Genomic DNA, 72,089 nt, shown 5'->3' on the forward strand with positions numbered 1-72,089 from the left:
CAGCTGAGCAGGCGCTTCACACTCACGCACGAATGGCAGATCCGCTCCGACCTGCTACAGTGCATATTTCGTACATGGGGGTTTCCCCAAGTCGATTTGTTTGCCACCCAGTAAAACAAGAAGTGTCCCCAGTACTGCTCCAGAGCAGGAATAGGGCAGGGGTCCCTGGGGGATGCATTCACGATTTCATGGAAGGGTCCTCTACTCTACGCGTTTCCCCCCACAACGCTTATCCACAAGGTTCTACAGAAAGCCAGAAGGGAGAGAGCTCGCATGATACTCATAGTTCCAACTTGGGACCAGCAACAATGGTTTCCCTTGCTTCTGCGCATGTCGGATCGTCCACCACTCCCCTTACCGGTGGCGGCGGACTTACTCATGCAGGCTCAGGGGTCCATAGTGCACCTGCACCCTCAGGGACTACGCCTACAAGCATGGTTAATCCATGGCTCAGCGCCTTAGAGAGCACGTGTATGGAGGGAGTACGACAAGTCTTGGAGTGTAGCTGAAGGACCTCCACCAGGAGGACTTACGAACAGAAATGGACACGCTTTACAGCCCGGTGTTCCACCAAACAGTTAGCTCCCCTTGACGTTCCTATAACTGTAATACTAGAATACCTATTGGACCTCAAATGAGACGGGCTTTCTCTATCCTCGCTAAAGGTCCACCTTGCCACTATATCAGCTTTTCGGCATAAAGAGGAAAGGCCCACCATATTCACCCACCCTATCATCACACGGTTCTTGAAGGGGCTGGTAAACCTGTACCCCCCTCGAAAACTGCTACCGCTGTCGTGGAGTTTGGACTTGGTGCTCAGCTCACTATCGGGACCACCTTTCGAACCATTAGCCACGGTACCCCTCCGACTCCTTACCATGAAAACAACCTTCCTTCTTGCGATTACGTCAGCCTGCAGGGTGAGCGAGCTCGCAGCAGTGATGGCAACGCCACCCTGCACAGTATTCTCAAAGGAGGCGGTAATCTTACGGTTACACCCAGCCTTCGTTCCAAAAGTTTCCTTGGAGTTCCATCTTAATGAACCAATAGTTTTACCCTTGTTTTACCCAAAGCCTCACAGCTCCAGCAAGGAGGCGCGCCTACATCTCCTAGATGTGAGAAGGGCGTAGGCCTTTTACATAGACAGAACTAAGTCCTTCCGGAAAACAGACAGGCTTCTGGTGTCTCTCGCTCCCAGGTCAAAAGGGGAAGGCCTCTCTTCCCAGAGAATTTCAAAGCACATTGTGTCCTGTATAAAAATGTGCTACGAGCTTCGAAAGACCCCTTTGCTGGCCCCGCCTAGGGCTCACTCCACCAGGGCGGTGGCGGCATCAACAGCCTTCTTCAAGGGAATCCCGTTAAAAGACATCTGTAGAGCTGCGACCTGGTCATCCTACAACACCTTCGCCAAACATTACGCCCTGCATTGGGTGTTCGATGAGGATACCCGTCTGTCTACAGCAATCCTCTCGAGGGCAAGCTGCACGTGAATCGATTACCCACCTCCTTACTTGGGTTACTGCTGGGTAGTCACCTATTGTGGAGCACCCACGGGGACCACTCGAAGAAGAAAGAGAAGTTACTCACCTGTAGTAACGATGATTCTTCGAGATGTGTCCCCGTGGGTGCTCCACCACCCGCCCATCCTCCCTGCTTCAGATCTCTGTCTGGTGTTTTTCAGGAGCATCCGAGGCGGTTGGTCAAGCAACTGGCGGGGACAGGATCGCGCACATAACTGAGGGCACGCAAGGGAGTGGCGCGCATCGGCGCATACGCGATCCAATAGAAACTGCTAGAAGAATTCCGATCTGCGGCACCGGGCGAGCCCGACACCTATTGTGGAGCACCCATGGGGACACATCTCAAAGAACCACCGTTACTACAGGTGAGTAACTTCTCTTTCCCTAAGCCATGTTCTTAAAGTGTGAAGCTGGTAGTAGAGGTAGTTCCATCCCAAGGTGCCCTGGAACTCAATTTTATGGTGAAGCATGTAAGTGTCATACTGATATTTGTAGTGGTGGTTTCCAGATAAGATTTATGTTGGCACAACATACTTTATCAACCAGCAGTTCACAGGCTTTCGTATTGGTGAACCCTTTCATACTCAGCTCTCTGACTGTGCCCCCTCTCATCAATTAAAAATGTATGTTTAATCCTATTATAAATATTGGGATGTGAAGGCTGACAGCTTATAGTTCCCCATGTAATTACAAGGGTCATAACCCCCAGTTGTAGAACCCCTGCCATAAACTGAAGCAAAAGCCACAAAATAGGGAAATGAAATTTAACTAGACTTGAAAATTAAAGAGGCTCAGATTACATATACTACTTCAGCAAGAGATTAGTCAGCATTTTATTTCAAATATCTGCATGACTTCAATATATAGTGTCAAAAATAGCTTATTTTACTGGATTCAATGCTGTTGAAATACAAGTGCAAGGAGGTCTATCAGTTTGCCCTTGTGCCTCATATCCAACTAACCAGCTTCCCCTCACCCCTTAAATTGTTACTCTCTTCTTTACCAGGTACAGACAACTCTTGTGGTAGATCACTGATGGTAGGTCAGCATGATTACATGAAATTAGAATGCTGTTTTTACAAGTACGCTACAAAGTGCTCATCAATTCTGCATCCTCACCTTTTGGGCTATGTAACTCCACTAGCCTGTTTACAGCCTACTTTTTAATAGCTGCTTTCTAGTGTCCATCTTTGCTGTCTCAATTGTTCACTTCAGCAATAACTATTTTGCCCTTGTCCATAAAACTCCTTGGTATAAAATATCCACTACCCTGATTTTGTCTCCTTTTCTGAAGGGACAACTGAATGATGGAGTAAGTTGTGCCCACAGATAAATTCAACTTTGTAGGTTATGGACGTGCCTAAACTGAATTAACTGCTTAATCCTGCTACAGTTGCTGTGTCCCTCTGGTGTTTATTACATTTGTCATCTGTCTGCTCTCAAACTAGAATGTAAGCTCTTTGGGGAAGGGCTGTTTGTTTCATAACCTTGTGGAAATTATGAGTGTTCTATGCAAAGAAAGTCTTCACCTAGCATAATAGAAAAGCACAGTTTATTATATTCATTAAAATACATATATATTGAATGCTCATACAATAAGCTGCTTTTGTGAACAAAATGGAGCCTTATGCAATTGTAGTCAAAGCCATTGTATGGAAGTTCCAGTCTTTTTAAATAAATATATTATTGATCTTCACAAAGTGATCACTGTTACCAATAAACTACTGAACTAGCAGCAGTCTTCAGTGGGTACTTTATGAGCAGCCGTTAAAAAGAACCATCTTTTAAGCGGGGGAAAAGGCTGTAACTAGTTTTACAGTGTGAAGGTTTTGTGGTTGGTTTAGCTTGTTTTCCATCTCCATGTTGTTACCAGTAACCATGGAGAGGCTGAACACTCTTCCTTTGACTTTTTCATCTGGAATGAGTGCTATTGTTCTCTGCAACACCTGGTCCCTCAATTCAGCAGTCAGACTTCACCACTTGAATAACTTGTAAACTGCCTTGCCTGCCTTCTCGCTCATCCTCTGCCTGTTTGCTTCTTTCTTGCATGAAATAAGCATGACTTCTAAAGGACCAGTCTCATCAAATCCACTAGATTGTAGGCACTACAACTAACTCTTCAAAAAAGAGAAACCAAGTAACAATGAACTTAGGAACGTAATAATCAGTGGTTAGTTTGTTTTGTAATGAGTTTGCAATTAAATCTTTTTTCATAATATTCTATTGAATTATACTAAGGACAAGACAGTGCTCAGATAGTTTCACAGGCTATGTCTACACTAGAAAGTTGTGTCAACAAAACCCATGGAGCATCCAGATTCTCAAGGCGTTCTGTTGACAGTAAATCAATAGTATGCAGCATTTTTTTCATCTCCTACTCCCCTTTAGGCATAACGCCTCTGACGACAGAAAGCCGGTCTGGACGTTCTGGGGGGCCCTCTGTCAACAGACAGGGCTTCGGGGACACTGGGCAACCCTGTCTACTGTGCTTCCAGTTGGCTGTTTTGTCGAGAGAGCGGCTGGGCTGTCTGGCTGCTCTCTTTCAACAGCACGGATTGCTTTTGTGGTCCACTTGGCAGTTTGGCCGTGATCTGTCAACAGAAGTTTTGTTGGAAGATATCTTCTGACAAGAACTTCTCTTGACAAATCGCTGTAACCTAGACACAGCCAAAGCTTCAGTGTAAACAGGCTCCCAGCCCAGTTAGCTACTCCCATTGTGGAAGTGGTTTACCTAGATTGGTGGGAAAGCTCTTTCCCACACTGTCACATTAAAGCACTGCTGCAGCTATGATTTATTTGCTTAGGCCTTGTCTATGCTTGAGTCAATACAGTCTTCCCCCGCCTTACGAGGCTAATTCATTCCTGAAAAACCCTTCTTAGGGTGAATTCTCGTAAGTCAAAAATGTAATTACCATTAATTTCAATGGGAAAAAAATTTATGTGTTCCTGAGCCCCAAAATATACACCCATTTATGCTAAAACACCACCAAATCCCATTAAATTCGGTGCAAGGGGGCGGGCAGGGCAGGGCAGAGGGAGGCAGCCTGGCCTGAGCGCAGCTTAGGTTAAGCAGAGAGTGGGCGCTGCCAGGGGCTGGCCGTGCAGGGAGCTAGGCAGGCACAGGAGGCCCCTGCCTGGTGAGGGGCGATGCCTCGCTTGTGTGGGGCTGTGTGGCGGAGAGGCCTCGCCGACGGCAGCCGGGGCAGCAGCGGGGGGTGAGCCAGGCGCTAAATGGGAGGGAGTGCTGCAGACGACGAGTGGCGCCCAAAGCAGAGCTGCGCAGGGCGGGCAGCGGTGGCCCCCAGCCGCCCAGGGGGTGAGCAGCAGCAGCGGGGCTGGGATGGGCTGCGCACCCAGCGTCCACAACTTGCAGAGCAGCGTGATCTACTGCCAGGACTCAAATGAGTCTACCTCCCTGCACCAGACTGCTGCCCTCTCGCAGGGCGCCGCTGCCCGCCTGCATGGCCTCTTCATCAAAACCAATGTGGCCGACTCCATCCCCTCAGTGCTTGCCTACCAGAGCTGCCAGCCTCCAAATCGGTCCTCATAAATGGGAAGAAATGCCTCACAAGCTGAAGTAGGGGTATTATATGAAACTCCTTGTAAAGTCGAATTCTCATAACTCGAATGGGCTGATCTCGGGGTATGACTGTATAGACTGGTGTGCATTCTTTTTAGTATAATTATTGGCCAGCTAGTTTCTCTGTGCTTCTCTTAACCAACTGAGCTGCAAAGTGCTTGCAGTGTAAAGCATGGAGAAGCCTAGTGCAAACAAGTTAGGTGTACTTGTTGCTGCTCATTGTCACACATAAAAATCTTTGGTGAGGTCACCAGCAAGCTCTTGCTCCAGATAGCTACCAACCTTCCCATCCTTTCCAAAGCCTTCTATATAAATGAAACACTTTTTCCTAGCCTTTTTGCTGTTCACAGTTTTGCAGTGCCTATGAATCTTTCCATGACTTAACTGCTACAAAGGTTTACACAGATGGAGAACTTTAAATGTGTCCTACTAATGTCAGTAACTTCAAGTACATGAGTAGTGTCAAATACATGAATAATCTTTGCAGACTATACTTTAGTTGCAACTCAGCTGTTTAAAGCAAATAAATGTAGTGATTTGATTTTTTTTAAGCAGATCAGTACACGAGGCTCTAATTACTGTAAACGTAAGTGCAGCAAAATTAGTGCCATAGACTGACGTCATTATAAATGGCATAGCTTGCCCTATTTTTCTTTGAAACTTAAGTAATCTTGACCTTTCCTTTGTAAGTATAGCACCTTTACATGTTTGGTATAGCGCTTGTCTGTGTTACTGGGTAGTGGTGCTGTGTGTGTGTGTGTGTGTGTGTGTTTAACCATGTCCCAATTTGTGTGTTTAGGATATCAGTCACATCACTACATTCTGTATCTGATACTTAATACTTAAAATGTGATGTTTTGGTGTTAAGTTCTTATCTCACCATTACATATTTTTATAAAAAAATGAAAGGGAGCCATTGTGAATAAGGATGTAAATGCCTTTGCACATTTCATGGAACAGATAAATCCACATCCTAAGCTAAAGCTACTATGTTCTCACTGTAAGCAATTTAACTGTTCACAGCATGATTGCAGTCATAAGGCAAGTAATATATACAGTTTATTTTACCTAGGATATTTGAGAAACTCTCACAAAATCTCATGTTTTAACCACAATTTTTAAACAAATTCAATGTGCTTACTTATTTTTCTTAGTTTTAAATTAATATTTTGTAATTTTCTTTGGAGAAAAGTCAAGGTATCCAGACTGACAAAAGACAAAATTGTACACACGTATTTGAAAACACACATCATATGAAGTGCCTGATTCACCACTGTATTCCTTGCTTTTTATACACAAAAGTCAATGGTGTTATACTAACATTAAGACAAGCATAACACAGTGTTGGAAGAGGTACAAATACTTTCAATATGTACTTAGAGGAAAAAACAGTAAGTATAAAATTAATGAGCAATCCAGTTTGCTTGAGACTACAACTATAAACATGTTTATATATAAATATGTGGGGGCAGGGAGAGAGAGGAAAAGTCTGAGTAGCCACCAGGACCTCTTCAGAAAACTGAGGAAAGCAGCACTGATTTTAACAAGTACAAAAAGTATAATTTACATCCATAGAAAGGTGGAAAAATACATAAATACATAAAATCAAAGAATTTGAGGCAAAATTTTATGAATGTCTTCTGCTTTTTAAAAACTACACCAGTGCTAATAGACTAAGTAAAAATCTAAGGCCACTTTACCTTCCAAGAGTCGCATGCCTAGGGAGAAAATACATATTTTCTCTCTATCCACAACCAATTTCAGCTTTGAACTTTTTTTTCGCATTGATCCTATAAAATAGGGTTCCTAGTTCCAACTATGACAAAACTAATATACCCTCTATCTGCTCCCTACAATCATTTCCCATGCACTTCTATAAACTCGGAATTTATTTGAAAATACCCTGCACAAACTCATTTAAAGGTAATAAATTCACTACGAGTAGAAATTATACTTCCAGTAATGGCCTGGCATCCTCCAGTAGCTCTAGTTACATCTCAGCAGCAAAATCGGACTAGCCGGTAGCTTCTAATTGTTGACAATTTACTATATTTACAGATAAAACCATTCAAATAATTAGATTCAGGCCACCTGCACAAATCTCAAAATATTATACTTTAGTTAGATCTTTTTTTAACACATCCAGATGCATTTATGCCACTATACATACCACATTCTGTCAGTAGAATGAGTCCTAAACAATGTAGTGATCTTACTTTTGTTTCTGTTCTTTTTGGTTATCTTGTTTCTGTTTTGATGTGACCAGTCTCTTAGGTATGATCAAAATGCTGCCATTATTATTGCAATGAAGGACATACTGGCTTGGATTAACAGGTCTACCCTGGTCATCCCTTAACCTACTGAAAATTACATGATAAAGGTCATCAAGTTTTTGCTTCATCAGGCTAATTGATTTATTGCACTGAGATTTCTGCTTCTTAAGGATTTCTTTTTGGGCCTGAAGATTGCACACATCATCTTCCAAGTTCAGGATCACATCTAGCTTACGTTTGCGACAGTTCTGAGCCGCAACCTTGTTTTTTCCTCTTCGCCTTATGTCACGCATAAGCGACATTTGATTATCTGTCAGATAGAACTTTGATAGCATGTTGTTGAACTCATCCACAGGCATGCTCACAATTTCAGCTACAGAAAATGGAATTCTCAGGGCCTTCACACAGCATTCATCATGGCCAAGGTTTTTGTTTGTGCTGTTGAGGCACCTGCCCTTTACTCTTTTTGATTTCCCAGATGATGGAGGACCAGTCTCAGAAGCGGATGCTAATTCATTTGGCAGCTGATTGTAAGTGTGGTTATGAAAAAACTGTTGAAGTGTGGTTTCCCCACAATAGGCTGAACTGCTTTGATAGCTCATATGGCAGTGTTTTCTATGTTCTGGGTAATGACCCCCTATAGCCCCTAAGTCATCATGAAAAGTATATTCTGTATCGCTACTGTATCCAACAGCACCCTCATTGCAGGTTGAAACAAATGATGAATCAGAACTGTTTGAAGAGACTGAGCTGTGGCTTGAATTTAAAGAAAATCCAGAATCTGAGTTAGGTGCTTCAAAGAGCTGAGAGACTTCCATAGGATCAAAACCTTCTTCCAGTGCTAAGGCCATTAAATTTATCTCATCAAGTATGTTCTCATCAAGGTCTGAAAGAAGATCCTGGTTTGTGAGGTTCCTAATGTCAACAGATGGAAATAACCCCAAATTAGTCCCATTCAGCAATGATTCAGGATTTGTGATGCTAGAATTTAACTGCAGGAAGGACTGTTGTCTCTGTACATTCCTTGTTTCTGGATTTACCCTAGTGCTATGGTTTGATCTCAGTAACATTGCTTCATGGAGGTTGACATCATGGCTAATAGCATGGGTCAAATTTACATTGTAGTGAGAGGAGGATGAATTTTCCTAAAAAGAAATGAAAAAAAAAAACCCACAGAATCATACAAATTTTTGAATTAAATACTTCTAAATTCCTTATCTATACATGCACTTTTTTTTTGTTTTGGTACTATCTACAACATCCTAAGCTTTTCTATTATTTGGTATGGAAGAACTAGTTCCTATTTGCACACAGACCCTATTTAGTCTATGACTGTAGCTTTTTCAGTAGACTTCACCCTTCAGTCCAGAATTGCACTCTAAAATTAAGCTTACATTTAAAAAACATGATTTTAGCCCCCTTCATTATGAAACTAAACATTAAAAACATGAGCAGAGTCCAGTCAATATAGTGTTGTCTTCTCAAAGCTGCCAACAACTTGAAACAAGCTGTGTGAGAGCCACATTCAAGATACTGGCTTGACAGATTATCTTGTTTAGTTTTAAAATTTCAACATTAGCTACTTTACTGATCATTCTTGATCATTTTTCAGTCAACTGGCTTCTCTTTCATTCTCAGGGTACATCTTCACTCAGGTGGTCGGCACCCAACATATGAGATTTTAATAGTTTACAGACTTATATCACCTGTTACATTCTGAAGCTGTGCTTATCCCAATATTTTGCATTTTGTAAGGGCCTCTTTTTGCTTTCAGTTATGTAACTGCAAACAGTGGGCTTTACAAACACATAACAGAGCAAAATTAGACCTACTGACTGGTCTGGTTACAGAACCATGTCCAGAGCAAAAAGCTGGATTTGGAACAGAAAAGTATTGTGACTAAACTAACAAGCACAGAGCAGGTCATTTCTATCCGAGCAGGAAAACATTTGGTTATGGAATTCTGTCTAATAGTTATTTACAGGGATGGCACGAAGATGTTTAAAGTCAGATGACTTATCTGGGTTCTTCATCTGGATAGAGCCAACAATGTTATCCACCTTACCAACTTTGTAGTGTATGGCAAGATGTCTACACACTTAAATCCTACAAATGGGCATATCAGACTGCAGCTCATTAAGCAAATAATGCCCTTGCACAAATCAGATGTGTGCATATTTTTAGAAGAACAATATCTATATTTAAAGTTCTCTACTAAACTTACCCATAGCTCAGGTGACAGAAGAAAGTCTTGCCATATTTCTTCTACTGAGTTACTACATATTAGCCCTGCTGTAGGCTGGGAAGCAGAACTAGTGTTTTCAATTATGCCCTTAAAAGACACATGGAAATTTTTCAAGACTTGTTGTTTTCTAAAACAATCTGTTAGCAATTAGAAGGTCCCCAGTTGCTAACCCCATTGACTGTGACAATACCATCAACATTCAGTAATATACTGGAAAAAGCATGAGTATTCTGTTTTACACAGAAAAACTGTCTTTTAAATATAACCTGGTGAACTGGGAAGAACTGAAATATTTAGACAGTTTTCAAATAATAAATTATGTACTTTTACAGATTCAGACAGCAGGTAAGTAATGATGATGCTAAAAGGTAACAACAAGGCTAGCTTTTTACAACAGTTTTCAGATAAATTACGGAACTGATATGATGGCATGGTCTCTGCTTATTCTTTAATTAAATGGTCTATCCCAATTATCCAATGATGCCGATTAGAATCCATTGCTAATACATCTGTGAGTTTTCACATTTACCTGCAGTGCATTTTCTGTCTGTGATGATGGCAGCTGCACATAGTCCTCCAAGAAGGAAGAGGAATCTATGGAATTTCTGTTGCTCTGGAGTGGAGGAAACAAAACCACTTAGAAAAGCCTCAGCGGTGTAACCATGTTAGTCTATAACTTCAAAATCAACCAGCAGTCCTGCAGCATCACATTTATTAGGTCCTGAGCTTTGGAAACAAACCAGAGACAAAGGGGTGAGAGAAAAGGGGGCGTCTCTGCTAAAAGCCGCGAGAATTTTGAGAAAGGGTCCGCCTTATGAAAAACTAAGCAAATCTCAGCTCTCTATCAGATCCCCACCTGCCTGGAGATGCCACATGAGCAGTCAGTGGCAATGTTCCCTGCAAGATGAGCTCTTGGGCAACTGCCGTGGAGAAATTCAGGTGCCACCCAGCTGATCGGCAGGGCACCCACAGCTGCCCACAGCCAGCAGCATGTGGTTCTATTGGTGATGCACACAGCGGCACATACCTCTGTGCACATAAGAAAATTTATTCTGCACATGGATGAAAAAATTAAGATGGATCATTGGTCAGTGGCACCTCCAGGCAGAAGCTTTAGGTGGAACACTGTATCCCATTAAAATTTAAGGTGTTCCTCAATCCCCTGGTGGGGCTGGCAGAAGTACAAAGGAGCTCAACTTGCTGCTGCTCTGGAACAGAGCAATACAGTCTAGTGCTCTGGACCTGTTACCCCCGAATGGAGCCTCCATCTGGAAGAGGAAATGCCTGGAGGGGCAGAATGATTCTAGAGGTTGAACCTCTCTAGTCCTGCACTGTTGGGACTGGATTGGGGCTGAATGAGAGAATTTGCCAGGCCATCAGAGGTCAATATTGTCTAGCAGCGTTACCAACACTTCTACTGCTTACTGGACTTTTAGAAGACATTTAGGGGTAAATTAGAGCTAAATAACAGCACAGAACACAGAGCCAGGACTGGTGGGTGGAACAAACTTTATCGGACTGCAGGAAACTTGGACACACCCGATAAGTGGTTGTCTGCTTAACTGAAATCATGCTGGATTACGGACGAGAGAGTGCCGGAGGAGAGAGTTTCAATCTGTACAACTGAAAGCATCATACCTGCCCCACCTGTGCTTGCCTCCTGGCTGAAGCTGCATCCAGTACCCTGAAAATCTAGAGAAACGTTTGAAACCTCTCAGTCTAGTGACGCCTGAAAACAGACTAGAAAGTCACAGGCCGGGCTGCTGGCAAGAGGACTGGAAGTTCACTTCTCAGCTCTCATGTGGAAAAGGCACAATCCCTTTACTACAAATTGCAAGGAGACATAGGCCAAAAATGCCTAACTGATTTGAAGTTAGAATGCATTAACCAACCCCGCCCCTTGTGTAATTGCCTCTTGCAATCTGCAGCAACATTTGGATAGTGGCAACCAAGTATTTCAAAATTTAGTCCCCTAGGGACCAATCCTACATTAAACATGAATCCTGTGGGCCTAAAGATCCACCTATGTATAGCTAAACCACACTAAAGTGAAATCTGCACACTTTAGCATCCTTGTCTCAAATATGTGTGCGTTTAACTTTGAAACAGTGGAGAGAGAATATCTGTTGTCTTCAGAAGTAGAAAAAGTAGAATAATATAAAAACTAATTTTAAGGTAACTAATTTTGCAAGTATTAGAATGTTTCAAAGTGAAACCGGATTTGTAAGGGGAGTCTGACTTTTTCGAAAGAGAACGGGGGTGTCATATTTACCAAGTATCATCCAGACATTGCCTCTTTACTAGTTCTCCTAATAGAATTTACACAATGAATAGCAGTAGGACATCTTCAATTACCCATTTACCCTGGGTTTGTATGTTGCGTGGATTTTTGTTGCTATTGTTTTTGGTATCGTTATGCTTACCTCAGTGCTAGAATCTTCATTTTCTCGCTCTTCCCTACCAGTTTTATCCTCTTTTTCATTTTCTTCATCATTCACCTGCTTTATTATCTCTTCCCCATCTTGTGATTCTGATTGTTCACTTCCTTGATGCAGAGAGCAGGAATCCAAAGCTTCCAGACCAGGTTTCAAGTCTACCTCCTAAAGTGTCAGAAACAAAGTATATGAATGCCAAATGTAGCCTTGACTTATATACCTCTGCTTAGTTCAGCCATATTGTATAATTTCCAGTGAAACATATGTCTGATCAATTCATATATGAATGGATCATACAGCAATCTCGTAACACAACAAGCAGAGAACAGGACTGAAACAGGACAGAAGCATGCATGTGTAACACTTATGTATGCTATATATTTCCAGTTTTATATGGACACTGAACCCCCTTACAGTATACCTAGACATTCTTCTGCTTTACTCAGCAGCAGGGGGTAGCTAAAATGCATAGAGCTGCAAACAAAGAACTACAGAACTAGAAAAGTGAATCTACCGTAATGTTTTAATATAGACAAACATGCTATGCAGGGACACACACAATTCACATGCAGTTGTGCTCATGGTGATATAGCACAAGGGGGTTGCAACTTCTATTACAAACTATTTCGTGTGTGTGAGAGAGAGAACAATTTTGTAATTGTCTCTATATTACTTAAAATTACAGTGCATAGTTGATACATTTTGACCATTTTCCATGTGCATGTCTTGTTGTGGAATGACATCACAAAGATACTGAAAGAAAAAAACTTTTAAATATTCCAAAATCAGAATAATGTCATTTCTGGTGTTTGAGAAGCATGATTGGCAAAAGCCTACATACTGGAACTCTCAAACGAGAATTAAAAAGACAATGTCTACAATGGAGAACTCCATGCTCTAGAATGGCATGTTCTGCAACAGCAGAAAGGCTAGTTTCCAACTGAATACCAAGTGTTACCTTCTCTCTTCTGTAGTACCCAGAGGTACTGAGACTTCATCTGGGATGAGCGAAGTGTCTGCTCTACAGCATCAGCTGATAGCCAGCTGGCCTTTAGCTCATGTGGTAGAATGCAGGGCTTTAGACCCTACACTTACAGGTTCTATCCCTGATACTGGCAACCTGGGTCTGTGGGCGTTACACTTCTAAAACTGTCTGCTCGAGCACCATGAATTTAAGGCTTTGTTGATCCCCAGACAAGTGTATAAATTACCCACGTTGTACCAATTTTTCTCCTATATAAAGCTTTTTATGAACTTCGAAAACTGGTTTTAAGTACAAGTGGATACAAAATATAGACTCCACCCATCTGAAATGTCAATAAAGCAAAAAAAAACCAAACACACACACACACAACATAGGAAGACAAAGTATTTTAAAACACACTAGGGCTGTGTCTACACTTGCAAGTACATTGGGAAAATCCAGCCCTCTTTTGAAAGAGTGGGTGGAGCATTTACACACACAATGTGCTCTTTTGATCCAAAATCAAAAGAACTGGGCACTGTTTTTGAAAGCATTCCTCCAATCCTGTAATAGGAAGAGCCCTCCCTTTTGAAAGTTTTGGGTTTTTTTGAAAGGAAACGTGTAGATGCTCCATAGGCCTCTCTTTTGAAAGAGCGGTCCTCCATGGCGTCAGCCAGCTGGTGTGAGGAGATGCCCTGGCCAGCGGCAGTGGGGCTCTATGGTAGCTGTGTCTGACTGCATTTAAAGCTGTATGGACCCAGAAACCCTGTGGTAGGAAGCTGAGTGTGTGCTAGAAACAGCCATAGCACAAGCTCCCACAGCACGCCTTCAGAGCAGCTGTAGAGCTGCAACATTTACTGATGGCCAGCAGCCAGCCACCTCAGGATCCCCACGGCCTCCCCTCAGAGCCCTCAAAGTGCTCCCAGGGCTCACGTGACTACAGGCAGCCCCCCATGGACGAAGCCCAAGCTGAGAGACCTGCTCTGGCTCTGGAAACAGGATGAAGTCCTAAAGGAGGTGGGGGTGAAGAGGCAGAATGCAGCTGCATTCACCCACCTGGCCAAAGGACTGTCTGCCCAAGGCCACCCTGCCTGCACCCCAGACCAGGTACACAGCAAGGCAGAGGAGCTGCAGCAGGGATACGCCTGGGCCCATGTCTCCACCAGCCGCTGAGGGGCAGGTCCTGTGACCTGCCCCTACCTACTACAGCAAGCTCCACAGCTTCCTGGGGCCCAGGAACAGCTTCCCTGCACCGTTTGTCCTTGACACAGAAGCAGATGAGCTGCACCCCAGGGATGAGGAGCCCAGACCCACTGAACAGCCTATGCAGCTGGAGCCAGAGGCTGCCCTGAGGTCCTAAGCAAGGAAGGGGACCTGGTGAGAGAGCTCCAATCTCAGTCATCAAGCCGGGTGAGGGGCAGCTGGGCATTGCCGGACCACGGCAAGGGGCTCACAGGTAAGTAGCTGGGAGGGAACACACCCCGGCCCATGGGGTGGGGGCACCAGAGCCACCAGTGGGCCACCCACATGCCCAGCAGACCCAGCCACAGACAGCACAGGTGGTCGTGGCTCCCAGCATGCCGCAACGGCCACCAGTGACATCCAGCACCCGCTCCTCTGGACAACGCCATGAGCTGCATGCATGGGGTGTGGGGGGATGGGGATGGACCACATCCAGGGACTGCCCACATGGTGGGGACTCCTGCAGTGTGATACCCCATGGCCACCTCCTGCTGGACAGGGGCTGGTACCCACAGGAGGCGCATGACCCTTGTGCCATAACATGGGACTGACCGTGTCCTCCTCTCTATCCCTGTAGCCACACCACAGGAGGTCTGGGAGAGACCCAAACTATCCATGGTCCTGGACAGCCCAGCAGAGGAGGGTGACCACTCACAACCTCCAGCCCCACCACGAGGGGCCCAGAGCAGGAGGGCAAGACAGCGGGATGGCGGGACAATGTCAGCCATCGCCAGACAGAGCTGGTGAAGTGGCACCTCTACATGGATGAGGTGTCTCCTTGGGTCCACCAGCGCCTGGTGCACCACGGAGTCGTAGACCTTCTGATTTACGTAGTTGCAGAGCTGTGTTCTGGGGAGTGGATAGGGATGTGCGTCCTGTCCAAGGCACTAAAGCAATTTGGAAAGCTGAGTGCTGCGAATCCCACGACTGCTGCATGCAAGTCCCCCATACAGACCACCCTGTGCAGCAGCACGACGTTGATGGCATGCATGACCTGCACAGGAGGGAGGGCGTGTGCTCTCATGAGTGTGTGACGAGGCGTGCCTGGACCCTTCCCTGCACCTCTCTCTGGGCCCCCAGCCACCAACAGTCCCCTGGCCCAAGGGCCCCTCTCCCTTCCCTGTGGTGGGTGTGTGCATCAAGCATGCCTTACCTCCATGGTGACAGCCCTGATGGTGGCCTTGCTGACCCGGAGTTGGTGCCCCCTGACCGGTAACTGCCCAGGGTGGCCAGCTTCCAGGCAGCAATGGCCACCTGTTTTTCAAGAGGGAGGGTGGGCCGTATGCGGGTGTCCTGGTGTTTCAGGGTGGGGACAAGCCAGTGGCAGAGCTCTTTGAAGGTTTGCCTGCTTATGTGGAAGTTTTGCACTCACCTGGCATAATCCCAGTCCCCCATCACCAACTGCTCCCACCAGTCCATGCTGCTGGGGTGGCTCCGGGGGCAGTGGGGTGATTGGGGGGCACCAGTGGGATCCAGGCTTGAGGGGCTCCAGAGCCACAGTGGGGGGGTTAACCCCCAGGAGGAAGTGGAAGGTGTCCATGAGCACCGTGGCCAGCTGGCTGAGCACAGCATCAAGTATGGCCAGCTCAACAAGGAGAAGCTGCTGCTGGACGTCCATGGGGACTGGCTTCCATGCACCTTTGGGCTCTGTGGGGCTTGTGACAGCTCTGCAGGCCTCAGCGTGCGCACGGCAAGGGTGTTTGGGAGGGACCCTTTAGGGGAGCGGCTGGCTGCGGAGGCCAGAAGGGCTTGTCCGCCATGCGGCCCTGTCCGCTGTGTTTCTTGGCCCATTCTTTCGAAAGGGCACCTGTAGCTGGGTGGACACTCTCTCTCGAAAGAGCGGGCCAGTATATCGAAGGGGCTGATCGCAAGTTTGATCCTCTTTTTCTGTGTAGACACGCACTTTCGAAAGGTGATCCTTTGAAGGGTGCCTTTCGAAAGCACGCTGTAGTGCAGACGTACCCTAAAGATTCTTGGGAAGCAAAATTAACTTAGGAGTCTAAATTTTTCATATCACTTTTGCAAGTTATAAGGGAACCCTTAATTTTAAAAATAGCCTTTTCCAATAGTAAACAACCATCAACTCTATTAATTCCTCTGTCTTTCTCCATAAATATATAATACAGAATTCCCAGTTATTGATAAAAAGATTCATATATAACTGCAGCTGAGAAAGTACTCAGATACATGGAACTGATCAGAGAATTTGCTTGTTATGAACAAAGATCAGGAAGCAACTGTTCTTCCAAACACTTGCAAATATATTCTTTCCCTCCATAATGGAACACCAGTGGAAAGTAGTGTTGGACACAAAATTTTTAGTCTGTAATAATTGAAGTCTTCTTCCTGCACATGCTTTAGGCTACATCTTCACTTCCAGGAAGACTGATGCTGCCACAGTCAATCTTCTAGAGTTCAATGTAGCATGCCTGGTAGGAACATGTTAAATCAAACTCCTTGGGCACCCCTTTTGGTGCTGGTACTCCTGCCCCTTGCGAGTTGTAAATGGAAAAGGTGCGATCTCATCCCACTTCTGTGGGCAGGAAAATGGGCTGCAGCAGTTTCATGAACAGTAAGGGACGAATCTGCAGTGTAGGTAATGCAAAGCTTCCAAAATGGCATTAGCCTACAGTGGGGCACAGGCAACAGCTGTTAGCCGGCTATAAGCCTATTGTGGCAGCCTGACGGTGGAACAGCTGTTAACAGCTCTCTTCTGATGCTTTAGAATGGTTAGTTCCTTTATGAGGGCAAAACCAGTGCTCAGATACTTCTACACTCTACAGAAGTCAGTGGTTTCCATGCCTTTACTTTCTCTTCCAATTCAAAGGTAGCCTTCAGATCCCTTCCGACCACTTCAGCAGGACAGGACCCACTTAGGTTTTAGCATTAACATCCAGGAAGACCAATGGACTGTTGAAGATCACAGTGTTCAAAGCCACTGTTTCAGACTGTCCACAGACTCAGGAATGCAACATGGCAGAAGGCAACCTTCCACTCCTGTTGGGAATGGTTTCTACACAACCATAGAGACCTAGAGCCACATCTTATTTCCTCTGTGTGAACTAGTGTACAGCCAGATGCTAAATACTACATGAAGATCTAGTCACCCCAAGTCAAAACAGATGTATTGGAATTGACAAAGGTTCAGAAAAGAACAACAACAATTATTAGAGGTGTTGGACAGCTTCTGTATAAGGAGAGGTTAGTACGATTGGGACTTTTCAGGTTGGAAAAGAAACAACTCAGGAGGATATGATGGATATTTTGGATATAATCATGAGATTAATAGGCAGCAGGTTTCAAAACAAACAAAAGGAAGTATAATTTATTTGCATAATGCACAATCTGTGGAACCCTTTGCCAGCGGATGTTATGAAAGCCAAGACTATTAAATAAATTAGATGAATTTATGGAGGATAGGTCAGCCAATGGCTATCAGTCAGGACGGACAGTGATGCAAAACCACAAGCTGGGCTTCCTAGTCTGTTTGCCAGAAGCTGGGAATGGGCAATACAGGATGGATCACTTGATGAATGCCTGACTTCTTCATTCCCTCTGAAGCACCAGGCATGGTGTGCTGTCACAAGACAGGATATTGGACAAGAGCAATGGTTCTCAACCCACCCATCCCCCCCCCTTTTTTTTTTAAAATAAAAGTATCCCTTTAAAAAAACTAAGTATCCCCAGACGTCTCTCACAAACCCTTAAGTGTATGCTTACCACTGGTTGAGAAACATGGTCCTAAAATAATCTGAGATCTTAAAACAAGTGCCATTCAACCTTTCCCGATCACTGTACCCTTTTCAGGACTCCTATTTGTTTTGCATACCACCAAGTTACACCTCACTTAAAAACTACTTATTTACAAAAACATGCAAAAATATCACAGAAGACAACTACTGAAAACTTGTTGACTTTCTACCACCTTATTCTCAAATAAATGAATTGGAATAGAAATACTGTACTGACATTTCAGCGTAAGGCATGTGAAGCAACAGAATGCTGTCTGAATAAACTTTTAGATTGTACTGACTTTACTGGTGTTTTTACGTAGCCTGTTGTAAAACTAGGCAAGCATCTAGAGTTGATGCACCCCCTGAAGACCTCAGGGTACCCCAATGGTACATGTACCCCTGGTTGAGAAACACTGGACTAGATCAGTGGTTTCTCTATTTATGACTGTGGGCTGCATATGCAGCTGTGTGTGTTATACTGGTCGCAGCCAAACAACATATATACTATATGTATGGCTCTGAGGTTGTCACATGGACCACAGCTATGCTGATTGCTCCATACAGGGCCTACAGGCTGCAAACCATTGGGCTAGATGGACCACTGGTCTGGCCCCGTATATCTGTTCTTATGTAAAGATTTTTTAAAAACATCTCGTCAGACCTGTAGGTTCTGAAAATACTGCATCATGCCGAGCAGGCCAAGTGTTTGAATTAGGGCACTAAGCACAATGCTGAGAGCCAGAGAATCCCACATTCTGGTCTCACCTCCAACACTTGTTGATTTTAAATGCATTGGACAACAGAACTTAGGAGCAAATCTGATTAGTGGATTATGGATGAGCCTTGCATCTAGGACACCTGGGACTCTGAATCCTGGTTGTGGCATTTGCTTGGTGTGAGACCGACGACAAATCACTTAATTTCTCATCTTTCATTCACCAATCTTAAACATTAGAGTAACAATATGGACTCAATTGATAACTGATGTTTAAGGACTGCAAAGTATTAAGGGAGAGGGGGAAAGAGTCCTCTTCTCTAGTATCAGCAGACAGTACAATCCAGCATTCACTGTCTTTCCACCCACCATTGCGTCACAGCATGCATTTCACAGTGTCAGACGTTCCAAACTTGACCCTCGATTATTTGCGGACATTGTTTTCAGTGCTGGTTACCCTCTTTCCATTATATTTCCTTTTAAACCTTGACTAAAAATACTCACTCCATTGTTGTTGTTAATCTGTGTGTTGCTTAGCTGTGTGTTTTCCCCATTTCCTTTGTAAAACTATAGAATCATAGAACACTAGAACTGAAAGGACCTCGAGAGGTCATCAAATCCAGTCCCCTGTCCTCATGGCAGGGCCAAGCACCGTCCATATCATCCCTATTAGATATCTAACCTGTTCTTAAAGTATCTCCAGTGATAAAGCTTCTACAACCAGCCTAGGCAATTTATTCCAGTGCTTAATCACCCTGACAGTTAGAAAACTTTTCCTAATGTCCAGCCTAAACCTCCTTTGCTGCAATTTAAGCCCATTGCTTCTTGTCCTAACCTCAGAGGCCAAGGAGAATAATTTTTCTCCATCCTCATTGCAACATCCCTTGAAAGTTGCTATCATGTCCCCTTCTCAGCCTTCTCTTTTCTAAACTAAACAAACCCAGTTCTTTTAATCATCTCTCATAGGTCATATTTTCTAGACCTTTAATCATTTTAGTTGCTCTTCACGGAATCCTCTCCAATTTCTCCACATCTTTCCTGAAATGTGGTGCCCAGAACAGGATACAGTACTCCAGTCGAGGCCTAATCAGCACAGAGTGGAGTGAAAGAATTACTGTTAATGCAACCCAGAATCATGTTTCCTTTTTTTGCAAGTGTCACATTATTGACTCATATTCAGCTTGTGGTTCACTATGATGCCTAGATCCCCTTTTGCAGTACTACTTTCTAGAAATGTTTTCTTGCTTCCCTTTATGTCTTGAGCTAGACCATGGGTGTCTGACCTTTTGGCTTGCCTGGGCCGCATTGAGTGAAGAGGAATTGTCTTGGGCCGCATATAAAATATATAATATAGTTAATGTATATAAATCACATAATAATGTTAAAAGTTTACGATCTTGTGGGGCTGCATTACTAGCTGTCCAGGGCTGTGGGTTGGACATGCCTGAGCTAGACAAAGCTCATTTTGTGCTTTCGCCTTTCTAATTTTACCCCTACATTCCAGTGTATATGTTTGAATTTTGACCTACTTTCCACTTTTTATACAATTCCCTTCTGAGTTTTAGATCATTCAGGATCTCTTGGTCAAACCAAGTTGGTCTCATCCCATATGTCCTATCTTTCCTATGCAAAAGGATAGCTTGTTCTTGTGTTCCTAGTAATGTCCCTTTGAAAAATTGCCAGCTGTCTTCAACTGTTTTTCCTCTTAGTTTTGCTTTCTATGGGACCTTCCCTATCAGCTCTCCGTTTACTAAAGTCTGCTTTCCTGAATCCATTGTTTTTATTTTCCTGTTCTCCCTTCTACCACTCCTTAGAACTGTGCACTCTATCATTTCACGAACACTTTCACCCAAGCTGCCTGCCACTTTCAAATTCTCAAGGAGTTCCTCCCTATTTATTAAAATCAAATCTAGAACAGCTTCCCCACCAAGTAACTTTCTCCAGCTTCTGAAATAAATTCTCTCCAACATATTCCAAGAACTTGTTGAATTATCTGTGCCCTGCTGCGTTCTTTTCCCAAAAGATGCCTGGGTAGTTCAAGTAGGTAGCATCCACTTTTGTCGTTGATACAGTTAATCTCTCAAACTACAGATTGGTATTTAATTACTGCTGTTGATATTTGTCTGTATACTAGACTGCTACCTGTATAATCAGTTCTACAGATTGTTTGGCATCTGCTTAATCTGGAGTAAAGGGAAACATCGAGTCATCGTTCTACATTCATAATGAAACAAAACATCCTTTATTTCCTTCGACAGACATTTAAAGTCCGCTGAAATGGACATTATCCTTTGAAATACAAATCACAGGTTTAAAAAGTTTGGAAGATAAAACAATAGCACACGGTATGTCAGGATTATCATACCCAGGCTGCTTTGGATTACATATTCGATATACTTACATGTCTAAGCATTTTAATAAGATTTATAAAATTTGTCAATTTATTTAGGTTAACTGAATACACTATTACACCTGTGGCTTCAAATGCTGTGTCTGTCTAATATCGACTATTATTACCAATATCTCAATTCTGAAAATTTATTCTGGGCTGCAAATAGGCATATGCTGTTAAAAATATCCTTGTTGGCTTCAAAACAGTATGAGAATCTATTGGCTCAAACAGACAGTGTGCAGAAGGTGGGGGCAGAATTTACACAGCACTGGGTCTATAATATCAACCATCATATTTACCTGAACACACACTGTTGAGTCAACATATGCAAAATATCACATTTATGCATATATAATATACCACAGCTCTATGTCTTTTGTATCTAATTCTGTCCATCACTACTTGCATTCTAAATAGTCTTGGTGGTGTAGCCAGGGTAGTCTGCCGTACTGTCACAAAAAAAAAAGCAGTCCTTTAGCACCTGATTAATAAATAAATGTGTTCGTCTTTAAGGTGCTATAGGACTGCTTGCTGTTTGCCTTCTGGTTATCATTATGCACCACATGGCATTTGCTCCATACCATACCATACCATACCATAACTCAGTGTATTTTGTGTCTAATTCTGCTTGATTAGACACAAAATACATAGAGCTTTGGCATTTGTATTAACTTATCAAATGTAGAAACTACACAAATTCAGATACCATATAGCTCATAACGGGAAAAAAATCACCGAACATCAGCTTTAAAACATTAAAAAAATAATCTTTTAAAGCATTTCTAAAAAATATGTAATAGACCTTTAGGGCTTCAGCCACAACTTCTGGCTTTGCACTGGCTGTGCACACGACCTATGAGGAGAAGCTGAGGGATTTGGGCTTGTTTAGTTTACAGAAGAGAAGACTGAGGGGTGATTTAATGGCAGCTTTCAACTTCCTGAAGGGGAGCTCTAAAGAAGATGGTAAGAAACAGTTCTCAGTGGTGTCAGATGGCAGAACAAGGAGCAGCGGTCTGAAGTTAAACAGGGAGAGGTGTAGGTTGGATATTAGGAAAAACTACTTCACCAGAAGGGTGGCGAAGCACTGGAATGTGTTACCTAGAGAGGTGGTGGATTCTCCATCCCTAGAGTTTTTAAGTCCCGGATGGACAAGGTGCTGGCTGGGATGATTTAGTTGGGGTTGATCGTGCCTGAAGCAGGGGGCTGGACGAGATGATCTCCAGAGGTCCCTTCCAGGCCTATGGTTCTGTAGCCCTCTACACCATGGATTAATTTCTGACTGAAGGAAGAGCTATTCAGAGAAAAGACGGAGCGATTTGTAAAAGAGGTTATGTTCTGTGTCTATGCTGTGCCAAGCCCAGTGGTGAACAGTCAATCACAATTAACTGGTCAATCTTGGGGAGACTCCCAGTCAATTGTGACCCACAGGCTTCCTACATGCCCCAGCACCACACCCCGGCCCACTCCTGCAGGTGTAGAGGGATTTGGTGGGCAGGAACAGCACTGAGATTCCTGCCTGCAAGTACCACCCCCCGCCAAGCCCCTGCCTCTCCAATTGACTGGGGACAGAGAACTGTGGCAAAGGGGAGCTGAGGGGGAGCCATATGCTCCCTGATCCCAGCCCCCAGGGCCATGGGGGTATGCTGGCCCCTTCTGAGAGTGGCATGGACCTGGGGGCAGGCAGGAAGTCAGGCACCCGGCCTATTCCAGCCTCATTGTACTGCCAATCAGGAGCCACCTGCAGTGAATGCCAAGCAGCAGAAGGCCACATGCCAGCCTCCACCCCCACTCACAGCCAGCATCCCATGCTCCCTCCTGCCCCACAAGCCCCAGTCCTGATTTCCCTCCCAGAGCCATCACTCTCTGCTGCATCTCAACACTCTGCCCCAGACCAGAGCCCCCTACTGTACCCAAACTCCCTTCGTCACCGCCAGCCGTCTCCTAATCCCCATCCCCACCTCAGTCCCGAGTCCCCTCCCACACTGCAAACCCCTTGGCCCCAGCCCAACCCCCAACCCTCTGCCCCAGCTTCGTAAAAATGAGTGAAGATATGTGAGGGGGGGGCGGGGGTGAAGTGAGAGATGTGGGGCTTCAGGTAACAGGCAGGGTGAAGCTTGAGTTGCCCTCAAATCCAGAAATTGATTTGGGCATAAAAAGGCAGGAGACATCGGTCTGGTGCAAGAGGTGTGATGGCGCAGGTAACCAGCTGCCAAAGTAATACAACTACTAAATAAGAAACTTTCCAAACTGTACAAACACAGAAGCTTGTTTGTTTACTTACTGTTCTCTTCTAACCAACTGATGCCTCCCTTCAAACCTTATTTCTTCCTAACTTCTCTTCATACACTATCTATCTACAACAGAAATCTACAACAGACACTTTTGCTAGGACAGCAGTATCAGCGATGGGTTGCTTTTGACATTTCTAAATTAACAAAAGCCCTCCTGGAGTTGCAGGTATTTCAGCAGAAGAGTGCTTTTACAGTTATTTTTTTTTTGCTCACCAAACTACTTTAAGCTACATGAGCTTATACATGCACCTTTTTTCTTTTTTTGCTAGTATACACTGTGTCTACACTTCTAGTGTAGACCTAGCCTTATTCTTAGTCACTCCGTTCTGCCTCCTTTGCCTCTATTCTAAGGCATAATATGGCCTCTGAAAGTTAACTGTCTCCTTTCTTCCTACCTACTGCTCCATATCCCTCCTCTCACCACCCCTACACTCCCCTGGCAAATCTTCTCCCATTTCCTCAGTTTCCCTCATGCATCTGTTTCATCTATCTGCAGTTTGACTTCCAACTTTCTGACTCATCTGAGGCCATTCTCACTAGACTCTGCCAGGTTCGAGGGCCTCTTCTCTACCCTCTTTCTGCTCAAGGTTTCTGCTATCTTTGATTGTCAGTTACTTTCTCCTCCTTGGGCTTTTGTAATTCTGTGCTTGACGTGACTTTCCTACTTTCTTCCCCTTGGGGGCATCTCCATCTTTGGTTCACTCTGTGATGCTGGGCCCCCATATCTGTTATGGGGATATGTTTTTGAATATGAATATGCACAACTGGAATGTGCTTTATGCAAAACAGGGCAGAAAACATATCATTCAAGAGCCTGTAATTCCCTGAATGTGCATATTCTATTTTTGTGTGTGTGTATCATTCTTGTATGTGAAATGAAACACAAAGGCTGCACTGATCTCAATTTGGTGTGTGACAATCTAATGCAGAAACACCTCTACAGCCATGCTTGTTCTTAAAGACTGACATGAGTGTTCATAATACTGCTACACCTTCCGTCAGAGCGTTAAAACCAAGACAAACTGTACTGTAAATTACTGCATGTTCAGACAGGAAAAATCAGCAACTGCGCTTGCATTTACATTTTTACACCCATTCGTCTCTCAGGCTTATGAATATCAAATTCCCCCAAACTGGTATTTTCTGATCCGCAGCACGTGCTTTGCTGGCAGTCCCACCCTCTGAGCTGGATGAACACAGTAAATTCAGTTGTTTTTCCAGTTAGTAGTTACTGACATCTCTCAGCTTGGTTTGGAAAAACCTCACTAAGCTGCACAATATCAGAACAACAAAACTTCCCTAGACTCCAAGCTCCAGTCCTGATCTCTGGTGGGGGAGAGCGTGCATGCTGGGCACTATAAAGCAGTGTTTCTTAAACTTTTTAATCCTGCAGAACACCAAACAATAATACTTTTATGCAGAACACCTATGAAAATTTTCTTCAGAAAAATGGTTGTCAGACTAAAAAAAAACCAAACAAACAAAAAACCCAACCAACCAACCAACCACAAACAAAACCCAAAACAAACAGGAAAACCAAAATGAAGTAATTTAATAAGGTATCATAACAATGAAGAAGTAACATTGTATCTGGTTTTTAATAACAGAAAAGATATACCACCAGTGTATCATACCAAAAAAGTGTCAGATGTTCGCAGCACACCTGTGAATTGTTCAGTGTGCCACGGAACGTAGTTTAATAAATACTGGTATAAAGTGAGCTGGCAAAAGCCCTGCGCTACTTTTCACGAAAGTAGGAAGAAAGAGCTAAAAAGTGCCTTGTAACCCTGTTCATTAGTGGAGCCACATTTTTACAATCAAAGTGGGCCTTTTTAGCAGTGTGGCAATCATCTTTTTTAAAAGGCTGAAACTTCCCTTCTGTCTTTCATCCTTTGCACAAGTTCTGGTCTTAAAAAGATTCCAGGAATTTCCCTAGAGGATGATCCAAAAACATATCAACAAAAGAGAAAATGGCTGTACATTCTACAGGTTGAACATCTCTAGTCTGGCTCCCTCAGGACCTGACTGGCGCCAAACAGGAGAATTTGCTGAACCATAGGAGCTCAATACTTTCTAGCAGCGTTACCAACACTTCCACTGCTTACTGGGCTCTTAGTGTTCTATGCTATTATTTAGCTCTAATTTGCCCCTAAATGTTTTCGGAAAGCCAGGACTGGTGGCTGTGAACAAACTTAATGAGGTCCATGGGAAACCTGGCTACACTCATGAAAAGTGGACAGCCGGCTAACTAAAGTCATGCTGGACCATGGATGTTGCAAGACTAGAGTGTGCCAGACTTGAGAGGTTCAACCTGTATTTTCAATATATGAGAATTTCCACAAATCAATCTGTTTGGTAAGAACCATGTTAGAATAAAAATAAAGGGTCTTTAATCCCATGAAAGAATTTCAAACTACAGTATATTTTATATCTATTAACATATAGGAAGCTAGATAATTTGGTGGTGAAGACATTGGATTTTTTATTCTACGAACCCATTTATGTTTCAACTCAAGAGCACTATGATTTGGGATTCAGTCTCTCGAGCACTCTATACGTTAGTGAAGTAGAGCTTTGGAAAGGTTTAAAGCTAAATTAGCACAGAAAATTAATCATCCCTCATGCTGACACAGTGTATGATCCCTTTAGGTTAGGGTGGAGAAACTAGTTCTGCAAGTACCTACAGAAATAATACTGATACGGAACAGAATCATAACCAAGCTAATCCTTGTGCAAAAACCTCACATTAAGGAAAAAAATGAGAGATTTTACACTGTAAGTATACTTCATAATTAGACAGCATCAGCTGGGGTTGATTACTGAATTCAAGTAACTGAAAAATAGCTCTTGGAGATTTAAATCCTGTATTCAAATGTATGGTAATCCAAGTATTACTTTACTTTAAGATTTCAAAATATGTCAAAAATGTTCTTACCACTCAGTAATTATTCACCTATGTATCCACAATGCTTGCCACCATGGTATCAGCAGCAGGCTTACAAACTACTTAAAAATCAAAGCACTGATTCTCCAAAAGTTACCCAAGTAACTATGCTCCTGAGCGTAGTCCCAATAAACTGAATGTCTGTACTCCCTTGCATGAAGTTCTATGCATGCATAACTGTTTTGCAGGATCAGAACTGCATATTACATAGCTTGCTGTAGTTAGTAAAGGGGTATGGACACTCTAACTTAAACTGATCATCTTTACCAGGCACAACTATATGTTTTGACTTAGTTTATGCCAAGCATCAAATATGGTAATAAACCACAGCTGGAAGTGTTTCCAAGAGCACTGGTGAAATTGGAGATCCACTCTGGCAGAATAAAATGGCCAAGATTTATGATGACAGTATTATAATAAAATTGATAACACCAGCTATTGGAGGGTGATATACCCATGGTCCACTAAAACAGTACTATGAAGTACACTACCAGTTTGGAGACACTGTGGATAAATTACACTTTAAAGCGTCTACGTATACACGTTAAAAAAAACTACTTAAGATTAAAGCCCTAATCTAGCAAAACAGATTTCAAGAGAAATTAAAGTGAGTGAAGTTAAGCACATGGTTAAATCTCTGTGCAATGGGATCTCATCGATAGTTGCGGGCTCCCACTAAAAACTGAAGTCTGCTTGCTAACCCTGTTGTTCACCTGCTTTTATGAGATGTGTATAATCTCTCCAGAACCAAAATCACTTATTTATTTGGCCTCCACTACTTATAATCAGTTGGAACAGTTATGTTGCTAGAGCAAATAAAGTACATAATGGAACCTCCTTATTTGTGTACACATTTTTGAGCACACAAGCAAGATTAAATCATTTGGAATTGGAGAGTTTGTTCTGCTTTATATAGACAGCAGAAAAGACACTGTGTCCTTGCTTCTTGGATGAGCTCAAACATTTAAAAAAAAGCCATCTCCTTTCCCTTCCCCCTTTTGTTACAGGATACAGAGTATATTCAGATTAAATCTCCAAGGAGTAGGGGCAGAATCTGCCTCCTTCCCAGCTGAGGCATCATAAAAAAACCGAAGCACTTTTAGATCCTAGTTCCTGGAAGTTCAGAGCCGTTGTGTCAGAGGCTCACCATTTAGGATTTGCCCCATTACAGAACAGGGCAAGTGGAGGCATTCAGCTAGCTCCAAGCCTAAATTCTTTCAGGTCAGCAGTGATCCTGCTCCCAAACTTTGCGGGAGGCCAGCTGGTCCCAGCATTCGAGGCCCCTCCCCAATATTTCTGCAACATGACCTAAGGCCCAATTACTTCCCAAGCAGAAAGGGGCTGGGGAAGTGCGAGGAGCAGCTCCCCATGGATGCACCCTGGACTCGAGGCTGGATGGAGAGGTGCTGTACATAGTGTGAGCCCCCCACCTCATCCTCGTCTGTGCTTGGGGAGCCCCCTTTGCATGCGGGACTCCTGTTCTTCCTCTCTGATCTACAGGCGCCCCACCTCCTCGGCTCTGCGGGTCCCCAAGCTACCCGCCCCTCCAGGCAGGGAGCGATACTCTGGTGTCTTCCAGCCCCTGCCGCTTACCTCTAGGCTAAGGCAATCACTTCCCCGGGCCGTGGGCTCAGCTCCGTGGGCCGCTGCAGCTCTTCCATCCCCTTCCTCCAGGGCGCTGCTCTCGCTGGGGCCGCCAGCGCCCCTGACGGGCGAGGAGGGGCGCGCCCCATTCCCCTCGCCGGCTCCCGCGGTGTGCACCAGCCAGGCGTCCACGCGGGTGCGGGGGATATAAGGGGTCCCCAGCGCCCGCACCTCCCGGAGCAGCAGCAGCCGCTCTAGGCACTTAGAGTACGGAGCGCTGGTCCCCGACTGCAGCCGCCCCGCGTGGGGAGTCCCCACGGCCCGGCGCACGTACAGATCCGGGTGCAGGCGTAGCCCCGCCAGGCTGAGCAGGATGGTGACCTGCAGCAGCAGCCCCTCCTCAGAGTACCAGCGCCCGGCCAGGGGCTTCATCTCTGCCAGGGAGCCCCTCCTCCTGCTTCCCCCAGCGGCTTGCCGGCTGCCGCCCAGGGGAGGCCGGGGCTGCACGTGTGTGCGTGCCCACGCCGGGAGGGGAAAGAGAAACTAGACAAAGGAGCCCAGCAGTCGCGCACAGGGACCAGCCCCGTCCATTCCCGCCAGCCGCCGCGATCGGCCCTTCCCTAGGGCAGTGAGTGGGAGGGTGCGGGCCGGGGGCACCCCCGCACTCGGCTGGGTGCTGCCCCCCATTTGGCCCCGGATCGCGTTAGCCCCCTCCAGCCCTGGCCGCCCGTGTGTGTGAGCGGAGGGAGCCGGGAACCACAGGCTGCCTCCCAAGTGGGATTACAGCAAGGTCTTGGGGGGTTGCCCCCGCCCTCCATGTGCACTCTGCCCCCGCAGGGTTGTTCCCAATAGCCTGACGACTCTCGGCGTCTTTTAGCCCTTTCCCCGGGCTTCCCGTCCCCACGGTTCGCCGGGGAGGGTATTCCACAGCGGGCGCAGCTATGCTCGCCTGTCACTTTAACTGGGGCTGGTTACCGCGGGAGGCTTTCGGAGGAGCTGCCAGGCGGCTTGTGGAACATGAGTAAACCTGCCTCTGTGTGCCCGCCTGAAAGGAGGGGACTGACCAGGCCGGCGAGCGAGAAAGGCGCAAAGCTTTCTGGGGATTGAAGTTCCCCCTGCTGGCTCTGCATTGCGTCTTCAACAGCCTGCAAATACTAGAGGTGGGGAAAGTACTCAAAAAGTTACTTGAGTAAAATGTACCTGCTGGAGCGGGGGCAGGGGTGTACTTAAGTACAAGTCAGTGGTGTCCCTTTGGGAAATTAGGTATATAAAAGTATCAGAGAGGTAGCCCTGTTAGTCTGTATCTTCGAGAAAAACAAAGAAGTCGTGTGGCACCTTATAGACTAACAGATATTTTGGAGCATAAGCTGTCATGGGCAAAGACCTGTTTCGTATACATACACACATACTTTATTGTACTCAACTACCCATAAGTGAAAGCACTTATTCAGGTAACTTGTTAGGTACTTTCCTCACCTCTGGTAAATACCACAGCTCTGCCTGGGTGGAGGAGTGTTTTAGTCTACTGATCTTAACAGGCTACGCCCTGCCACTGTGCCACACCTCCCAGGTTCTTGTAGTTGCTGTGTTCTGAGGAAGGAAGCATGGCTGAGCTCAGCCTGCTGGAAAAGCAAAAAAAGCCACCTTTCCAATTGCCAGTGTGACTGCCCACAGGCAGACTGACCTGGGAGCTCCGGAGCTTACTGCAGGAGCCTCTGCAGTTTGAGCTGACAGCCAGCTGGGTCTCACCTAAGGCTGTAGAGGAGATTGTTCTTTCTCTCTTTAAGTGGTATAGGTGCCACTACCTGGGATCAAGTATCAGAGGGGTAGCCAAATTAGTCTGTATACGTAACAGCAACGAAGGCTCCTGTGGCACCTTATAGACTAACAGAAAAGTTTTGAGCATGAGCTTTCCTGAGCACAGACTCACTTCATCAGACTACCTGGGATGTGAGCCACATCCCTAGGTTTGTGATTACACAGGGGCCATGTCTATACTAGACACAGAAGTTGATCACTGATATGTAATTTTAGCTATGCGAATTGTGTAGATAAAATTGATTTATCAGTGGTTGACTCCAGTGGCTGGCTACCAGGAGAAGGTTGAGCAGAGCATTTCTCCCATCCTCGCTGCTCGCAAGGAGTTCCTGGGTTCACTTTGCCCCCAGCAAGTGCCATTTCGCGCATGCGTGAAACAAAATCAGGGACCCCACTCAGGGTCTATCTTCCATGGTAGAGTTGCTTTATATAGATATATATGATTGGAGATACACATCTCCTAGAGCTGGAAGGGACCTGGGGAGGCTATCTACTCCCATCCCCTGCCCTCTTGGGAGGACCAAGCACCATCCCTGGCATCTATTTTTCCCAATCCCTAAATGGTCTCCTCAAGGATTGACCTCACAACCCCTGGTTTAGCAGATCAATGCTCACACCACTGGGTTCAGCCTTATTGTGTGTTCTGTGTGTTACTTGTTGCATTCATAAAAACACCTATACTGCCATAAACACACTGATTTAAGGAAGATTAGAAAATACTATGTGAATTTAATGAAACAGAATTACCACTCTTGTTGCATAACACATTTTCTGACATGTTACGATTGCAAGAGTAATATTGCATTGGGCTTGTTTTGAGGTTTTTTGCATTGCCTTTCCATTTTTAAAAGCCAGCAACAAAATAATGAGACTGCTTAATAAGGGTAGCATGTTAGGCCCAGAATCTGCTCTGTGTGGTAGTCCTCTATGCCTGTGTTATGACCCACTGAATTAACTTTGGCTATTGTGAGGGTTTCCTGCATACAGCACTGTGGTGGATTGAGTTTCTAGATTTTAGCAAAGATGTTTCTTACTAAGGAAACACCTGTTTATACTACATTTTAATGCTAATGCTTTGTTTGTAATGCTAGACCTGAAAGCTGAACTCCCCATGCATCCCCAAAGTGGAAATTCTGAAAATTTCTGTAGTTCATCACTCTCTTTTTGACTCTCCAGCTAAGCACGTGTCCCATCCCAGCACAAACTTAACTTTCCTTCACCCGGGGTTATCAATCTTCAGTCATTCAAACCACAGCAGATAATTTATAATCCCGCTGTAACAAAGAAAAACACTAAGAAATTCTCAGCTTGTCTTTCTGCTGCATTGTTCTATTGATTATAAGGTGCCTATTAATGGCACTAATACAACAATAAAACTTAATGGTATAGACAGATTTTTAAATACAATTCACTTGATACCTAAATAGCTTCAATTGTTTAACATTCCTCTCCACCCAGCCCCCCGCCCAGTGATTTTAATTTCAGTAACTATCTACTTTGCACTATTTTAATTCACTTTGGGTTTTATATAACTTAGAATAGGTTGCTGGTATTTGCTATTACTTTGCTTCTACTCTCTGTGTCTTTTGAATAGGACTCTTCCCCTCCTTTTTGTACAAAATCTTTTCTCACCCCATAGGAAAATGAGGAATCCATGACTCCCTGGCAAATATTTCGGCCACACTCTGTGGGTGTATAGTATGGCCACTCGGGGTGTAGGGTGAACAGTTTCTTTATTCATGCGCTGGAGTGTCGCAATACCTCATTTAAATCCACACTGATACATGGGCTAAGTCACAAGAGAGTTTTGAATCATAGAATGTCAGCTGAAAAAGAACTGCCATTTTGACCCAAGCAATGAGGTTAGCCTAACTGCCACACAGGAAAGATAGTAAACATTCATGACAGTTTATGAATATGTATGAGTGGTGGTACCATATATGGAGGGATAGTCAGAAAGTGCTGGAAGGTTCTAGAGGCCTCAGGGGATGATGTAAGGCCAGGCTATAAATTCCAGAAAAGCGCGGCATCTGAGGAAAGATCTCCCAGATCTTTGAAGAGAGCAGAACTGGACCGGATGATTTCCTGAATCCTTGGAGGCCGATGGACCCCTGCTTGCCTCAGCAGCCTGATCAACCCCTGAAGCTCCTTCCCCTGACCCAAATCTTTGGTCAGGCAGCGAATAGTTAGGAAAGGACTGGTACCATGTATACATATCCAGCTAGCTAGTTAGTAGTTAGAAAAGTAGGACTTAGTCGTTAATGTTTTATAGTGTATTATCTAGAGAGGACATGTTTATTATTTTCCTCTCCATGTACATAGTTCCTCAAGTTGTAAGTATTAGTGCTTTATTAATTGTTATCATTGCAAATGTTAGTGCAGTAGTTAAATTCATTTTCGAAATCACCAGGATTAAATTGTTTAGCTGTTGATTAAACCCATTTGTCCATGGTTTTTGCTTCTCCCAGGGTATCCCCCTCTCCGCCTGTGCAAAACAATTGTGGGGAAGTGTTCTGCCATGGCAGAGGCTTCACCGAGAACCCCAACTCAGCTATGCGTCTCAAACAGTTCTTTCGGCTCTAAGGCCGGGTCTACACTGCCTCAGAAAGCTGATCTAAGATACGCAATTCCAGCTATGAGAATAGCATAGTTGGAGTTGATGTACCTTAGGCTGAATTTCTGTGACATCCCTCTTGTATTGTTGACTTCCCCTATTCCTTGTGACAGAGTGGAATACTAGAGCCTGAAGATTTTACTCTCTTGGTTAGGTTGCATTTTCTCTGTTTCTTCTTTCTCTCTTGGCTGTCACTCAATTACAAGTAGATATCTTCATGTCACCCTCCTATATGTGAGTCTGTTGATGGCTGACCATCCGATTCTGGAGCCACAGGTCTTATCACAGAAGGGGAAGGTGTTGGTAGCTGTTGGAGGGGACTGGGGCAGTTTTTGCTGGTCTTTTCTTCTTCTTTCCTTGCCTGCACTGCAGCGGGACCTCTCAAATTGTAAGCCTTCTCTCCTACTGGCTGAATGAGAGTCTCATCTGACTGCAGATGGAGTGCAAGGCCTGGTGACCCCCATGCTCCATGACAGCCATCAGCAGTTGATTTAGTGGGTCTTTACTATATCCATTACATTGAACCCCAGGAAATTGATCTCTGGAGCATCAATCTCTGGGTAAGTGAAGTCAAGCCCCAAGAGGGACACTACCCTACTGGGCAAATGCTGAAACTCACATTTCCTAAAGATAAATTTCTGCCTGCAATGGGTGATAGTTCTCATTTTCCTTTGGACAGTGGTGATATTTTACTTTTTCAATTCTGCTTATTATATGCTTTTACTCAACACAAGCATCTAAAAACAATCCTCACAACGCCTATTTATACCCTGTTGTCATAACTTTCCTCGATAATCCAAAGAAAAAGTACATCTCATAGAACCATGTACTCACTGCCTATTGCATTTTTCTAAGGAGGATAAGATTGATGACTTCACTCCTGTGTAGGTTCATTTAAGTTCCACTAATGTTCCTGTTGTTGCTGCAAAGAAATAAATTACAGAATGATCTCTACAAAGTTAAAAGAACCAGCTTCATTGCACAGCACTCTGTTCTCATTCTTGACAGCGTCATGCATTGTTCCTGCCTAAAGACTACTTTAAACCAGTCTATTGTCTGTAGAGTCTTCAGTGTCATTGGGCTGCATACACACTCAGCTACCTTTATAGCTTTCCTTCTTAGTAGTTCTATACCCTGTGTCTTGTGTAAATGCAAATGGGAGTATTAAGACAAAACAAGAACTTTATTATGTGATTCAGACTTTAAACACAGAAAAGACAGAACATTGAAAATGGTGGCTCCATGTTGTGCATTAGTATTTGCTTTAAATTTTTTTGCATTGCAAACAGCCTTCAAATAAAAACAAAAAAGCAGTAAAGTAGCACTTTAAAGACTAACAAAATAATTTATTAGGTGATGAGCTTTCGTGGGACAGACCCACTTCTTCAGACCATAGCCATACCAGAACAGACTCAATATTTAAGGCATAGAGAACCAAAAACAGTAATCAAGGAGGACAAATCGGAAAAAAATGATCAAGGTGAGCAAATCAGAGAGCGGGGCAAAGGGAATGTCAAGAATTAGATGAAGCCAAGTATGCAAAACAGCCCCTACAGTGTCCCAGAAAATTAGCATCCCGGTTCAAATCATATGTTAATGTGTCTAATTTGAATATGAAAAGAGAGTTCAGCAGTTTCTCTTTCCAAAGCAGAGTGAAAATTCTTCTTCAATAAGACACAAACTCTTAAGTCATTAACAGAATGGCCCACTCCATTAAAATGTAGACTAACTTGTTTGTGGATCTGGAGTGTTTTGATGTCTGTTTTGTGCCTATTAACTCTTTGTCTGAGAGAGTTTGAAGTTTGTCCAGGATACAAAGCATCTGGGCATTGTTGGCACATGATGGCATATATGGTGTTAGTTGAGGAACTTGAGAATGTGCCCGTGATTCCGTGACTAACCTGGTTAGGTCCAGTGATGGTATCGCCAGAATACATATGTGGATAAAGCTGGCAATGAGCTTTTGTTGCAAGATCAAGGAAGACAGTGCCATTGCGGAGCGATTAAATGATTTCTTTGCTTCAGTCTTCACGGCTGAGGATGTTACAGAGGTTCCTAAATCTGAACCAGCCGTCTTAGGTGACAAATCTGAGGAGCTCTCCCAGATTGAAGTGACATTAGAGGAGGTTTTGGAGTTAATTGATAAGCTGAATAGTAACAAGTCTCCAGGACCAGACGGTATTCGCCCAAGGGTTCTGAAAGAACTCAAATGTGAAATTGCAGAGTTATTAACAGTGGTTTGTAACCTATCCTTTAAATCCGCTTCGGTACCCAATGACTGGAAGATGGCCAATATAACACCAATATTTAAAAAAGGCTCTAGAGGAGACCCTGGCAATTATAGTCTAACATCAGTACCAGGCAAATTAGTAGAAACACTAGTAAAGAATAAAATTGCAAGGCATGTAGAAGAGCACAAATTGTTGGGCAAAAGTCAGCATGGTTTCTGCAGAGGGAAGTCGTGTCTAACTAATCTATTAGAATTCTTTGAAGGGGTTAATAAACATGCGGACAAGGGGCACCCAATTGACATAATATACCTAGATTTCCAGAAAGCCTTTGACATGGTCCCACACCAAAGGCTTTTATGTAAATTAGGCAGTCATGGGATAAGAGGAAAGATCCTTTCATGGATTGGGAATTGGTTAAAAGACAGAAAACAAAGGGTTGGAATAAATGGTAAATTTTCACAATGGAGGGGGGTAACTAGTGGTGTTCCCCAGGGGTCAGTCCTGGGACCGATGCTGTTCAACTTGTTCATCAATGATCTGGAAAATGAGGCAAGCAGTGAGGTGGCAAAGTTTACAGATGACACCAAGTTGTTCAGGACAGTCAAAACCAAAAGGGATTGTGAAGAACTACAAAAAGATCTCAGCAAACTGAGTGATTGGGCAGCAAAATGGCAAATGAAATTTAATGTGGGTAAGTGTAAGGTAATGCACATTGGAAAAAATAACCCAAATTACACGTACAACATGATGGGGTCAAATTTAGCTACGACAGATCAGGAAAGGGATCTTGGAATTGTAGTGGATAGTTCTCTGAAGACATCCACGCAGTGTGCAGCGGCAGTTAGTAAAGCAAATAGGATGTTAGGAATTATTAAAAAAGGGATCGATAATAAGACAAAAGATATCATACTTCCCCTATATAAAACTATGGTACGCCCACATCTTGAGTACTGCGTGCAGATGTGGTCTCCTCACCTCCAAAAAGATATATTGGCATTAGAAAAGGTTCAGAAAAGGGCGACTAAGATGATTAGGGGGTTTGGAACGGGTCCCATATGGGGAGAGGCTAGAGAGACTGGGACTTTTCAGTCTGGAAAAGAGGCGATTGAGGGGCGATATGATAGAGGTATATAAAATCATGACTGGTGTGGAGAAAGTGAATATAGAAAAATTATTTACCTTTTCCCATAATACAAGAACTAGGGGACACCAAATGAAATTGATGGGTAGTAGATTCAAAACTAATAAAAGGAAATTTTTCTTCACACAGCGCACAGTCAACCTGTGGAACTCCTTGCCGGAGGAGGCTGTGAAGGCCAGGACTCTATTAGGGTTTAAAAAAGAGCTTGATAAATTTTTGCAGGTTAGGTCCATAAATGGCTATTAGCCAGGGGTAAAGTATGCTGCCCTAGCCTTCAGTACAAGGGCAGGAGATGGATGGCAGGAGATAAATCACTTGATCATTGTCTTCTGTTCTCCTTCTCTGGGGCACCTGGCATTGGCCACTGTCGGCAGACGGGATACTGGGCTGGATGGACCTTTGGTCTGGCCCAGTATGGCCATTCTTATGTTCTTATAAGGTTGGGAGGTTGTCTGTAGGAGAGAATAGGCCTGTCACCTCGGGCCTTCTGGAGTGTGGCATCCTGATTAAGGATAGGTTGTAGGTCTTTAATAATGCGTTGCAGTGGTTTGAGTTGGGGGCTGTAGGTAATGACCAGTGGTGTTCTGTTCTTGGCTTTTTTGGGCCTGTCTTGGAGTAGCTGGTTTCTGGGTATTCGTCTGGCCCTGTCGATTTGTTTTTTTATTTCTCCTGGTGGGAAATTCAGGTTTATGAATATTTGGTGCAGATCTTGTAGTTTTCGGCCTCTGTCAGTAGGATCAGAGCAAATACCATTGTATCTAAGGGCTTGACTGTAAACAATGGCTCTAGTTGTGTGTGCAGGATGGAAGCTAGAAGTGTGTAGGTAAGTATAGCAACGAAGGGTCCTGTGGCACCTTATAGACTAACAGAAAAGTTTTGAGCATGAGCTTTCGTGAGCACAGACTCACTTCATCAGATGCCCACAGTGAGTCTGTGCTCACGAAAGCTCATGCTCAAAACTTTTCTGTTAGTCTATAAGGTGCCACAGGACCCTTCGTTGCTGTTACAGATCCAGACTAACATGGCTACCCCTCCAATAGGTAAGTTTAGCGATCAGTGGGTTTCCGGTAGAGCGTGGTGCTGATTAGGCCATCCTTGATTTGTATTGTAGTGTCCAAGAAATGTATCTCTCGTGGAGTGATCGAGGCATAAGTTGGTGGTGGGGTGCAGATCGTTGAAGTCCCTGTGGAATTCTTCTAGATTGCTGATTGCTATACTTACCTACATGCTTCTATCTTCCACCCTGCACACATAGCTAGATCCATTGTTTACAGCTGCCTCCTGCAAAGGAGTGTGGGTTGGTCGGGAGGGAGGAGGAGGAGGATGGGGTTAGATGGGGCCTGAAAGAGCCTGGCTCGGGGGAGGGGAAGGCAATGGGGTAAGAGCGGGGGCGGGGGCGCTGGTGGTACCTGGCTTTGGGGGAGGAGGGGTTTGGGTGGGTGGCTTGTGGGGCTTGGGTGGCTGGCCCTGGCTTGGGCTGGTGGATGGGCAGCTCAGGTAGCTGGAGGGCAGGCAGCTGGCCCTGGAGGCTGGTGCGAGAGCAGACGGCTCTGGCAGTGCAGGGATCAGGTGGGTGGGCGGCTGGTGTGGGCAGCTCTGGTGGCTGGCACAGGGCTCAGGCAGCTGGCCAACTGGGGCTGCACCAGGCACCTGCAAAGTGGGGGCTGTTCCGTTGGCCTGGCCGGTCCATAGTTGGCCTCAGGGCTGGGATGGGGCTGGCACAGTGTCCAGCACCCCAGCCAGGGCTGCAGCTGCTCTCTGCAGGGCCTGGGCCACTCACGCAGCTCTGGGACCATGCGAGCAGCCCATTCGGGGAGAGCTAGTGCTCATGGGACCCAGGCCATTTCCAGCATTGGGCTGGAACCAGCCGTCGCAGCCTTTGGCTGGGCTGGTGTCAATCCAGCAGAGGTCTAGGGCCAGCAAGAGGTAAGGGGGCCCCAGGCTTGCAGGACTGGGACACTAAGGCTTTGGCATTTGGCACACAGCTCAGGGCAGGGTGGCACAGCTCACCTGAGTCTGCTATCTGCTATTTTCCAGGCAACTTTTCTGGCAACCTCATTGATAAATTAGTACACAATCCATTCAATGTTGATGTCGATACATTGTCAGAAGTATGCAAGAACAAGCACTCAAAATAAAATATGATTCAAGTGCAAAAGAATTTTGCAAACTCAAGCTTGGAGGAATTTTGGATAAAATATTTCCCAATGTACTTGAAAGTTGGGGAAGAGGCCAGCAGCCTACGTATTACTCCATTTTTGTCAATATACCCCTGTGAAAAAAGCTTTTTAGGTTTACTCACATTAAAAATGAAACCAAGAAATCGACTGGATGTCAACAACGATGTGCGTTGCGCACTTTCATCTTTCAAACCTAGGATTTCCCAACTTGTGAAGAAAATGCAGCATCATCCTTCACATTAAATTCAGTTTGTTTCTGCTGTTACATTACATGTTTATTAAATTTTTGGGCCAAGAAAAATTATTTGTGCTTACTTTTAATTTTAAACAACATTTTTATATCAAGTTTTTGTGTTTATTTTAAGTTATGTGTTGAATTTTTTGTTACAGGGGGGTTGGGTGATGGTAAGGAAGAGGTGGGGGCATGTGAAAGTCTCTCAAAAATCAAAAGCGGGGCACGATGCTGAAAGGTTTGGGAACCACTGCCCTACATCTTCCTTCCCCTGCTCCAGCCTCTCTGCTGAGTGCACTCCAGCCTTGCTTCTCCTCCTCCCTCCCCAGTTCCTCCTGCAAGCTGCTGAACAGCTGAGTCCAGTGGGCAGGAGGTGCTGGGAGGCTCGGGGAGGGGCTGATGGAGGGAGCTGTCAGTGGGTTATAATCACCACTATTTTAACCTGGGCCCTCCACCCCTGAGCACCTACAGAGTCAGCACCTATGCTTGCAATCTTCTCCAGGCTGCACTAATATCAGTGATCAGCCTGATTCATTGCACGCTCCTGACCTTCCTATGGGTAGAGCCCAGTGTGGATACAAATTTATTCCCGTGGATGCAGATATCTGCAGATAGAATTTGGTATCTGCTGATCTGCAGAGCTCTACTCCCAGGAACCGCAGCAACCAAAGAGTACTGTGATACCACCACTCCCAGGAGCCAACACCCTGTGTCAACAGTGCCTCTTATTTGTGTGACTGTACTGTCCCCCAGCCCCCACCACAGCCTCATGTCCTAGCTGAGTTCCTAGAGCCTCACTGGCAGATGCTGGCACAGAGTGCTAACTCCTGAGAGCGGCAGCACCAGGTTCCTCTCCTTTGGCCACAACATCTCCTGCGAGTAGAGCCCTCCAGATCAGAAGCTGCCAATTTCTATCTGTGGAAATCTGCCTCCATGGGTATAAATTTGTATTTGCACAAATTCACAGGGTTCTACTGATGAGCCCCAATAAACTACTTTGGATCTTTGAAGTCTTGTGAGGCTTCCAAAGATGGCCACGTTCACAAGTAACCCTGTCTTGTGAGTGGCAGACAGAAAGTGGCAGTCACTCTGAGGCTGTCTCTACACGACACCTAACCTTGGAATAAGCTACACAATTTGTGCTATGCAAATTGCGTAGCTTATTTCTAGTAGATTTTGAAATAGGCTATTGGCTATAGTAGATTTTGAAATAGGCTAAATGGTGCCACATGCCAATATAAAGCCCTACCTTGAGGCATCCCTGTACTCCTCATGTGATGAGGTTTAGAGGGATGCCGGAATAGCGCACCTGTTATCTCAAAAACTGTTTTGAGACAAGGCATGTGTTGCATAGAGAGGGGTAGCTATTTTGGGATACCTTTATATGCTGAAATAGCACCCGCTGTGTAGACATAGCCTGAAGGTTGAGGTTGTTCTGAAGGTCTAGGCTGGTACATCCTAGGGAAACTTCAGGAGGGATGATGTGGTTGGACATAGTTCGGGACCAGGAACTGGTGTTAGACTTTGTGTAACGTTTTATTTTATCACCAGTATTGAGTGCAGCTCCAGAAATACTTGAAACATAGTTTCAGCCGGGTTTGTGACATTTTGTGTCTCTGGTCAGCATTCTGCATGTTGCTCGCCATAATTACCTTATTGTCGCACACCCCAGAGGAAATAATGCGTGTTTAGGGAAAACGTGGGCCAGAGCAGTGCTTACTGTAACGCATTTTAAATTCTCAGTAATGATTAATCTCTTTCCTTTGACAAGATGGCAGCTCTTTTGAGAATCTCTTGACGCAGAGGCGCTCCGCTAGCTGCAGTTTGTGGAGCACTGTTGTCAGGGACGACCCTGGAGGCCTCGCCATGAGAGAGTAAATCTACCGAGATTGTGGAGAGTGAAATTGGAAGCCACTGCCAGCTGCTTATTAAAGTGGAGTTCAAGCTGTTTTCACAAGGGCCTCTTTCTCCCCAAATCCCTCCAGAAGTGGAATTCAGGCCCTTCAGCCCAACTGCTGGAAAACCAATACTTAATTAGGAGTGACATCCGATAAGCTCTGATGTAAACAAGTTTTTGGCACCCTGTCTTAACCCAACAGTGCAGCTACGTTGGGGTGTATGGGGTGCCCAGGGAGGGGTAGCACCTCAGGTGTGGGGACTTGTTGTGTCTCTTTGGGACAGTTCGTGCACCTTTGGTCCCCACCTGGCACCCAGCTGTCACCTGTGTCTCCAAGAAGCTGTAGCATGCAGCGGCCACACCCCGATAAACCGCTTTGACAGACGGGCTAAACCAGGTGAGGGTAGCTGGCAGGTCTGAAACCTGCGGTGAGATAGGAATTGCCTATCCCAGCCTGCAAAGTCGGCCCTGGCGGACTGGGCGGATGAGATCAACAGCAAGCTCCAACGAGCAGGAAGGCGGTTCTGCAACGCTCTGTGGAGAGCGAAGGGCATGACAAGGCACCAAAGACGGCATGGCCATCCACTGCAGCCTAGGAAGTCCCAGCCGTGACGACTTTTCGACCTCAGAAGCCTGGTTTCAGTGGTACCAGAGAGTGGAATGCACCTGTGCAATGGCTTTTCCACTTTAAACATTCTCCTGAACAGGTTCTTTGCACATTCTCATTCTCATCGCAGCTATGTTGGGTGTCTGTTAGAGAACCTAACCCCTCCCTCAAGTGGTGTGGAGTGGTTCATGAGCGTGAGCACCAAGCTCGGAGGGCAGACTGTGAAGAAGTAGGACACAAACCCCAAGCTGCTTGTGAGTTCTGTATCCAGAAGTCACTAACCAAGTATCAAGTGTGATGTCCTCAAGCAATATAAATCCTTAACATGGATTCACAGACAGTCCCCTTGGGTATTTCTCTCTTACCACTCAGGTAAGGTCACCTTTGTGATGAATGGTGCCTTACACCAGGGCTGAGCAAACTTTTTACATTGGGACCCATTTTTTGTCCCTGCAAGTGTCAGCGCCCCCTCCTTGCAACCTCTCAAATCTAATCCAGACAGGCAGAAATTTCATTTTTGTTCATGTGAAAACAAAAAACAAAAACAAAAACCCCCCACCTTTTTGGCACATGTAAGAAAATAGGCCTGTAGAATGTAAAAACCTTCTGAATTGGTACAGATATGTGAATACACATACAAAAAACCAGTAACATATTTCAGCATTTTTAATGAGACAGATGAGTCTGAGACCCAGCAGCTGATTGCATTGCACCCCCTTATGAAATTTCACACCCCCCCAAAGGTGCTCGTCCCCCATTTTGTGCGCCCCTGCTTCACACCAAAAATTACAACAATTTTCAGGTTACTCCCAGTACCAAGCGGCCAGTCACTTACCCCAGGTCAGTTGCATCTTAGATCCTCCACCAAAGACAATGCTTGCAACCAATCCAACAATAAATTTAGTGAATTTTTATTAAATGAGGAAAAAAACAAGCATTATTTACAAGTTTAAAGCATGGAAACATAACACAGAAGGTGATAAAAGCTGCAGAGACATGTATTCTCTTTGCATACTCTAGGACTAAGCCAGGCTAAGCAGCTGGGGATCTTTTGTTTATGCTCAGAAATCTTTGCCCCTTAGAGTCCATGCAGCGTAAAGAAATTCAGTTCCTTTTTGTCCATGGTGGTGATTTCCTTCCACCACATTTCAAGATGATGAGCTATGGGCCCCTGAGTGTGTCTTCTTTTTAAGGATGGTGGGAGCGATCAGCAAGTCTTTTGTCTCTGATGTTGCACTATGGCTTGTCTTGTGTCTATGGGTGTTCTTTTTTTGGGCAGGAGATGACACCTCTTGTAGAAAATTTGTATTTTATACTTGGCAGTGCTTCTCTTCTGACTGTGGGTGTATACGCTTTTAGAGCAAACACTTAAAATATCTTATAACGTGATACAGATAGCGTAAGATTACAGTAATGCATGCAGCAACTTCCAAACATTTTGTAAAGTCTAAACACTGTATACATTTTTGTAATATCTGATACACAGGTGAGATGGATCGGTTTCTAGCTACAAATTTGTCAATGTTCAGTAAGGCCTAGGGGGTCTTGGCATAAACTGGGATCTGGTCTGTCAGCATCACACATAAGACAGATTATGGTGTCAACAAGATTGGGCATCCTTTCTTAGCGCAGTAGTGCAGGTAGGTTGGGTGTCTGTTACTACCTTGTATTACAGAGGTAGGTCCTACCCCCTCACTCTTACCTACTAGACCAGTGTTTCCCAAACTTAAAACATCTGTGTACCCCTTTCAGGATTTTGGCCTTATCAGCGTCCCCCATTCCCCAGTGCCATCCCAGTGCTTATCTCCTGACTTTTAGTAATTTGTTTTCTGCTGTGTACACCTTGAAATACTTTTGTGTACCACCAGGAGCATGCGTACTGCACTTTGGGAAACACTCTACTAGACAGCTAAGCATTTTTTCTTGTTTGTACACAGGTATGATTCATGAATTAGTCGAAAACCAGTATATAGGTCCCATGGAAGACTCCAAAGCTGTTAAAAACCACTGTCCTAGAATCACAGAATCATAGAACAATAGAGCTGGAAGAGAGCTAAGAAGCCATCAAATCCAGCCCCCCTGCCCAAGGCAGGACCAAACCCCATCAGATCAGCCCAGCCAGGGCTCTGTGCAGCCAAGACGTAAACACCTCCAGGGATGGAGACTCCACTACTTCCCTAGGTAGACCATTCCAATGCTTCACCACCCTCCCAGTGAAAGAGTTTTTCCTAATGTTCAACCTGGACCTTCCCAACTGCAACTTGAGACCACTGTTCTGTGTTCTGCCATCCGTGACCACTGTGAACAGCCTCTCTCCAGCCTCTTTGCAGCCTCCCTTCAGTAAGTTGAAGGCTGTTATCAAGTCCCCCCTCAGTCTTCTCTTCTGCAGACTAAACAGACCCAATTCCCTCAACCTTTCTTCATAGGTCATATGCTCCAGCCCCCTAACTATTTTGGTTGCCCTCCGCTGGACCCTCTCCAGTGTATCCACATCCTTCCTATAATGGGGGGCCCAGAACTGGACACAGGACTCCAGATGCGGCCTCACCAAAGCCGAATAAAGAGGAACAATCACTTCTCTGGATCTACTGGAAATGCTCCTCTTGATGCAACCTAACATGCCATTAGCCTTCTTCGCTACAATGGCACACTGTTAACTCACGTCCAGCTTCTCGTCCACTACATCTCCCAGGTCCATTTCTGCAGAACTACTACTGAGCCAGTCAGACCCCAGCCTGTAACAATGCTTGGGATTCTTCCAGCCCAAGTGCAGGACTCTGCACTTGTCCTTGTTAAACCTCATCAGATTTCTTGTGGCCCAGTCTTCCAATTTGTCTAAGTCACTCTGGACCCTGTCCCTACCCTCTAGTGTATCTACCTCTCCCCCTAGCTTAGTGTCATCTGCAAACTTGCTGAGGGTGCAATCGAACCCCTCACCCAGGTGATTGATAAATATGTTGAACAGAACTGGACCAGAACTGAACCTTGGGGCACTCTACTAGAAACCGACCAGCATCCTGACATCGAGCCATTGATTACTACCCGCTGGGCCCAACCTTCTAGCCAGCTTTCTATCCATCTTACCATCCATTTATCCAATCCACATTCCTTTAACTTGCTGACAAGAATATTGTGGGAGACTGTATCAAAAGCTTTGCTAAAATCAAGATAAATCGCATCCATTGATTTTTCCCTATCCACAGAGCCAGTTATCTTATCGTAGAAACTAATCAGATTGGTCAGGCATGACTTGCCCTTCATGAATCCATGCCGACTATTCCTGGTCACTTTCCCCTCCTCCAAGTGCCTCAAAATGACTTCCTTGAGGAGCCCCTCCATGATTTTTCCAGGGACTGATGTAAGACTGACCTGGATCATCCTTCTTCCCTTTTTTAAAGATGGGTACTACATTTGCCTTTTTCCAATCATCTGGGATCTCTCCTGATCTCCATGACTTTTCAAAGATAATGGCCACAGGTTCGTCAATGACATACGCCAACTCCCTCAGAACCCTCAGGTGAATTAGGTCCGGGCCCATGGATTTATGTACATCTAGCTTTTTTAGATAGCTCCTAACCTGTTCTTTCCCCACCAAAGGCTGTCCACCCTCATAAGAACATAAGAATGGCCATACTGAGTCAGACCAAAGGTCCATCTAGCCAAGTATCCTGTCTGCCGACAGTAGCCAGTGCCAGGTGCCCCAGAGGAGGTGAACCGAAGACAATGGTCAAGCGATTTGTCTCCTGCCGTCCATCTCCCGCCTTCAACAAAAGGCTAGACACCATACCTTACCCCTTGCTAAAAGCCATCTATGGACCTAACCTCCAAATATGCATCGAGCTCTTTTTAAAACTCTGTTAAGCCGTGTCTACATGTGCACGCTACTTCGAAGTAGAGGCACTAACTTCAAAATAGCGCCCATCACGGCTACACGTGTTGGGCGCTATTTCGATGTTAACATCGACGTTAGGCGGTGAGACGTCGAAGCCGCTAACCCCATGAGGGGATGGGAATAGCGCCCTACTTCGACGTTCAACGTCGAAGTAGGGAACGTGTAGTCGTTGCGCGTCCTGCAACTTCAAAATAGTGGGGTCCGCCATGGCGGCCATCAGCTGAGGGGTTGAGAGACGCTCTCTCTCCAGCCCCTGCGGGGCTCTATGGTCACCGTGTGCAGCAGCCCTTAGCCCAGGGCTTCTGGCTGCTGCTGCTGCTCCTGCAGCTGGGGATCCATGCTGCATGCACAGGGTCTGCAACCAGTTGTCGGCTCTGTGTATCTTGTGTTGTTTAGTGCAACTGTGTCTGGGAGGGGCCCTTTAAGGGAGCGGCTTGCTGTTGAGTCTGCCCTGTGATCCTGTCTGCAGCTGTGCCTGGCACCTTTATTTCGATGTGTGCTACTTTGGCGTGTAGACGTTCCCTCGCAGTGCCTATTTCGATGTGGTGCTGCGCAACGTCGATGTTGAACGTCGACGTTGCCAGCCCTGGAGGACGTGTAGACGTTATTCATCGAAATAGCCTATTTCGATGTTGCCACATCGAAATAGGCTACTTCGATGTAGGCTTCACGTGTAGATGTAGCCTTAGAGTCCTGGCCTTCACAGCGTCCTCTGGTAAGGAGTTCCACAGGTTGACTGTGCGCTGTGTGAAGAAAAACTTTCTTTTATTAGTTTTGAACCTGCTACCCATTAATTTCATTTGGTGTCCTCTAGTTGTTATATTATGGGAACAAGTAAATAACTTTTCTGTATTCACTTTGACACGGTCCCACACCAAATGCTTTTATGTAAATTAGGCGGTCATGGGATAGGAGGAAAGATCCTTTCATGGATCGGGAATTGGTTAAAAGACAGAAAACAAAGGGTTGGAATAAATGGTAAATTTTCACAATGGAGGGGGGTAACTAGTGGTGTTCCCCAGGGGTCAGTCCTGGGACCGATGCTGTTCAACTTGTTCATCAATGATCTAGAAAATGAGGTAAGCAGTGAGGTGGCAAAGTTTACAGATGACACCAAGTTGTTCAGGACAGTCAAAACCAAAAGGGATTGTGAAGAACTACAAAAAGATCTCAGCAAACTGAGTGATTAGGCAGCAAAATGGCAAATGAAATTTAATGTGGGTAAGTGTAAGGTAATGCACATTGGAAAAAATAACCCAAATTACACGTACAACATGATGGGGTCAAATTTAGCTACGACAGATCAGGAAAGGGATCTTGGAATTATAGTGGATAGTTCTCTGAAGACATCCACGCAGTGTGCAGCGGCAGTTAGTAAAGCAAATAGGATGTTAGGAATTATTAAAAAAGGGATAGATAATAAGACAAAAGATATCATACTTCCCCTATATAAAACTATGGTACGCCCACATCTTGCGTACTGTGTGCAGATGTGGTCTCCTCACCTCCAAAAAGATATATTGGCATTAGAAAAGGTTCAGAAAAGGGCGACTAAGATGATTAGGGGGTTTGGAACGGGTCCCATATGGGGAGAGGCTAGAGAGACTGGGACTTTTCAGTCTGGAAAAGAGGCGATTGAGGGGCGATATGATAGAGGTATATAAAATCATGACTGGTGTGAAGAAAGTGAATATAGAAAAATTATTTACCTTTTCCCATAATACAAGAACTAGGGGACACCAAATGAAATTGATGGGTAGTAGATTCAAAACTAATAAAAGGAAATTTTTCTTCACACAGCGCACAGTCAACCTGTGGAACTCCTTGCCGGAGGAGGCTGTGAAGGCCAGGACTCTATTAGGGTTTAAAAAAGAGCTTGATAAATTTTTGCAGGTTAGGTCCATAAATGGCTATTAGCCAGGGGTAAAGTATGCTGCCCTAGCCTTCAGTACAAGGGCAGGAGATGGATGGCAGGAGATAAATCACTTGATCATTGTCTTCTGTTCTCCTTCTCTGGGGCACCTGGCATTGGCCACTGTCAGCAGACGGGATACTGGGCTGGATGGACCTTTGGTCTGACCCATATGGCCATTCTTATGTTCTTATGTACTTTCTCCACACCATTCATGATTTTATATACCTCTATCATATCGCCCCTCAGTCTCCTCTTTTCTAGACTGAAAAGTCCCAGTCTCTCTAGCCTCTCCTCATATAGGACCCGTTCCAAACCCTTAATCATTTTAGTTGCCCTTTTCTGAACCTTTTCTAACGCCCATATATCTTTTCTGAGGTGAGGAGACCACATCTGCACGCAGTACTCAAGATGTGGGCGTACCATAGTTTTATAAAGAGGAAGTAAGATATTGTTCGTCTTATTTTCTATCCCTTTTTTAATTATTCCTAACATCCTATTTGCTTTACTGACTGCCACTGCACACTGCGTGGATGTTTTCAGAGAACTGTCCACCATAATTCCAAGATCCCTTTCCTGATCTGATGTAGCTAAATTTGCCCCCATCATATTGTACGTATAACTGCGGTTATTTTTCCCAATGTGCATTACCTTACGCTTACCCACATTAAATTTCATTTGCCATTTTGCTGCCCAATCACTCAGTTTGCTGAGATCTTTTTGAAGTTCTTCGCAGTCTGCTTTGGCTTTGACTATCCTGAACAGTTTGGTGTCATCTGCAAACTTTGCCACCTCACTGCTTACCCCTTTCTCTAGATCATTGATGAATAAGTTGAACAAGATTGGTCCCAGGACTGACCCTTGGGGAACGCCACTAGTTACCTCCTTCCATTGTGAAAATTTACCATTTATTCCTACTCTTTGTTTCCTGTCTTTTAACCAGTTCTCAATCCATGAAAGGAACTTTCCTCCTATCCCATGACCACCTAATTTACATAAGAGCCTTTGGTGAGGGACTGTGTCAAAGGCTTTCTGGAAATCTAAGTATACTATGTCTATTGGATCCCCCCTGTCCGCATGCTTGTTAACCCCTTCAAAGAACTCTAATAGATTCGTAAGACACGACTTCCCTTTACAGAAACCATGTTGACTTTTGCTCAACAAATCATGTTTCTGTACATGTCTGACAATTTTATTCTTTACTATTGTTTCTACTAATTTGCCCGGTACTGACATTAGACTTACCAGTCTATAATTGCTAGGGTCTCCTTTAGAGCCCTTTTTAAATATTGGAGGTATATTAGCTGTCTTCCAATCATTGGGTACCGAAGCTGATTTAAAGGATAGGTTACAAACCACTGTTAATAGTTCTGCAATTTTGCATTTGAGTTCTTTCAGAACTCTGGGTGAATACCATCTGGTCCTGGAGACTTGTGACTGTTTAGCTTATCTTATCCCTCATCCCACAGTGCATCACTTATCGCACTAGTCTGGGAGATGTCCTTGTCCGTGAAGACAGAGGCAAAGAAAGCATTAAGTACTTCAGCTTTCCCTACATCATCTGTCACTGGGTTACCTCCCTCATCCAGCAGGGGCCCCACGCCCTCTCTGATCATCTTATTCTTGCTAACATGCCTGTAGAAACTTTTCTTGTTATCCTTCACATTCCTTATGAGTCGCAATTCCAGTTGCGCTTTCACCTTCCTGATAACTGCCCTGCATTCTCAAGCTGTACAGATATCTGTTCACGTTTCCACTTTTTGTTAGCTCCCTTTTTGTGCCTAAGTTTTCCAAGGATTTCCCCAGTAAGCCAGTCTGGTCTCCTACCATATTTACTTCTCTTGCTGTGCATTGGGATGGTTTCTTTCTGCGCCTTCAACAGGGCTTCCTTAAAATACCACCAGTTTTCCTGGACTACTTTTCCCCTCGTGGTAGCATCCCAGGGGATTCTGCCCATCAGGTTCCTGAAGGAGTCAACGTCTGTTTTTCTGAAGTCCAAGGCGTGTAATTTACTGCTCTCTTTCCTTCCTTTGGTCAGGATCCTGAAGTCTACCATCTCATGATCTCTGCTTCCCAGGTTGTCACCCACCTCTACCTTCCCTATTAGTTCCTCCCTGTTTGTAAGCAGCAGGTCGAGCTGCGCACGACCTCTGGTCAGGTCCTTCAGCACTTGTACCAAGAAATGATCCCCAACATTCTCCAGAAACTTCCTGGACTGCTTGTGCATCGCCGTATCAGTCTCCCAACAGATGTTAGGATAATTAAAGTCCCCCACAATAACGAGAGCCTGCGATCTGGAAACTTCTCTTGGTTGTCCAAAAAAAGCCTCATCTACCTCATCATCCTAATTTGGCGGCCTGTAGCAGACACCAACCACCACATCTCCAGTGTTGTCTACACCACTCAGCTTGACCCATAGATTCTCAACAGGCTTTTCTCCCTCTATGTACTGGAGTTCCAAGCAATCATAGTGCTCTCTTACATACAGTGCAACTCCTCCTCCTTTTCTCCCTTACCTGTTCTTCCTGAACAGCTTATACCCTTTCATTACAGCTCTCCAGTCATGCGAGTCATCTCACCAAGTCTCTGTTATCCCAATCAAGTCATAGTTCTTGGACTGGGCCAGGGCGTCTAATTCTTCCTGCTTGTTACCCAGGCTTCTGGCATTGGTGTACAAACCCCTTAGATAACCAGTCGATCTCCCCGCCCTCTCTACTCAAACCAGGGGTCCACTTTTGTTGTACATTCCTCTTTGCATTTCTTCCCCACCTCCAAGTTCCTTTCTCCCCTCAGGGTTTTGGTCACCGTCCCCCAGTGAACCTAGTTTAAAGCCCTCCTCACTAAGTTTGCAAGCCTACTTGCGAAAATGCTCCTTCCTCTCTTGGTTAGGTGGACCCCATCTCTTCCCAATAATCCTTGTGTCCGGAACAGCGTCCCATGATTGAAGAATCCAAAGCCCTCTCTCTGACACCACCTGTGTAACCCTGCATTTACTTCCTCAATTTGATGGTCCCTACCTAGCCCTTTCCCTTCGACAGGAAGGATGGACGAGAACACCACTTGCACTCCAAATTCTTTGACCCTTCTTCCCAGTGCCCCATAATCCACAGTAACCAGCTCAAGGTCATTCTTGGCCGTATCGTTAGTTCCCACATGCAGAAGTAGGAAGGGGTAGTATTCTGAAGGCTTGAGCAGTTTTGTAAGGCTCTCAGTCACATCCTGAATTTGAGCTCCCGGTAAACAGCACACCTCACAAGATTCCAGGTCCGGTTGGCAGATGGATGGCTCAGTCCTTCTTAGGAGGGAGTCCCCAGCCACCACCACCCGTCTTTTTCTTATGGGGATGGTGATCATTGAACCCCCACCCCTAGGACTACATATCCCATGTCTTTCAGTAGAAGCAGTTCCCTTCCAATTTTTTCCCTGTGAGGCTCCTTCCAAAGCATTCACCACTGCAGAACCGGTGGAGAGACCCTGAAAGTGATTACTTGTCTCTATATTGATGGGGGACTCGTGTATCGGCTTTCCTTTTCTTCTGGAAACCCTCACCATGGTTTTCTGTTTCAGCCATTATTGAGCCCATTACCAAAGTGTCACTTCTATTTGTACTTCTGGGGAAGTTAACTGCAACTATGGTCATGCCAGAGTACCTCATACGAGATTCTGTTACTACAAATGAATTTCTTTGCCTCTTAATCAAGGACTGTGTACCAGTGATAGTTAATACCGGTTTGTCTGCTCCAGTAGTTCATTTATCAGAGGGAGCACATCTGTCTTTGATCAATCTAACTGAAGGTTTGTTCTCTTCATAGCTTGAAGTGTATTGTTCCAATGAATGGTCACAAAGAGGTAGCTGTGTTACTCTAAATCGTCATAAAACAAAAAAGCAGTCCTGTAGCACTTTAAGGCCGACCAAATAATTTACTAGGTGATGAGCTTTTGTGGGGCAAAGCCACTTCAGATCTGGAAAATTCTGATAAATGTAAACTGACACAAACAGAACATAACAAAGATAGAAAACATGAACTGAAAACTGATGAATCAGCTACATAGGATAGAAGGAGGGGGAAGGAATGGGGGAAGAAAATTACATACTGCAAGTGTCTAGTAAGTTAAGTGGGCTGCCTGAGGTCACTACAAATATCAAGCATGGGGAAAGTGTCTTTGTAATGCATAAGGTAATTTTTATATTTGTTCAGACCAAGGTGTAAGGTATTGAACTTGACAATGAACTCCAGGTCAGATGTTTCCCTGTGTAAGCTAGTCTTAAAGTCTCTTTGTTTTAGAATGCAGGCTTTCAAGTCTTGCATGCTATGACCTACTCCACTGAAATGCTCATTGACAGGTCTATGTGTATTCAGAATCCTAATGTCTGATTTGTGTTCATTCATTCTTTGGCAAAGTGGTTGTCCAGTTTGTCCAACACACATAGCAGAACGGCATTGTTGGCACATGATGGCATATATCACATCGATGGAGGTACAGGAATATGAGTCCTGATCGTTTGACTGATGTGGTTAGGTCCAGTGGTGGTGTCTCCAGTATGAATATGTTGGCAATGGGTTTTGTTGCAGGGAAAAGTTCCAGGATTAGTATTTCTGTGGTGTGGCCGGTGGTTGGTGGTGAGAGTTTTCCTGAGGTTAGGTCATCGTCTGCAGGAAATGACAGGCCTTCTCATCTAGGGCCTGTGTGAGCGTAGCATCATGCTCCAATATAGGTTATTTAGGGTTGATAATGCATTGGAGGGGCTTGAGGGGTTTGTTCCAATGAGCCAATAGTTTAGTAACCAGTCAATGGAAAGATGGACGTCTAAGTTCTTCAAAGCCAGCCCTTTTCCCCCCAAGGGAAGCCTGCTGACCAGGGCTCTTTTTCTGCCGGAATGTCACAGAACGGCATTGTGGTGCCTTTTTTTCTGGTGCTGCCATTTTGGAAGGCAGCCAGGCAGCTCCTAGCAGCATGTGATTCTTTAAGGAGCCATCTGAGCCTCTGCCACTCCTGCTGCCACTCTCTTTCTGCTCCCAGTCCATACCCTGTTGCGCTGAAAAAAGACTCAATTTTATTGATTTAACAGCTGTTAAACCAATTAAACTCAGTCCCTTCAGCATGGCAGGGCACTGGGAGCTGCCCCTGCTGTTTTCTACTTGCAGGGAGCCGGAGGGCTGGGGGAAGCCGTGGTGAAGAGCAGATGGCCCGACGAAAGGGCAGCAAGGGGTGGCAGCATGCAGAGCTCCTGGCCTGGGTAGGGTAAGCCACTAAATCCTGAGATAGGGGTGCGGTTTGGTGCTGCAGGGGGGTTAAGCCTTGGAGTGGTGGGGGGTGGTTTGGGGCAGCAAGCATTTGAGCCTCAGGGCAGGAGTGGAATGGTTTGGGGCGGTGAGGGGATAAGCCACCTGAGGTTGGGAGGGGGTGATTTGGGGCTGCAGGGGTGTGGTTAAGCTGCCTGGGGGTGGCAGGGGTGGTTTGGGGCTGTGGGGGGCAGGGGGAAGCCTAGTGGCAGAAGGGTGGTTTGGGGCTGTGGGGGGTTAAACCTGGAGGTGGGAGGGTGGCTTGGAGCTGTGAGAGGTTAAGCCTGGGGGCAGGTGGGGCAGTTTGGGGCTGAGGGGGGGTTAAGCCTGAGGGCGGTTTTGGGATGCGGAGAGATCCAGCATTTTTTTTGTAGAAAAAAAAAACCCCACTGCTGCTGACTACAGTTTCAGTCTAGCTTTAGCTGATGTCTATCACAGAGCTTTATTACAAAATTCTGACCCTCATTTACTTTCTGTAGTAACTTATAAGTAAATATACCTTCTTCCGTGCAACTCCCTGTGCTTTACACCTCCCTTATCAGTCCATTTTTCCTCTGCCCAAAACACAAGCACACTTTCTCTTTCATGATGTTCAATAACACATGCTCCCAGAGAAGTGGTAACAAATACCACACTGTTATCAGTTGCTGATCCTCCTGGTAAAGGGTTAAGTGGTTTCTGCTACAGGTTGAACCTCTCTAGTCTGGAACTCTCTCATCCAGCAACATCTATAATCCAGAGTGATTTTAGTTAGCCGGATGACCACTTTTCACAGGTGTGGCCAAGTTTCCCATGGTCCCATAAAGTTTTTTTCCAGCCACCGGTCCTGGCTGTCAGTGTTCTGTGCTGTTATTTAGCTGCAATTTACCCCTAAATGTCTTCTAAGAGCTCAGTAAGCAATGAGAGTGTTGGTAAGGCTGCTAACAGTACAGACCTCCTATGGTTCAGCAAATTCTCTTGTCCAGCACCGGACAGGTCCCGAGGGTGCCGGATTAGAAAGGTGCAATGTGTAGCTAAGATGCTTCTTTAGCTCACCCAGATATAAAAGAAGGTGGAGTGGCTCTTTAGAAAAAGCAGATTTATGGTGTGTCAGCTCAGTAGTCCTGAGGTAGGAACTGTTTTTTTTTTTCAGCTGCCACAGTTAGTGAAGCCAAACCCCAGGAAGGGAGTAAATGTTTGATTCTGCACTGTGTGTGGACTTAGGGCAGGTCTATGCTACAGGGGAACGTCACATAAAGGTACACAATTCCAGCTACGTTAATGATGTAACTATAGTCAATGTACCTGAATTTGGGCTTCCTCTCCACTAACCACTAAGGGAGGTTGGCAGGAGCCTGCACTCCTGCGGACTTCCCTTACCCTAACGAGGGGCAGGAGAATGCAGTCTATGGGGGCACCCTGGGAGCTCAATTTAGCACGTCCCCACTAGGTGTACTAACTGGAATTCCGGAATACAGATCGTGGCAGGGTTGATCCCCATGTGAGTGCGGTCAGCCCTTCTCAAAGTCAGGTATTGGATAGTACACTGATTCGATCTTTGTAAGGACTTGCATGGATGGAGTCCCTGACTGCATCCTTGTCTATGGAAGCTGAAATCACTGCATGGTGCAGCTGGGCTCCACAATTATAGCAGTGGAGGCAAATCATGAGAGAGGGGGCATTAAGTTACCCCTAGGCAGCCATGTGATGCTTTTATAACCACTCACGCTCCCACTCCTGCCCCCATCTGTTACTCAGCTAAGCCTGACTGGCCTATATGGTGGGCCAACCCCTAGGATTATAGTAATTCCTGGTGCCCCATCAGGAGGAAGGTAATCAACTGGGATATATATAGCCACAGAGGGCTGCTAAAAGATTGGAAGGGGGATTGCTTTGACCTGCTTGCTGTGTTTACAGTAAATGAAGATCTTTCAAAAGTAAAGAGATCTCTTCATTGCTCACCAGGCCAGCTGTCCACAGGAGCAAGGGTCCCACATGGAGCCAGCTGATAGAATTGTAAAAATCTGCCATGCTCTTGCACTGTGTAAGCCAATCCCTGAACTTATCCTTCAAATGACATACTTACTATAAACTTACTCTCTTTCTCCAAATCCCTCCTCAAAGCTCCCGTCTGCCTTCTGATGCTTTATGCATGGTCTGGTGCTTTATGCACAGCTACCCCCGCCAGGAAACGGAACAGCCTGAGATTTTCCTTTCCGATGGCCCAACTCAGATTTTTCTCTGCCCTCTGGGGAAAACACAAGAAATAGTTAGTCGATTCCTTTCAAGATCAGGAAGATGTTTGATTTCCTCCTTTGCATGAGTTTAGTCAGTTGTGGACCAGTGACCTCAAACATGGTCTCCTTTGTGGTCTTCCTGGCCAGGGGCCATCTTACTCTAGTTCTTCTTCACTGTGAGGCTATTTGTCCTTTTCTGAAGGCCTTGGCAGCCGGGCAGAGAGCTAAATTTGCCAGATGCATCTGACGAAGTTGGTCTTCACCCACAAAAGCTTATGCTCCAAAATATCTGTTAGTCTATAAGGTGCCACAGGACTTCTTGTTTTTGAAGATACAGACTAACTTGGCTACCTCTCTGATACTTGTTACCCGAAAAAATTTTGTTTAGTCTGGACAAAGACTTATTTTAGCTCTGAGATTATTTACCTAGCTGGGAGCTATGCTGTTACGATGTTGCTAGGCTAATTTTTGTAATTTATTTGATTTCTTGTAAAACATACATTTTTAAAAGCATATTTCCTCCTTATATTTTGAATATTTCTGAATCCCTTTCTGCCTCTTTCCCCTGCTTGGTATCTGTGTCTCTAACTCGCAGTTTGCTCATTACAGATTGCTGTGTGCCAGTGCATCAAAGTATCCTAATTGTTTGTATGACTGCGATCCACCAGAACACTTCAGCAAAGAGAGTGGGGAGTACGATGACATCAACATCTGTCTCATCTTTGTAGGTTCTTAATCACACCTGTCACCTGAGGACCTGACTGCCTTGCTGTGAAGGAGAAAGGACCACACAGCAAAGTTATTTCAAGATTACAGCCATTATTTTGAAATAACTTTGTGAGCATCTATAGTACGCACATGCTATTTTCAAATACATTCAAAATAGCAGGCATGTTATTTTGCATTTTGCAGGAGGTTGTACCTATATTTCTGGTCTGATCTTTTCTTGCATGGTCTCCATCATGTGATCTCACAAAACAATGCCAGCCTCAGTACCCCTTTATCTCATACAGATCTCTAGTGCCTTTCCTGTTTCTTCCATGCCATCAATTATGATTGGAATGTCCTTCCTAGATCTCTTCACCATATCTCCACCTTTGCTTAATCCAAACCACTTCTAAAAAACTCTCTTGTGCATACCATAAATACGTTAAATCCCAAATATGACTGTTCAATCAAGAGAATAGCTACACAGAGTCATATTTCTGAAGCCCACGTCCTTCTTCATCACACCTATCTTGGAGGATGTTATAGACTCACTGGACAGCCAAATACATCACCTAGAAGACCGTAGAGACCGGTCTTCTTTGTGTTTCTGTGAAGTCCTTAGACTGGGGGCTGTAATTTATAGGTAATTATTATAATAATGAAGACATGCTGATGGAGTGACTTGTGACTGAAGGTTCTGACTGTGTGTATGATGCTGTTTTTTCTCTCTCTCTCTCGGTTGTGGGACTTCCTGAGAGTGAGGCTGTGTTTGTTACCTGCTGTGGGCACTAGTTGGATTTCTGTTAGTCTCTGTGTGTTCTTGTTTTAATACTTGCTCTTTGTTTGGGGTTTGCTGTTGTTCCCCTCTGCGATGAGGCACCTACCCCACACTGGGCTCTAAGGGGTAAATAGAGCCCAAGGGGGCACAGGAGGAAGTCAATCACAGACAGGCTGAAGGGAACAGCCAATCAGGGCCTTGCAGGTCTCTATAAGAGCTGCAGGGCAGAGCTACTTCAGTCATACCTTAGAGTTCAAAGAGGGCAAGGGAAGGCAGCTGGCAGCTTGCAAGCTGAAGGCAGCTGGCATCCTGGACAAAGCAGTGCTGCAGACAGAGACCTGGAGCGCTAAAGACAGCTTCTGGTGGGTGGCAGGGATCTGCAGGATGAGATCCTGAGCAAGGGCACAGAGGGTGCTGTGACCGTGGGCAAATGTTCTATGAAAATATACCAAGAAGTTGGAATGGGTGCAGCAAGCAATGGTCTTCTGCAAGGGTCCCCCACCACACAAGCCTGGGGAAGTAGTAAGACAGACTACAGCTGCCATGGAGAGAAGTGGCTGGACAGGATTTGCAGAGACATTCCCTGGGAAGGGAGAGTACAGCGTGTGGCTCTGCTGGACAGCTGGATGGCTGTGTTACTGAAGACACATCACAGTCTTTGAAGGAGCATGGATCTTGGAAAAGAAGAGGTGACAGGCAGGACACTACTGGAGCAGACTGCACCGGCTATGGGAGCTAATTCTCATATTGGCCACAAGGAAGTGCTATAGGGCTGAGTGGACCCCACTGCACCTTCCTTCCTCCTTGGTGGGTGGGAAGTTCTCCACAGGGCCCATCGCGGATGGGTTTAGCCATCTGACCTAAAAGCACAGGATCTGGTGTGTACCTGCCCGCTCTGCACTGTGCAGGAGGCAGCCGAGCCAATAGCCTCACTGGGTCCATGGATGCGGCGGCGGAGGAGGAACTGGCTGTGTGTTCCCAGAATGGGTGGGGCCTCAGGCAGAAGGAGCAAAGCTGGACCAGCCGGCCCTTAGCAATGCCTAGGCCGCCCCCCTGTCACATAGGGCAGTGGTGGTGATTTGGAGGGCGTAGGACTTCAGTCGCCACTGCTGCCTCCACATTTGCACCATCAGCTCCTTTGAATTGCCAAGTCCTGGGGCAGTTTCCCCTTTCCCTGCGACTCCCTGTCAGGGGGCCTGGCTGGTGGTGTTGCTCAGTGTAGGCAAGATTATTGTCAAGCCTCGCCTTAGAAACCTGTAAGGATGGAGATTCTACCATGTCTCTAGACAACCCATTCCAGTGCTTCACCACCCTCAGCGTGAAGTAGTTTTTCCTAATATCCAACCTAGACCTGAACCACTGAACTTGGGACTGTTGCAGCTTGTTCTGTCATCTGCCACCACTGAGAACAGTCTGGTTCCATTGTCTTTGGAACCTCCCTTCAGGTGGTTGAAATCTTTTATTAAAGCACCGCTCCCCGCCGCCATACTTCTGCAGACTAAATAAGCCTAGTTCCCTCACCCACTATTTGCCTGGTCCTGCTGTAAGTCCTGTGCCCCAGCCCCCTAATCATTTTCACTGGCCTTTCCTGAACTCTTCAGTTTGTCCATATCCTTTCTGTAGGGGAGCTCCCCAAAACCGGACGTAATTCTCCTGATGTGGCTTCACCAAAGCCAAATAGAGAGAATAATCACCTCCCTAGACCGGCTGGCAATGTTCCTACTAATGCAGCCCAATGTGCCATTAGACCTTCTTGGCAACAAGGGCACACTCTTGACTCATATCCAGTTACTCATCTACCGTCATCCTCAAGTCCTTTTTTGCAGAATACGTCAACTGCTCCCACTGAATATGTCAGCTGCTCCCACTGAGTCTCCTACCTTCATGAACAATGAGTCTATACTAGCTCTCAGTGTTTTTCTGTGCTGGCATGGTCCAAAAGAGATGAAAAGCAGAATGATGAGCTGCCTCACTCCTCACTGGTTCCCGCCGTCTCAGCCAGTCAGCTAATCAGGAGAGGTGGGTGTAGGGTGCAAGAGATGAGTGGCTGTTTGGATAGGGAAGTGTGGGGATTGAGTCTGAGGCCCAGTCCTCTGTTTTACAGTGCTTTGTTCACTCAGTTGCCCTTGTCCTGAGAGAGGCCTCAGTTGATCATAAGAAACATTTCCACCTTGACATTGTTGAGCAAGGTCGGGACACGTGTGGGAATTATTCATGATACACAGGTCGCCCCAGTGCTTATTTTGCTCAGAGAAATTCCACTTCCCATTGTTTATCTCTGATTTTTGGTGCTCTCCCTCTGGTGTCCATTGTGTTGCTTCTCAAATTTGGCTCTCTAAACATAGCTTATAATATATTATATTTCATAGACTTTAAGGACAGGAGGGACGTTTATGTCAGGATGTCTGAAAAAAAATTCAGAAATGGAGAGAGAAATCTCTGAGCTGCAATTCATTTGCAAATTTGACTCCATTAACCATGGATTAAACAGAGACTGGGAGTGGCTCGCAGCTTACAAAGACAGTTTATCTGCTCTGGGTGTTGATAGCTACCCATTAGACGCTGACAAAGGCTCACATCCCCCAGTCTGATCTGACTTGTTTTTCTCCTCTTTTGATAAGCACTGTTGATACTGGGCCATTTCAACCTTGCTGAATAGACCTTATCAGCTCTGGCCCTTCCTCTTACTGGGACCCCACTCTTTAAATACCCCTCTGAAACACCCCCCCCCACAACTCATACATCTGGTGAAGCGGGTCTTTGCCCATGAAAGCTTATGCTCCAAAATATCTGTTAGTCTATAAGGTGCCACAAGACTTTTTGTTGTTCTCGAAGCTACAGACTAACATGGCTACCTCTCTGATATATGTCAGGCTGGTTATAAAAGAGCATTGGTTTTTGAACTTCTCAGAGAGATACAGGCTGATGTCCTTTCCCAAAAGACTGAGGCCCCGAAGATCGGGGGAACTGGTTGAAGGGGAAGGAAAAAGCTTTCTTGAGCCATGGTGCCAGTATTGCTGCTAGGGGAGCTTTGCTGTCAGACCAGAATCCAGACTCTGTGAGGTTTTTTTTATTGGATAAGGGTCTCACTGAATTCCAGGTGATTCTGCAGCAAGTTTTTTTTTTTTTTTGCAGAGTCTGCTTCCTCAAGATGATCCAGTCGTTCCACGAAGACACGAGAGGAACCATCCAATATGACGGCGCATTATCGGATGCTTTCAGAATCAGGAGCGGTGTCAAACAAGGATGTGTGCTTGCTCCGATATTGTTCGGGATCTTCTTCGCACTCCTCCTGAAGCATGCCTTTGGATCTTCAACAGAGGGCATCTTGCTGCGCACAAGATCTGATGGGAAACTGTTTAATCTTGCAAGGCTGAAAGCTAAGTCTAAGGTGTGGGAAGTCCTCATCAGAGACATATTGTTCGCAGATGCTGCTGCTGTAGTGTCTCACACAGAAGACCAGCTTCAAAAACTGCTGGATCAGTTCTCCAAAGCGTGCAAGGACTTTGGGCTTACCATCAGCCTAAAGAAGACAAATGTACTCGGTTAGGATGTTGCTGAATCCCCATCAATCAGCCTTGACAACTATACGTTAGAGGTTGTCCATGAGTTCATTTACCTCGGGTCCACCATCACTGACACCCTGTCGTTGGACACTGAGCTAAGTAGGAGGATCGGAAAAGCGGCCACAACTCTGTCCAGACTCAGCAAGAGAGTGTGGAATAACAACAAGCTGTACACTCACACCAAAATGCAAGTCTACAGAGCCTGCATCCTCAGCACCCTCCTTTATGGCAGAGAGACTTGGACCCTGTATGCCCGCCAGGAAAAGAACGTCTTCCACTTGCACTGCCTCAGACGCATCCTTGGAATATCATGGAAGGACAGAGTGACCAACACCAGTGTCCTCGAGCAAGCTGGAATCCCAACTATGCACACCCTCCTCAGACAGCGTCGGCTCCCCTGGCTTGGCCACTTCCACAGGATGAATGATGGAAGGATTCCAAAAGACATCCTGTATGGTGAGCTAGCCTCTGGCAAAAGACCTCCCGGACGCCCCCAGTTGCGCTACAAAGATGTCTGCAAGAGAGACCTCAGAGAGGTAGACATCGAGCTGGACAACTGGGAAGAACTAGCAGACAACCGCAGCAGATGGACGCAGGGGTTACACAAGGGCCTTCAGAAGGGCGAGATGGGGATCAGACAGCTAGCAGAGGAGAAGCGAGCGCACAGAAAGCACACTAAGGACTTGCCAGACACCCACCACATCTGCAAGAGATGCAGCAAGGACTGTCACTCTCGTGTGGGTCTTCATAGTCACAGTAGACACTGTAAATGAAGTCCTCAATTGAAACTATAAAGGGCGCGATCCACAGTCTATGCAGACTGAAGGATGCCTACTACTAGGATGCTTCCAGGGTGAAATCCTGTATTTCTCTCCCTGATTGTGTCAACCTTCCAGAGGCGCTATCCTTGTGCTCTCAGACAGATTGTTGTCCTGCAAATATTCTTTTGATAGCCACGTGCAAGAAGCAGCTCCATGATATGTGCACAAGGTGTGACATTGTGTTGCTGTATCTGATCTTCCTCATACAACCTGGAGGATTGCTGTGTCCCTGGGTGACTATGTCCCTGGCTTGGAGGATAATGTTCACACCTCTTCTTCCTCAGCACTCCTACTTAGCATCATAGCAACCAGTCATTTTGTGACCCATCGCACCCCAGAGGTGCCCAGGCAGCAGTGTTCCTTGTAAGCTCTGTGTGCTTGTGTAGCCACGCAGGAGAGAGTCAACGCCACCCCTGTGGTGAGCAGAGTGCTCACTTTTTGTTTCTTCTGGTGGTGCACATGTGCACATGCCTCAGTGCACATAACAAATTATTCTGCACATGAATGGAAAAAATCCACACACGGATGAAAAGGATTAGAAGGAACTTGGCTGCACAGTGCCCTTTCTGTCAGTCCTCAGACACAGTGATTAATTTTTTCCTTTACTGCCTCCATTATAAATCCTCCTTGATTTTCTGCAGCAGCCTTTCAGCAGTCTGCAGTTGGTTTTCTCCAAGCTCCAGCTTGGTCTGGAAGTGAGATGAAGTGCTTGCATTTGGCCAGTGTCCTGCCTGCTGAACCGGCTGCTGGATCACACAATACTAGCCATTATAACGTCACACAAGAACAGAATACACAGGAGAGGGAGTGGTCTGTTGTTCTTCCGAGCTCTGAAGAGTCAGGCTGCAGGCTGATTACATCTATACACGGACTTGTAATCTGGACACTTTTTGGTTGACTTGGTGAAGTAACAATATTCTGAGTGGATTTGGTGATGTTTCTGTAATCTGTGCTGAAGAGGGACTCATTGGTGTCTTTCTGAATACAGATTGAGTTAAAATGTAATTTTAAAAACATTTTAAAATCTGATGCTAAGTGAATACTGATGTTTTTGATGTCAAGCTACTCTGGCTGTGGGTTTAAGATTTAATAGTAATGTAGCAAAGTTACTGTTGAGTCTCAAATCTGTTAAATTAAAATTTAGTATCCTAATTTGTAACCTATATGTTGCTCAACCCCTTTCTTAGCCCCACCCCCTTCTAAAGAATAAGCCAGAGACATCAAATCTAAACAGAAAAACAGACACCATTTTGAATCTGGAGCTTTGTCTGGTCCCCTGTGTTTTAATGTCTGGACTGTACTGCTCTTCGCAGAAAGCTTTTAATTGCTATTACATGGCACATATAAGAAATACAGAGACATCTGCTGGCTGACTTGAGGAATTGCTGCTTTTGCTGATGCATGTATCTTTGTGCTTTAGATACTGCATTGTAACAGAGAAGGAGCCGTGTTAGTCTATATAGTATCAAAACAAAAAAGCAGTCAAGTAGCACTTTAAAGACTAACAAAATCATTTATTCGGTGAGCTTTCGTGGGACAGACCCACTTTGTCAGATCATGAAGAAGTGGGTCTGGCCCGCGAAAGGTCACCTAATACATTATTTTGTTAATCTTTAAAGTGCTACCTGAAGGCTTTTTTGTTTAGATACTGAATTCTGTGGTTTGCATAGAAAGCATTGTGAATGTTGTTAATATGCAACCATCAGTATTTAATACAGAACGGAGGAGGCAGAAGATGAGGTGGGAATCGCTATCCGGTAATGTCATTCAGCCCTTGCATGTTGGCCTGTCATAAAGTGAACAAGACACATTTGTCTTTCATTAAGAGTTTGTATTCCAAGAGTCTTGCTTCTGCTTTCTCGTTGTGTCAACGACTCTGTGCTATAGTCATTGTCCTCTGGAAATAGACTTGCCAATTTGAATGGCTGAATTCCTGATGATTTCATCACATGACATAATCCTTAAAGATCTGTCTTTAATTCCTGAAAGCTCCAGGATAATCCTGGAAGGATGGCAACTGTTTAATCAGTCGTTGTGCATTGTGTAATTCACGTCCTGTGAGGTATTCTCTCTCCCTTGGAACTCACCACGCTGCTTCCTACAGCAGTGCAACACAGATAGAAAACCAGCCCACCCTATTTAGGTAGGAGAATCCTCAGGTGGCGCAGGTCTGCCCTTGCAATCTCTAACCACCTCTTGGTGTAGGAGGCATGCTCATATGGGAGGAAATATGGCTAGGCCAGGACTTGGCTATACTGCGGACATTCCCAGCTGTCAGAATGGCCTTTAGGAGATATGGACACCTAGTGAAAAGTAGAGTAGCTATTCTAGTTCATGCCAGGAACCTGACTGGTTGCCATTTGGTCCCCATTTTGTGTAAAGGCTCTTCCTGAGCTCCACTGAGCGTAGCTTAGTTGCCCAGATCTTAGATAGCATTCAACTTCAAGGCATTTATGCAAGCGCATGGAAATTGCTTTGCTGAATCTGTCATCCATCTAGTCTAAGATCCTCAGTCTCACATTGGCCAATAGGAAGGAACAAGAAGCAATTGCAAGAGGACCTGTCCAAAGGAAAAGTTTCTTATTAACCTCTTTAATTACATGTTGTCTTACTTGCCTTAAGTTTTAAACTGAACAAGGGGGTGATATTAAACCAGTGGAGCCTGTGTGTAAGGCTAGAACATGGCAAACGTCCATCTACACTTAATCCTGAAGGATGGTACTTATTACAGGGGACATGGATGTGGGTATATTTTGCCCAATGCAGTATCAGGCAGCCCTGGAACAATTAACAATTATTTTTATGTTAGAGATATGTCATATGACAGTGTAAGATTGCTGTTTCCCATAGCTTTTAGCTAAACTGAATTAATATTCCCTAGAGCAGGGGTTGGCAACCTGCGACTCCAGAGCTGCATGCAGCTCTTTAAGGAGCCACTTGTGGGCCTGGGCACTGCTGCTACTGACTCCTCTTGTGGCTCTCTGCGCTGCCCCCTGTGAAATAATGGGACTAGATTGTATTGGTTTAATAGCCTGCAAGCTGGGCTTTTGTGTGGCTGCTCAGAAGAGATTCAGATGTCTCCTAGCAGACTAGCAGAGCATCCCCAGTTTGATTTTGTTTCTGCTGGTGGTGCACATTCACACGTGTCTTGGTGCACGTAACAATTTATTCCACACATGGATGTAAAAGGTCAGGGGGAATATTGCCCAGCTACCAAAAATATTGTGAATCTTTAGTTAAATTTTTCCTTACATTTTCAGTGCTTTGAAAAGTCATTTTCTTTCCAAAAGGACGTCGTCTTAGATGGAGTAGTTATATGTTACATGCTTTATCGAAATCACTCGTGGCCTTATTGTATTACTGGTTATGGCAGTATAAATCCAAAGTAACTCCATTGCCTTCAGTATGTTACCCCCAATTTATGCCAGAGAATAGAATTTGGTCCTTGAAATTTATATCATTATAATTTACTCTGTAATGATCAAGAGTAGTAATTGATGGTACTTATTGGCAAAGCTAAACAATTAATTGTCTCAATCACAAAATGACACCCTGAAAATAATTCATGGAGCTTTCCTCCTTTTTAATGATCACTGGGTTCACATTTAAAATACACTAAATGTATTTATATTTTAAATAGTCTTCTGCTGGTTTTTGGCAACAACCTACAAATGTGTCATAGATGCTACGTCTGAGAATCTTTAATCACTGCCCAGGTATCTTTGCCAAGCAGAAGCTCTATCACATTATTTTGTCAGCTTGTGTTTACAACACAAGTAGCCATTTATCTTTTCCACAAATATGTCAAAGACAATAGGTAAGTATTCAGTCTGGTTTTAATGACTGTGGGTGCTTCTACACATGCCACCTCCCATCCGAGGTGGCATGGCAATGAGGCAATTTGAAGCAGGCTAAGGAGGAGCTAATATGCACATTCAGCACTTCATTAGCATAACTGCGGCTGTGTGAATTTCAAAGTGCAGACTTTGAATTGCAGATTGACAGTGTAGATGGGGGCAGCTTCGAAATAAGCACCTCACTTCGACATTCCCTTACTTCCACAAAACTAGATCGGATTAAGAGTATGTTGAAGTGGGTTGCTTATTTCAAAGCTGCCTCCATCTACACTGTCAATCTGCAATTTGAAGCCTGCATGTCGAAATTCACGTGGCCGCCATTATGCTAATGAGGCACCAAATATGTACATTAGCACCTCATTAGCCTGCTTCAAGTTGCCTCATTATTGTGCCACCTCCAACAGACAACTGTAGAAGCAGCCAGAGAAAAATATTTGAGGAACAGAGCACCAGATTCTGGGGGCCAGTAGCTCAGCCCACATGGCACCTTCCCGCCGTTGATGTTGGTTAATAGAGCGTAGATTCAGTAAAGCACCTCTAAAAGACAGGCCTGTACCATAGAGCCGAATTCTAATTTCACATTATTGTATTTATATTGCCATAAAGCCTGGAGGCTTTAGTCATAGACTTGGATCGATTGTACAGGGAGTTGTACAAACATAGAACAAAGATGTCACTTGCCCCCAGAAATTGCCAATCTTAGCAGAAATAAGAAATAACAGATAACTACAAACAGGTAGGGAAGGTACAAAACCAATGAGATAATACTGACCAGCATGACAGGCTGTGGTCTCTGCCTACCAATTAATTTGTTAATTTTTTTGCAAGTATCATCACAAAAGAGAGGTTTGTAGAGAAATTTGAGCATAGATCATGAGGTGGCTTTGTGAATGTGCCTTCCAAAAGCAACATTTCCTCCATTTTGTCCCATTGTGTGTGGAATAAATTTTGTTATGCGCACCAATGCATGTGCAGCTGTGCACCACCAAGAGAAACGTGCTGCTGGCCTTGGGTGCTGTGGGCACTCTGCCTATCAGCTGGGCTGCATTTGAATCTTTCCTGAGGGGCTGCCCAAGTGCTCAGCTTACAGAGAACACTGCCCACAAGTGTGAGGCAGCACGAGAAAGCACGAAGATCTGTAGCTGAAAGTGTAACAAGTGGGCAGTGGACATTGGCATCCCAGGCCGACTGGAGTCGAGAATCAGCATTTTGTTTCCAATAAGAGAAGAGAGGTAGGGTGCAGATTGACTCTGAAGGGCATTGAAAATGAGTACACTCAGTTTGTTCACTACAATAGAGAAGCGGAAGCCAGTGGAAGCATGCAAAGAGATGGATGACATAGTCAAAGTGATGAGGAACAAAAAGGAGCTTTGAACAGTATTTTAAACGAAAATGAGTGGGATAAAAATAACTTTTGTCAAGCCAGAGAAAGGGATGAGGTGAGCAGCTGGACAAGAGCTTTAGCTGCGTGGATGAGTAAGAAAGACTATATCTTACACAGTGTGCAGAAAGAGTCAGCAAAACTTAGACATAGCGTGGCCCTGAGGACCTAGAGAGAGGTCAGTGTTCAAAAAGACAGCCAGGTTATGGACTGAATGACAGGCAGGATGGTAGTGGTGTCCACGGTGATCTAGAAAAGAGGTAGGAGGGAGGACTTTTGGAGGAGAAAGCTTAAGAGCTCTGTTTAGCCACGTTCAGCTTGAACTGACAGCTAGACACCAAAAAGGTAATGTCAGTAAGACAGGCCAAGCCTTTGTCTGGATAGGAGATAGGTCTGGAGCAGAATGGTAGATCTGTAGCTGCGTCTACACGTGCACGCTACTTCGAAGTAGCGGCACCAACTTCGACGTTAGGCGGCGAGACGTCGAAGTCGCTAACCTCATGAGGAGATAGGAATAGCGCCCTACTTCGACGTTCAACGTCGAAGTAGGGACCGTGTAGACGATCCGCGTCCCGCAACGTCGAAATTGCTGGGTCCTCCATGGCGGCCATCAGCTGGGGGGTTGAGAGATACTCTCTCTCCAGCCCCTGCGGGGCTCTATGGTCACCGTCGGCAGCAGCCCTTAGCCCAGGGCTTCTGGCTGCTTCTGCGGCAGCTGGGGATCTATGCTGCAGGCACAGGGTCTGCAACCAGTTGTCAGCTCTGTGTATCTTGTGTTGTTTAGTGCAACTGTGTCTGGGAGGGGCCCTTTAAGGGAGTGGCTGGCTGTTGAGTCCGCCCTGTGACCCTGTCTGCAGCTGTGCCTGGCATCCCTATTTCGATGTGTGCTACTTTGATGTGTAGACGTTCCCTCGCTGCGCCTATTTCGATGTTGGGCTGAGCAACGTCGAAGTTGAACATCGACGTTGCCGGCCCTGGAGGACGTGTAGACGTTATTCATCGAAATAAGCTCTTTCAATGTTGGCTGCACGTGTAGACGTAGCCTGTGTGTTGCTGGCACAGTATGATAGTTGAATTAGTGTTTGCAAATGAGAATTGCCCAGAGATGAGATGAAGAGGGAGAGATGGGGACCAAGGACAGGGCCCTTTTGAACTCAGAAAATTAGAGTGAGCCAAACAACACATTGAAGGGGTGTTTAGAGAGGCAGGAGATAAAACAGAAAAGGCCAAAGACACAGAAGCCAAGGGAAGAAGAGACTTCAAGAAGAGCATAGTTAGCAGTGTCAAGGGGGGCTGGCAGGACAAAGGAGGAACTCCCAGGTCCTTTCAGATGTCCAGAGAGGCCAGGATCTCTTGTAGCTTATGAGGCCCCCAGTCATAATAAAAATAAAAAATGACAACACAGGAAAAGAACAAAAGACACCAAAATGGAGTGAGACATAATTTGAATATTTTTTATTTAGCAAATGCTTTTCTAGTCTTTTTTTTCTATGCAAATGCACTAATTGTGGAGGGATGTGCATAAAAACAAGTCGCAAAACTTATCAAATGCCAAAAAATTAACAAGTGTCTAAATTTGCCCCCTTAGCTTGAGGTCAAGGCCAAATAGCTCTCCTGGTCCCTCTTCTGTCCCTGGCTTCAGTGGAATTACTCCAGATTTACAGAGATGTCAGTGAGATCCATTCTGCTCTGACAGTGGAGTTAATCAGGAGTAACTTCACTTAAGTAGATGTAAAACCAGTGTAAGCATCAGGAAAATAAGGCCATAATTATCAAATGACTTTAAATAGGAATGAAGGAGCATATATATGTCCATTCTGCAACAACAAGTTTCCATAGAGCTTCACATATGTAAATATGTATATTAATAATATATTAGAAATTAGTAGAAGTATCTAAATTAAGCCTGCTTTCAGGTCATCTTTTATGACATGGGTCTTTTTTCTGTTGAAATGGGGTAAATGCACAGAAGTTCTTCTGATGGAGATGATTTTTTCTATGTTATGATTGCGAACTGGAACAAATTACATTTTTCTGCTATGTTAGGCAACTCCCTATTGTTTTGCTGTTGATGTAACCTAGGCTATTCTTAACCAGTGTGCACCAAGATGAATGAGACTTCTCTTTCACTTTTGCAGTCCTTGTGCATTAGCTATGGGGCTGGGCTTGTTTTTTCTTACTATAACACTTCAGCTACGTCTACACGTGCACCCAACTTCGAAATAGCTTATTTCGATGTTGCGACATCGAAATAGGCTATTTCGATGAATAACGTCTACACGTCCTCCAGGGCTGGCAACGTCGATGTTCAACTTCGACATTGCTCAGCCCAACATTGAAATAGGCACAGCGAGGGAACGTCTACACGCCAAAGTAGCACACATCGAAATAAGGGAGCCAGGCACAGCTGCAGACAGGGTCACGGGGCGGACTCAACAGCAAGTCGCTCCCTTAAAGGGCCCCTCCCAGACACACTTTCATTAAACAGTGCAAGATACACAGAGCCAACAACTAGTTGCAGACCCTGTATATGCAGCACGGACCCCCAGCTGCAGCAGCAGCAGCCAGAAGCCCTGGGCTAAGGGCTGCTGCCCACGGTGACCACAGAGCCCCGCAAGGGCTGGAGAGAGAGTATCTCTCAACCCCCCAGCTGATGGCCGCCATGGAGGACCCCGCTATTTCGATGTTGCGGGACGCGGATCGTCTACACGTCCCTACTTCGATGTTGAACGTCGAAGTAGGGCGCTATTCCCATCCCCTCATGGGGTTAGCGACTTCGACGTCTCGCCGCCTAACGTCGATTTCAACTTCGAAATAGCGCCCAACACGTGTAGACGTGACGGGCGCTATTTCGAAGTTACTGCCGCTACTTCGAAGTAGCGTGCACGTGTAGACGCAGCTTTCATGAGCTTTGCCTTGGTGATTTCCATTTAGTGATTATGCCAAGAACAGTTGTTTTTAGTGTCATTTATGATGTCCATATTTATATTTCAGGATCATGAACTTCTTTCCGTTATGCCATTTTAATAGAGTAAATGATTAGTAATGTCCATAGATCATTTCCTACATCTTTATATTTTTACAGGTAATATATTTATTAATCCACAGAATCCTAGATTCCAAGCCAGAATCATCTAGTGTGGTCACCTTGTCTGAACGCTGGTATAACACAGGGCAGAAGAACTTCCTAAAATTCTTCCTGGAACAGATCTTTTCGAAAAACTTCCAATTCTCATTTTAAAAATTGTCAGTGGTGGAGAATCCAGCATGACCCTTGGCAAGTTCTTTCCATGGTTAATTATCCCCACAATCAAAAATCTGTACCTTGTTTCCAGTCTGAATTCGTCTATCTTCAACTTGCATCCATTGGACTGCTATACGGTAGGGTTGCAACATTCGCAAGTGTTTGGCGTTGAGAGCCCTAGCAAATGCTGAATTTCAGGAATATCATTCCCTGCCTGGAGCCCCGGCAAAGCGTTGGCTGCCATCGCTCCTGCCCAGGGCTCTCGCAAAGCGGCAGCTGTTGGCATTCCCTGCCTGGAGCCCCAGCAAAGAGGCGGCTGCTGGCGCTCCTGCCCAGGGCCCTGGGGAAGCAGCAGCCGCTCGCAAATAATTGAATTTGCGAACATTAAAGTCACAAATGTTGCAACCTTGGTGTACTTTTTTCTGCTTGATATTTGTCCCTCACGTAGAAACTTATAGACTGCAATCAAGTCAGACCCTAACCTCTTTGATCAGTTACGTAGATTGATCTCTTTGAGCCTATCACTGCCAGGCACGTTTTTTAAACCTTTACTCATTCTCACAGCTCTTCTCTGCACGCTCTCCCATTCATCAACATCCTTCCTGACTTCATCAACATCCTTATCAAATTGTGGGCACCAGGATGAGGCAACTCCAGCAGTACACACACCAGTGCCTAATACAGAAGAAAAATAACGCCTCCAATCCTGCTGTAGAGTCCCAGGATCGCATTAGTGTCAGGACTGTTCTCCGATGCAAACTTTCTTGATACCTGTCTCTATTAATAAAAATCTGCTAGCTTGGCATTACTGTGCATTAAGAAATAAAACCATTTCATGCATCTTTAAACTTTTTCAAAAACTCTTTTCCTTTGATGCAATTTTATGAAGATTCCAGTTCCGAGTTGTGTGTGCTTGTTTCTTGCACGAGCATCCTTTGCTCAAGGTTCTTAATCTTTCAGTCTCGCGCAGCCTCAACCGGAAGGGGATTTCCAGGCACATTTCCAAGGGTCTTAACAACCAGAGCTATATTTTGGATTGGAGGCACAGCAGTGATGAGGCAGTGCATGGGAGAGGAACTGGGCAGAATGCATCAGCAGTGCTGAAGGTAACAACTTTAGAAAGGAGATAGTCCTATGCTACGTCTAGTACAGCTTTGCTGATGATTTTTAGTGAACAGGGAGACTTTCATGACTGTGCCACACATCCAGTAAAACGCCTTCTAGTGCAGTGTTTAGTGCTGTTGGCAGCATTCTGCTGCTCAGGCTCAGTATGTGCTGGCTGTAGCTTCCTCAAGAATTCTGGAATTCTGTAAAAGGACATTGGCTCGGAAGCAAGTGTTTGGCGCTGTACTTTCTGAGTGCTGCAAATACATATACGTGCTCACCTGTGTGCAGTTAGCAGGTAAATAGCAGCATTGTAAGAGCTGTTGTAAATTGTCCTAACAAGTCATTTCAGATTAGCATTTTTATTTCACCAGGGGCTTTTCCTCATAATATGACCCTAGAGTAAGTGGTTAATCTTCATTGCAGCTGTAGCTAATCCAGTCCATAAAGCACTTTAGCTGGTGATAGTAACTTCTGTAGAGTAGAAGCATCTCCCAGTTCATTGAGGCTTGAAGGAAGGAAAGGGTTTCCAATGGAGCTGCACCTCCCGGCTCCAAGGTTAAATCTTGGTAAGAATTTACCCGGATCCCGGAAGATCCTCTGTAATCCTCCCTTCTTGGGTCTGAAGAAGTGGGCCTTAGCCATGACAGCTTTTTACCTAATAAATAAAATGAGTCTTTACTTAAATGAACTTAAATGTGTAAGGCGCTACAGGACTGCTTGTTTCTGTGTGTGACGGTACAGACAAACACGGCTACCCTTCTGAGACTTCTTGGGGTGAGCTATTCTTTGCTCCCTCCCTCAGGTGGTCAGTTAACATTCACAGGCACTGGCAGGGCCTCCCTTGGGCAATTCATTAACATTCCACAGCATCCACAGGGTTTTACCTTCCAGCCTCTAGGAGTCAGTGTTAGCTTTTACAGGTAGCTAGGCCAATGTCTGGCAACAGTGTGATTTGGACCAGCAGGGGTCCCTTTGGCCTGGCCTCTGTTCCCAAGAGGTCAGTTGTGGGGCTCCACCACCCCCAGCTCATACCCAGTACTCCCCCTTGAAACCTGAACGACAGGTGAGCAGTCTGGGATTATAGATGCAGACCCAGCACCCTCCTCCAGGGCCAATGTCCCCATGCAAGAAGGGGAGCAGACACTGCTGCACTCCCTTCTCTCCTAGTTAGCTGTAGGTGCACAGCTTCCAGACATGGCAGACCCTTCCCTGGTCAGCCTTTCTCCCTTAGAACGGGACTGATGTCCAGTTCCCAGGCCTTTAGGTTCCTCATTCCCTGGCAGTGGCTTCTTGGACCCTCCTCACCTCTAATTGTTCACACCGGGTTTAATAGTAAACAAAAGTGACATTATTGAATATAAAAAGTAGGACTCAAGTGATTGGAAGTGATAACAGACTAAACAAAGTGAGTCAAAACTAACACACACCAGCTAATCTTAATACAGTAGTGTAAGGAACTTGTTACATGCAATTTCTTACCCTAACAGTAATTCTAATCACGTTTTTTTACAAGCGAGGCAGCTTCCTAGCTTGGGCCTGATCCTTCCCCCTGTTCACTCTGAGAGATTTCCAGCAGTGGTTGGGGTGGTAAACAGGGGGTGTCCAGCTGTCTGGCAACTGCCCTATTGCTTGGTTTCCTGCCTATAAATAGATTTTGCCAAAGGCAGGAATCTTTTATGTTCAATTTCAAAACTTTCACACTTCCATGGAAAAGTACCACCTCCAAAATGGATTCCAGCATTAGGTGACCTGGCCATATGTCTCAGCAAGAAAAAACACAGTCCAGGCTTACAGAAAAAGCATGACTAGTCCCAGATCATTGTCACGAGTATTATGCCGTTAAGTTCCTTGATTACTACTAATGGCTTTCATTAACTCATCTATATCTAAACAAGCTTATGCTTCATATTTCTGACTTCAAATACAGGAATGATACATGGACACAAATAGAATATACACATTCAGTGGATCACATGCTTTTCAATGATAGGTCATATGCCACATTTTGCCTAAAGCATATTCAAATGCAATAGTATATTTACATAAAGAATATGGGGAAGCAACATCACATCAATTTTTTAGTGTTTTGGTTTTCTTAAAGTTGAGCTCCGGGAAGCATGTGGTTAGGTGAGAATCTCATATTCTGTGGAACAAGAGAAGGGTGCTAGCCTTCATTTCTGGAAAGAAAAGTTTGATACTGTGACCAGAATGTACCTTAAAGGCTCAGTAATGAGAAGGTAAATGTGCTGAATCTTTTATAAAGCTAATTTTTAAAGCCAATCTCTTGATTTTGGGACTGGGTGGATCTGACTTGTGATTTTTGAATGCTTGGGCTTGTCAGTTCTTAAATAAGCCATGGTAGTACTATTGGACCAGATGGTCTCCAAAGGAACAGAATGGCTTCACATTGTCTTTAACTCCAACAATTTGTTAATACAGGGGTGCGCAAAGTGGGGGTGGGCCCCCTCGGGGGTGTGTGAAAGTCCATAAAGGAGGGTGCAGCATGATTGGCTGTGGGGTCTCAAGCTCATCCATCTAATTAAAAATGTTGCAATATGTTACTGTTTTTATGTGTGCGCATTCACATTTATATACCAATTCATAAAGTTTTTACATTCTACGGACTTATTTTCTTATACATGCCAACAGGGTTTGTTTTCCATATGAACACAGCAGAAATTTC

General features: G+C 45.1%; 1 protein-coding gene across 1 annotated transcript; it reads right to left on the reverse strand.

Annotated features, from left to right (window-relative positions):
- Positions 1–6,153: 6,153 nt before the first annotated feature.
- Positions 6,154–28,351, reverse strand: NFE2L3 (NFE2 like bZIP transcription factor 3). The gene is made up of 5 exons (XM_074986161.1): positions 27,929–28,351; positions 12,042–12,218; positions 10,148–10,231; positions 9,547–9,705; positions 6,154–8,515 (listed from the first exon to the last, which is right to left on the reverse strand). The coding sequence occupies exons 1-5, from the start codon at positions 28,349–28,351 to the stop codon at positions 7,313–7,315; spliced, it is 2,046 nt and encodes a 681-aa protein (XP_074842262.1). The 3' UTR covers positions 6,154–7,312.
- Positions 28,352–72,089: the final 43,738 nt, after the last annotated feature.

Source organism: Carettochelys insculpta, chromosome 2, assembly GCF_033958435.1.
Source record: "Carettochelys insculpta isolate YL-2023 chromosome 2, ASM3395843v1, whole genome shotgun sequence".
NCBI lineage: Eukaryota > Metazoa > Chordata > Testudines > Carettochelyidae > Carettochelys > Carettochelys insculpta.

Bases quoted from the DNA above. Each gene is read 5' to 3' on its own strand.
- NFE2L3 (XM_074986161.1), bottom strand. From the start codon at position 28,351: ATGAAGCCCCTGGCCGGGCGCTGGTACTCTGAGGAGGGGCTGCTGCTG. The intron at 9,706-10,147 runs GTAAATGTGAAA...GTGTCTTTTAAG, and splicing joins AGACAGAAAATGCACTGCAG to GGCATAATTGAAAACACTAG. The intron at 8,516-9,546 runs CACACATCTGAT...TCTTTTTAGGAA, and splicing joins ATTGTTCTTCTAAAAATATG to AATTCATCCTCCTCTCACTA.